The sequence below is a fragment of the Hemiscyllium ocellatum genome, chromosome 24 (assembly GCF_020745735.1).
Source record: "Hemiscyllium ocellatum isolate sHemOce1 chromosome 24, sHemOce1.pat.X.cur, whole genome shotgun sequence".
Lineage (NCBI taxonomy): Eukaryota > Metazoa > Chordata > Chondrichthyes > Orectolobiformes > Hemiscylliidae > Hemiscyllium > Hemiscyllium ocellatum.
In genome coordinates, this window is record NC_083424.1 from 31,235,019 (window position 1) to 31,307,107 (window position 72,089).

Sequence of the window (72,089 nt, forward strand, 5' to 3'; positions counted from 1 at the left end):
AGTGTTGAGCCACGGGGTGGTTGGGTTGGTTGGTCCAGGTGTCCCAGAGGTGTCCTCTGAAACGTTCCGTAAGTAGGTGTCCTGTCTCCCCAATATAGAGGAGGCCACATCGGGTGCAGCGGATGCAATAAATGATGTGTGTGGAGGTGCAGGTGAATTTGTGGAAACATTCCGCAAGTAGGTGGCTTGTCTCCCCAATATAGAGGAGGCCACATCGGGTGCAGCAAGGGTGGCTAGGCACCCTTCCTCAATCTGGGTACCATATCAATCTGTTTGTTTTAGCCCCCAGGATGAAATACAACTGATTGCTTTTGCTGCATTTTGGGATTGCTCCAAGTCCTCTCTCAACAGCATCACATTGCAGGATGACTTCATCATTGATATCACAGGATTTCAGCTTGAATTTGTTGCTTGATTTTGGTGAACACTGTTCCTTCTTCCATTCCTCAATACCACTGCAACAAATTGGCCGTGAGTTGGCATAATGATTCACACTTCACCGAGAAATTGGGTAAGACTTCTGCCAAAAAGTTGTTGAATCCAACAAATTGTGTATTACTTTTACAACTATTTTAGGCACCCTTTCTCAATCTCTCATTTTTTGGGGATTTGGATGGAGACCTTTTTGCTGCCAGTGCGTGGTCTGTATACTTGGCTTCAGACATCTTAAATTGCAACTTTTCCTGTTCAACCCCATAGTAGTCCAAAAAGACCATAAGACATTGGAGGAGAATAAGGCCATTCAGCCCATTGAGTCTGCTGATATGTATCTCTGATCCTGGCTGATATGTTTCTCAATCCCATTCTCCTGCCTTTTTCCCAGAACCCTTGATACCATTCCTAATCAAGAACCTATCTAAAACTGTTTTGAATACACCCAATGACTTTGCCTCCACAGTACTCTCGGTAATGAGTTCCACAGATATATTCCCCACTGGCTGAAGAAAGTTCCTCCTCATCTCAGTTCTAAAGGGTCACTCTAAAGCTGTGCCTCAGGCCCTAGTCTCTCCTACTAATGGAAATATCTTCTCTACTCTTTCCAAGTCTCTCCGTATTCTGCACATTTCAATGACATGCCCTCCTTATCCTTCTAAACTCCATCGAGTACAGACACAGAGTCTTCAACCACTCCTCATATGACAAGGCCTTTATCTTCGGGATCATTCTTGCAAATCTCCTCTGGCTCCCTTCAAACACCAATATATCCTTCCTTAGATACGGGGCCCAAAACTGTTCCAAATGAGGTCTGACCAGAGTCTCATACAGCCTCAGCATTGTTGCATGCTTGCCCTCTTGAAATGAATGTTAACATCCTCATAAGCCTTCCAATTTTTCATTTTCAATTATATATTCAATTACTTTTTGAAAGTTGCTATTGAGAAATGAAGCTTAAAGTAGATAAGTGTGGCGTTATCCATTTTGGTCAGAGGAATAGAATGGAGAGGAACTTCAGAATGTTTCAGACAGAGGGATCTGGGTGTCCTTGTGTATGAATCGCAGATGAAATAGGATGCGGATACAGAAGGTAATAAAGGAAGGCAAATTGAACTTTGGCATTTACTTTAACAAGAATAGAGTATAAAAGTGTTGCTGGAACGGTGCAAGGGATTAGTGCGACCACACCTAGAGTATTCTCTATGTGTTTGTCTCCTTATTTGATGAAAGATGTAGTTGCATGGTAGTAGCACAGAGGAGGTGCACCGGACTGATCTCAGAGATGAAAGGTTTGTCTCATGAAGAGAGATTAAGCAGTTTAGGAGTATACTGTCTGGAACTTAGGAGAATGAGAGGAGATCTAACTGAGATATATAAGATGTGAAAGGCCATTGACAAAGTAGATATAAGAAGGGTGTTTCCTTGTATGGGGAAATCTAGAATGTGAGGTCATAGTTTTAGGGTAAAAAGGAGCAGGTTTAAAGCATGCATAGTGAGAAATTAATTATCTCAAAGGCTGGTTAAACTGTAGAAATCACTACGGGGTAAAAACAATGACTGCAGATGCTGGAAACCAGATTTTGGATCAGTGGTGCTGGAAGATTCCTGATGAAGGGCTTTTGCCCGAAACGTCAATTTCGCTGCTCGTTGGATGCTGCCTGAACTGCTGTGCTCTTCAGCACCACTGATCCAGAATGTAGAAATCACTACACCAGGGTATGGTAGATACTAATTAAGGAGGAGCTAGACAGATTTTAAATGTGTTGAAGGGTTATGGAGAGTGGGCAGAAAAGTGGAATGACATTAATTCAGCCATGATTGTTTCAAATGATGGGAGCAGGCTTAAAGGGCTGAATTGCCTACTGCTGCTCCTCGTTCTTCTGTTCTATTACTATTAGACACTAGCCCACTATTTTAGTATCACGCAACATGTTTGCTAAGAAAACATGTCCCTTGCTTTTATTGATCTTCTCTAACTTTGTCTTATTACCTCCAACAATCTACAAAAACCATTAAAATAATCACATCCATGTAAATGAGTATGGTCATTGCTACTTCTCTTGGTGGCCATGATCTGATTTAATGAATTTTTGAAGAGTTTGGTTCTGAGTTCATAAACCAGGATATAACTGACCACATACTTAGATAATCATTTCCTCAATCTTTTAAAAAATAAGAGCAGTTCAAGGATTTGAAAGTATTTTAGTTAGCTATCAATAAACAGAAAATTTCCATGTAAAAGGTTATATCTGTGAAGTGCACATTTTGTTCTCCTTGGGACTTGTAAAAGACTATCAGAAATGGTGTTCCCATCCCCCAAACTGGAAAGGACTTTCACCATCTCCTGTTGCTTGGAGGTCAGTGTGTGCTGAGCTAGCTGCTGAGACAGCGGTTTCTGCTCAGTATAAATGTGCTAGATGACAAAATAGAATCAGTCATGAGCTTTATATTAGATATTGTTTGGACAGTCTCAAGAGCAGCATCTTCATAAAAGAACATTTATATGAGCATCCCTCTTTTAAAGCTATCCAAAGTGTCAACTTTAATGAAATACTGAAAATAGCGATGCTGGACTTGCAAGCTGGATATTCCTGATGAGAAAGTGACTGACAACAGTCAGGCAATAGTCATTTTTCATACCGTGAAAACTTATGCAGATTTATACTAGTATTTTATACTTGTATTTAGGTATAACTAAAAGTAAATGCATTTTTATTCCAGGTTTGACTGAGACAGTGTATGTTTTCATTAACTGAGCTGCTCTCTGTTTATATTTCCCTCCACAATTTTATTTCCTAACAAGGTAATTAGGAGGCATTTTAAATTAATGCTGCACAATGCACAGTTAATTTGGGGTCCTCTCATTGGGAACAAATACAGGCAAAAGCTGTTTCGGCTGCCATGCATAACTATGTGCATGCCCCAGAATATGTCTCTGAGTTTGAGGAGCAGTTGGAGTCACTACAGAGTGTGTAGATATTACAACTATCCAGGATCCATGGTGATCATACCCCAGCTACAGAGATTTCAGGAGGATAGGTGGCCCTCCAGCTGTTTAAGAAGACACAGACAATGCAAGAAACGTTAGGGGTGTGGTTCTCTCAAACCCAGTTTCACTACTAAATGCCAGAAAGGCCAATGACACCTTTGGGAGAACTCTACACAGATGGCACTCCATTATCAAAGTAAAAAAAAAATTTGTCTTGATGCTGGTAGCTAATAAAACTGACCCGTTATCTTATCATGCAGGGGTAGAGGCTTACTTAATCCCTGAATTCAGATGGTCTGACAATCCAGTGATCTGATGATCCAGTAAACTACTGTAACCCTGTATTCAGATTACAGCTTAAGCAAACTTCATAGTACCAGAGTGTTAAATGGTGAAGAGGTCGATTCAGAAATTCTGAGGCAAGCTATTTTGGTCTTAGAGAAATAATGAATCTTGACTTAAGAGTGTAGCCAAGTAACGTGTCAATTTCCAGTGTGTGTAAATTGGACAACGATTCACATTCAATCTCATTGTCTTCCATGTTAAGGTGAAAGTCACCATGAATGATGAAGAAATTTATGAAAGTTTTTGGGAAGAAGTAAAAACCACGTATTTGAAGTGGAACGGGAGAGATTCAAAAGTCTGAAAGTTACAGTGAGATTGGTAAGAATGTTTAAAAGAGAATATGAACTGCTGAACAACAGACCTTCTTCAAATGTGTCAAAAGCCTTTGTGAAGATGGCATGCAGAATATCCAAATCGATGTAAAGATGGAACCATGGCATCATGGAGCAAAAGAGAATGCAAAATTCATGCAGGAGGGCTGGGGAGCAGGGGTGCTGTAGAGGGGGGAAGATGGAGGAGGAGGAAGAGCAAATAATAAAAGTTCTGGACACCATTTTCTCAAACCAGGGTGGGAGATTATGACGCCACTACCCCGCCCCTCCCCTCCTTTTGCATGGGGTCACATAAAATGAACTCCGAGGCAGCAATGGCTTCTGTGGGGTTCTGATTGAGTGTTTGCAAGAGCCCTTTAAATCCTTACGTTTCTATTGTTGGTGGGAGCGGCCTACCTCTGAGGTCCTGTTGCTACAAAAAAAAAGCCAGGGAAAAGTTTTTTTTTGCAGCAGCAGCTCTGCCTTTGTATCAAATCCCCTTATCCTCAACTCCATTTCCATTGCCACAATCAATGACTAAAGACCCTCCCCACAAGCAGCATCTGAAACTTTCCCCTTTGGCCTCTCATAGTTCTCATTTCATCCACAAATTTTCACTCGGTGGGGAATGGGTTCACGCAAGATCTGAGGTACTAAAATAGAGTTATACTGGGATAAGATTTGGGAAATGTTACGGACTTAGGAGATTTGATAAATGGAAGGATGGACAGTGTTCCCTGCAATCATGACTGACAGTCCAGAGGAATGTATTGTCAATGTGATGCAGAAGGTAAAGCCTGTCTCAAAGGGAGAATTGTAAAAGGAAGGGAGCGATCCAGTTGGCATGGAGCATGTTGGGACCAATGGGACCAAAAAGGGAGGAAATCCTACAAATGGAATATCAGAAGTAAGGATCCAAATCTAAAAGAATCCAGAACCTGATGAGAACTAATTTCAAAATTGCTACCTGAAGTAGATATTAATTCACATAGAGGATTGGTTCTGCAGATTCAGAAGATGAATGAATAGCTGGACAACCAGAAGGAAGCAGATAAATCTCCAGGATATCAATCCAAAAGCATAAACTCCATTATTTAACCCTGACTAGTTATATTCCTCAGATCATTTTTTTAAATGCAGCCAGAAGAACAGGAACCATTTGATCATCTCTGCCCAATAGATGTCATCTGTAATCCCTTTCTCAGACAGATTTATCGTCTTCCATTTTACAGGCATCCAGCAAAATAACAGCAATTCCATCTTTCCTGAGGGGGTTATTTTGTGTATCTGCTACTCAGCAGGAAAGAAGAATGTTTCTAATCTTTGTCTTTGCTTGCGGCTGGGTAATATTGTAGTTACATTCCTTCTTTTGGTTTCTCTCTGCAGATTTTAAATTAAATAAATACCTTACATTCTGCCACAAAGAATTCTAAAGACTAGAGTAATGTCCACGTTCAATCATTTCCCACTGAAAACAAGTTTAATTCCACTTCATTGAATTCTCACCGGTGTGAGGAACAATTACTGGGTAATTCCCAGAATTGTCCTCAAAGGCAGAAGTGATAGATGCCTTAGAAAATCTTTGTTTGTCATTTGTCACATGATTCAAACACGCACACAATCTCTCCACATACTCAGCACAATGATTGTGCTACTGGGATTGAATTTGGATATGCGAATCAAATAAATTGGAAAATTAAGTTTGGCCAAAATGCAAACAATGCAAGGCCCGTATGAAATTTGATGGAAGTGTTTATTCAGTTCAGAAACCTATTAAGAATGCCTGATGTACCCACTTCTTAAAGAACAATGGAGATGAAACAACTCTGTGCCGTTTTCTAACTTGTGTATTTCATTTAGAACATAGAACATAGAACAATACAGCACAGAACAGGCCCTATGGCCCTCGATCTTGTGCCGACCTATGAACTAATCTAAACCCGTTCCTCTACACTATCCAATCTCCATCCATGGGCCTATCCAAGGACTGTTTAAATGCTCCTAATGTGGTTGAGTTAACTACATTGGCAGGTAGGGCATTCGATGCCCTTACCAATCTGAGTGAAGAACCTGCCTCTGACAACTGTCTTAAATCTATCACACCTCAATTTGTAGCCAAGCCCCCTCATACAAGCTGACATCATCATTCTAGGAAAAAGACACACTGTCCACTCTATCTAATCTTCTGATCATCTTGTATGTCTTTGCCTGGTCTTTTGAAGTCAACTTCATGTTCATCACCAATAAATTGTTTGTTTATTCAATAGCAAGTTGGGGTTATTGTTTCAGCTATCACTTTTGTCGGAAGGTTTGCTATTTGTACTGCTGCTACTCAAAACGTTAGGTGTGTTGGTAGAGAGTATCAGGAACAATCACGCATATTCAGAAAAGAGACACACCCACGATATTACCAATATTAGTAAAAGTAGAACAAAGAACAAAGAAACCTACTGTTTAGAAACAGTCCCTTCAGCCCTCCAAGCCTGCCCCGATCCAGATCCTCTGTCTAAACCTGCCATCCATTTTCTAAGGGTCTGTATCCCTCTGTTTCCTGCCCATACATGTGTCTATCTAGATATATCTTAAATGACACTATCATGCCCACTTCTACCGTCTCCACTGGCAACGTGTTCCAGGAACTCACCAACCTCTGCGTAAAGACGTTTCCATGCATATCTCCCTTAAACTTCTCCCCTCTCACTTTGAACTGTGACCCTTAGTAATTGAGTCCCCCACTTTGGGAGAAAAAATGTCTTACTCTCCACCCTGCCTATACCTCTCATGATTTTATAGATCTCAATCAGGTCCCCCCCTCAACCTCTATCTTTCTAATGAAAATAATTCTAATCTACTCAACCTCTCTTCATAGTTAGTGCCCTCCATACCAGGCAACATCCTGGTGAACCTCCTCTGCACCCTCTCCAAAGCATCCACATCTGTGGTGACCAGAACTGTATGCAGTATTCCAAATATGGCTGAAGCAAAGTCTTGTACAACTGTAACTTAACCTGCCAACTCTTGTACTCAATACCCCATCTGATGAAGGAAAGCATGCTGTATGCCTTCTTGACCACTCTATCGACCTGCATTGCCACCTTCAGGGTACAATGAACCTGAACACCCTTTGTACAACATGCTCTTTGTACAGCAATTTTTCCCAGGGCTTTTCCAGTTACTTATTCGCTCGCCCTTGAATTGGATTTTCCAAAATGCATCACCTCGCATTTGCCAGGATTGAACTTCATCTGTCATTTCTCTGTCCAACTCTCCAATATATATTCTGCTGTGTTTTCTGGCTGTCCCATTCACTATCTGCTACTCCACCAATCTTAGTGTCATCTGCAAACTTGCTAATCAGACCACCTATACCTTCCCTCCAGATCACTTATGTATATCACAAATAACAGTGGTCCCAGCACAAATCCCTATGGCTGGTGACAGTTCTCTGTTTTGAGAAACTCCTTTCCGCTACTACTGTCTGTCTTCCGGTTGCTCAGCCAGTTCTTTATCCATCTGTCTAGTACACCCTGGATCCTATGCAACTTCACTTTCTCCAACAGCCTACCATGGGGAACCTTACTGAAGTCCATGCATATGACATCTACAGTCCTTCCCTCATCAATCAACTTGGTCACTTCCTCAAAGAATTCTATTAAGTTGGTAAAACATGACCTTCCCTGCACAAAACGATGTTGCCTATCACTGATAAGCCCATTTCCTTCCAAATGGGAATAGATCCTATCCCTGAGTATCTTCCCCAGCAGCTTCCCTACCACTGATGTTTATAATTACCTGGATTATCCCATCTTAAACAACAGGACAACATGAGTAATTCTCCAGTCCTCCGGGACTTCACCTGTGTTCAAAAATGCTGCCAAGATATCTGTTAAAGTCCCAGCTATTTCCTCTCTCACTTCCCTCACCTGAGATAGATCACATTTGGACCTGGGGACTTGTCCACCTTAATGCCTTTTAGAATACCCAACACTTCTTCCCTCCTTAAGCTGACTTGACCGAGAGTAATCAAAGATCTATCCCCAACCTCAACATCTTCAAAGTCCCTCTCCTCAGTGAATACCGATGCAAAGTACTCGTTAAGAATCTCACCCATTTTCTCTGACTCCACGCAAAGGAGAAGATTTACAAAAAAAAACAAGGAGACTGGATACTTGACAACTTAGGTCAAACGCAATAATAAACAGTAGAAGAGGTTGGTAGGGAGAGGAGTAAAGAAAAAGGTTTGGACTCTGAAAGGTCATTGCAGGATTCAGAAGTAATTCTGAGAGATAACAATAGAAGAACATCTAGTTGATGTACCAGACATACACAAATTGTCTTTCACCCAACTTGTTGAAAACATAAGAAAGCATTAATGATGATAAAAGGCCATTCAGTCTATCAGAATACATCTTTCCAGAACATAAAAGCCAAAAAATGTAATTGCATTAATGCATTATATAGCTTTCCAAGAAACATGCCTGCAGGCAGGACAAGAGTAGTTGTTAGTAACAGAAACTGCAAACCATCTATAATACCATTTGCCTGCTCTGCTTGTTAACAAGAAAGAAAATCATCACAGCTAAGAGATTTTCAGAACACAAATTGTGGGTACTAATTCTAAAACTCTTAAATAAGTAAAAATCATTTTGTTATGAGAAGGAAAATGACAAAACCTTTAATTGCTTTTGATTGTATACTCGGAAGTGCAGACTCAATCATCCTGCTGTCATAAAGAACTGCAGTTGTGTTTCTCATTACATTAAGCAAGTGCCTATTATACCTTGAAAACAGTTTTCGAGGGTTAAATTAGATTTGCAAATGCTTTGAACACAAACAGCAGTCAATTGACACCAGCATAGCAAGGCAAGCAAAAAAAAACTGCACCGAGGTTAGTTTGCATAAGGCTTATCATGTAAATTTACTGTTAGTTCTTTCATGGTGAAACACCAAATGAAGTTTAAAATTGGAAGGTAAAGTCAGGATTTTGTAGCAGTGAAGCAAGGCTGATTTATAGATAAAGCTGCCATTTTGTCTCAGGTCACAAAGCTCATCAATCACGCAGCTCCTCTGCCACTTCTTTTTCTAACCAAATAAGAATAATTTATTACTGCAACAAGTATAACGAAAATTATACCCTACTTGAATGGATATTCTATTTTAAAATGATTTGCATAAAAAACAGAGTTGCTGAAACTAGCAATACATAGGCTAGCACCAATCAAAATGTTCTTTAATAAAAATGCTGGACAAGTACTGCATGTTCAACCTTTGGGACTGTAGAGTTTTAAAAATTCCTAACATTTCCCATCTTTTCAAACTTATAAATTGAATTGAACATTACAAAACAGAGACACTGCAGAATGTACTTTTCAGCTGCTTATTGAACCTGGTACAGACGTACACAAATTCCATTTTTATATCAGAATCATCAGTGCCAGTTGTGAATATATATTTAGGAAGATTTGCTGTTGCTGAGGTCTTTTCTGCTGGTGGGGCAAAACCAGCAAGAATTTAAACCAGGGATATAAGTTTATTGTGCGCACTACAGTTGAGTCAGAGTAACTAGATTTTGATTGTGAATGTTCTAAATTGACACTTTATTGAATGTTCCTCAATTATAGTTCAGTATTCGTCGACATTATAAAGGTGTCAGGACCTTTCTCTTTATGCCAGCTTCACTTATCCATTAGATTCAGTTTAAAACAGAACAAATAAATCTGGCATCAAGGCTACATCACAGTAGGGCAAACCAGAGTGAAGAATTCCATGTGTTGAATTGGGAAAGGGGAAGGGAAATTGATGGTGAGGTCTTGAATTTGCATTTGTTTCTGTAGATTTACTGTGGACTTCAGCAGCTAAAGGTGACAGTCATATATCCTCTTTGGTGAAGAAGATTTTGTAAAATTGATCTGTTCTTCTCTGAAGCTGCATTTCTGTCCTGCAGACTGTTGATTTAGCAGAGCTCAAGCTCTGCACACAGCGGAGGATTGTTTTATGAGCAACCAATATACCTGAAGGCAGTTAAAGACTGTTATATCATGCATCACACACCAAATGAGAGCCAACTTGTATTGCTAAGGCAGCTGAGGAAGCAGAATGCAGATGGTCATATTGAGGTCTCTGTATTGTACTGTCAAAGCTTTGTGAGTCCATGATGTTCTCAGTCTGTTAGCCATTTTCCATCCAGACTGATAACTTGCCTGAAGAACGTTGTATTTTGGTGACTATGCTTTGGGTTTCGTATACTTTACGATTTCTAGTTTTGGGAATCAAACTTATAACAGAAAATTGGTAACACCTGATTGAGAATCTGATAAGCAACCTGAAATAAATGTTATTAAAACAAACTTGGAGGTAATTATGGTTCAAAGTTGAGCTGTGTTTATCTGACAAAGTCCAGCTGATAATCAAATAAAACTGGATGATGGTTTGGACATCTTGGTAGAGAAAGGCTATTTACTGTTATTCCCATGGAATACGTTATAGGCTCGAAAAGAGGGTCAAATCAACACATTAGATTTGTAAGCTATTTATGTGGAGTACAGATGTTGTATTGAAGGGAAAGTAAAATATTTGCATTTCTGTTTGGAGAATCACAAAGCATTTCACATTGCCAGAGAGGTAGTGATTCAGGTTAGAGTCTCATTAAAACAATTCTTTTATTTACCTATGTGTGTTGGCTAATAGAAATAGGCAGTTCAGTTTGAAATTAGACAGAAGATGCTGCAGATTTGCTGTGGCATAGAGGGCATTCCAACAGGCGGAGCGAGTCACAGAAGATAATCAGTTATGCACTTCAAGCAAAAAAAAATTCTAGCTTCATCTTTGACTATGTCTAAAGTCGGCAGTGGCTCATTAACGCTTTGGATTTTCTGAAGGAAAGCAACTGGAAGGTTTGTTCCAACTTGCAGCTAGCGGAAGGAATAGGCATCACACAGCCTTGAAGCAGAATACAGTCAACTTGAATATTTAGCTTGGAAACAGCTGTACAGAAGGTGTGGGAGAAGACTGAAAAAAAAATCACAGTTGATGTATGTCCAAAATCAGAATTAGGAGCTGAAGAGCCATGAGGACTTTAAAGAAGGTTTATAGATTGCTTAACCAAAAGCTAATCAAAGGTTCTTATTAAAAGCTGATTCCCAAGGAATGGCTAGAGACTAAGCAATATCAAAATGAGTTCTGAATGGTTGTGGCAAAACTTTGGGTTTATTTAAAGAAAAACGCATGAATCTTCAATTACTAGTTACCAGTTACTCAGTTACCAGTGGTGTGCTGCAGGGATCTGTTTTGGAGCCACTTCCGTTTGTAATTTTTATCAATGATCTGGAGGTGGGCATAGAAGAATGGGTTAGTAAATTTGCAGATGACAGTAAGGTAGGCAGAGTTGTGAATAGTGCTGACAGATGTTGTGGGCTACAGAGGGACATAGAATAAGATGCAGAGCTGGGCTGAGATATGGGAAATGGAGTTTAATGCAGCAAAGTGTGAGGTAGTTCACTTTGGAAGAAGTAACAGGAATGCAGAGTACTGGGCTAATGGTAAAGTTCTTGGGAGTGTAGATGAGCAGAGAGATCTTGGTGTTCAGGTGCATAAATCCCTGAAAGTTGCCACCCAGGTTGATGGGGTGGTTAAGAAGGCATATGGTGTGTTGGCATTTATTGGTAGGGGGATTGAGTTTCAGAGCCACGAGGTCATGCTTCATTGTACCAGTTGTACAAGACACTGGTAAGACTGCACCTGGAGTATTGTGTACTGTTCTGGTTACCGCATTATAGGTTGGATGTGGAAGCTTTGGAAAGGGTGCAGAGGAGATTTACTAGGATGTTGCCTGGCATGGAAGGAAGGTCTTACGAGGAAAGGCTGAGGGAACTGAGGCTGATTTTGCTGGAGAGAAGAAGGTGACTTAATTGAGAGGTGAGGTAATTGAGATATATAAGATAATCAGAGGGTTAGATAAGATGGACAGTGAGAGCCTTTTTCCTTGGATGGTGAAGGCTAACATGAGGGGACATAGCTTTAAATTGAGGGGTGATAGATTTAGGACAGATATCAGGGGTAGTTTCTTCACTCAGAGAGTAGTAGGGATGTGCAACGGCATGCTTGCAACAATAGTAGACTCGCCGACGTTACGGACATTTAAATAGGCATTGGAAATACATGTAGATAATAATGGAACGATGTAGGCTAGGTGGGCATCAGATCAATTTCACAGATCGGCGCAACATCAAGGGCCCAAGGGCCTGTACTGCACTGTAACATTCTATGTTCTATGTTCAAGAGTTTGCAAGTTAAGGGAAGTTTTATGGGGGACTGGGGGTGTATAAAGTGAATCTGAGTTCAGAATAAATGTTGTAAACCATAGCATTCAGTTCATGGTCATTGCTTTGGTTAATTCAATTCAGCATACAATAAAGTTTGTTTTCGTTTAAAAATGTGAAGTTTTGTGGTATAGTCCTGTCAGTTGATTACCGGGTGTTTTGATTTTTTCTTTAAACATTAACAGCCCATTAGAGGGCTGTAACTGTAGTCATCTGTTTCATATGAAGGTTAGTCAATAACCTGCTCCTTCTTTCAATCTAACATGAGCAATTTGAATTTGAAATGGTTCACAACAAACTCTTTGAATTAGACACATCCATGATCCATCACTCAGTGAGTGGTTTCCAAAAGAAAATCTTAATTGCAGACGTGCCTAACCAGTTTGTTATGATTAGATTAGGTTCCCTACCGTGTAGAAACAGGCCCTTCGGCCTTACCAGTCCACACCGACCCTCCGAAGAGCAATCCACCCAGACCCATTTCCCTACATTTACCCCTGCACCTAACACTATGGGCAATTTAGCATGGCCAATTCACCTAACCTGCACATCTTTGGACTGTGGGAGGAAACCGGAGCGCCCGGAGGAAACCCATGCAGACACGGGGAGAATGTGCAAACTCCACACAGACAGTCGCCCGAGGCTGGAATTGAACCCGGGTCCCTGGTGCTGTGAGGCAGCAGTGCTAACCACAGGGGTTATCTAAGCAGTTCTTTTTGGATTTGGTTAAGTGTAGTTAAGGGAACGCTCAACAATAGCAATTTGCTTAAATGTGTATTGAGTCATAAACATATGGTGGAAAAGAAAGCAATGAGCTCTCCTGCACATCAGGGATACGTCAGTTGACGGCTGGTCTGGAGGCTTGCATTTTTATCTGGCACCGTTTGCGAGTCCAGACTGAGGTAAACTTTCTCTCTTATACAGTGTAACAAACAGCCAGCATAGAAACAGGACAGAAAAGCAACTTTGATTTTGCTGTCTGTGGCATGTATAGGATTGTTTACAGGATTTATTCAAGGTCATGCAGCTGTCACGTATCATCAACAATGTTAGCCCTTCAGCCCATCCTATGCAGGGAAAATTATTTATTACTAATTAGTGATATTAGTTATTGTTGTGATGATCTCTTTGCTTTTTCTAACAGTCTCACATTTTATGGAAAGCATTTTATTCTCCTGGAGATGTTGAGTTTGGAGGTGGGCAGGACACTGAATTGGCCAAGCCTCACTATCTTCCTGTCTCTGGCTAGAAAAGGCCAATAATCATTCTTTTCTTCTTGCTGTCAATTGGGATTGTTAAGTGGCCAATTATGGACCCAATAAAAAGCCTCAAACCTCTGCCACTGGCATTAATCCAGATCCAGGTGGGTCTGGTGCCATACAGTTGCTGCTCTACTGTGTACAGTTTATTATCTTGATGGGAGGTAATGGGGTCCACAACCAATGCCAATCAGTGTCTGATCGAGGTTGTAACTTCTTCCGATACCTTCACCACTCCCGTACCCACCTTATGATTCGCAACCCAGGAACTACCCAACTTCCATCATTTAGCTGTGTCCAAGGTCTTCCGCAATCCTGGGAATTCAAAGGAAGAGGATTGTACTTTCTACACAAGTCACAGCTGCTTCTGTGGCACAGTTGAGCAGGCCTGCTAACACTTGAGGTCTTGATTCAAGTGGAAGGTCTGCTGGTGCCCTTGCCACTGCCTGATTGACCTGCTGTTCGAAAGAGGGCTGGTCAGGAGGGTGAAGAGCAGCCCTCTTGCTGTTTGATCAGATCCATGAGAGCTCAAATAAAGGTACACTGCCACACCTTGAAATGCAGGTCCAAAACTGCATTTTATCTGCCTAAAACCACCAGTAAAATCAAATACCTTTATTAAAGATTAGTCACCAAAGCGTAATCCAGTTTGATTTACTCCATAATAATCATGCACTTGAAATTAATGGTTTTGAACATGAGCTATGTTATTAAAGCAATCAGCAGGAAAACCACCTTTTATTCTTTTTCTTGATGAAGATTGTGGATAAGACTGCATTGGATTTCTCCCACAACAGGGCAGGCAAAGATATAGATCTTCATTCTATTCATTGGTGAATCAAAAACTTGCCAAAACGTCATACTGTTAACATTTTAATAATTTGAAAATTATTTCACATAAGTATTGGAACAAGCTCGTACATCCCATTAAATCTACTTATGGCCTGAGATGTTGATTGCATACGTACTGAAACTTTATCTAAAGACCCCGTAGTTGGTGGAAATGCTGCCTTTCAAAAGATGTAAACTTGCTCCAGATATCTCAAAGCACAGAGATAGATCCAAAATTTCACATGGTTTTCGTTTGAAGACACTAACATTTCCTCAGAAGTTAGCCCAATGTTCTACTGTTATTTTGGAAGGAAATCTGAGGAATCGTGGGAAGTGACATGGTCATTGAAAGCAGTGGGAAAATGAGACAACTCTTGTGGAAATTCAGAGTCAAAGTACCTTGAACAACTCTAGGCATTACCAAATGGAACAATGAACAGAAACAGTCGGAGAGCCAATAGTGACTGAGCTATTGAAAATTAGAAAGACATAACCATGTTTGTGCCAAATAGTGATTGAATTAACACAAGGAAATAGCTCACTTGCTCAGCAATATCTGCCTATGATAATGTTACTAAGGGTGCACAACCTCTCAGTGGGAACACATTCCATTGTGCAGTGCAGACCTTATGTGAGACTGTTCTATGACTCAAAGCTGACCATCCATTAGCTGTTGTGGGCTAATAACTACAGTAGAATTGTATCCCATTCCAATTTGTAAACTAATAGTCCAACACATCTCCCATTCCTTGAGGAAAGGTCCTGAACCAATAGGAGGTGTAGAAATTATGTCTGGAGCAACACCGTCTATACCTTAGAAAAAGGCACCAACTTAGCCAACTTTGTGAAACATTAACAGAGAGCTTCATGTGTGTGAAACATAAAGTGCAATGAACTATTGACAGAGATAAGTTTTGCACTACAGTGTTTCCTCCAAATTTTCTTTGTACAATGCCACCTAAAAGGTCCTCCCCCTTCCAATGGTCTGATTACATTTTAAAATACATTATCATTCAATGAAGTTGCAAGCAGCCTTGCAGGGAACATTCTAAATAAGGGTTTGCTCTTAAAGGGAACATTTCTAGACTTCTTGGTAGATCTACAATGTCTGAAGAAAACCAGCAATTCTGGGAAGAGGATTGTAAACTCCATTAGCAATTTATGTTATTTACATCAAATCAGAGTGATATTGAAAGTAAAATAATTGAATTACATTTCAGCTTGAGGACATTCCATGCCACATAGTGATGGAGATGAGCTGTTGGATTAAAAAGTTATTTTGTTTAACTTGTTAGAGTATTGGCTCAGAAAGCTGGTAGTTCTGGTTTTGGCATCAATGTAATCTGCAGTTTACTGGATTAAGAGAGCCAATAGGAGACGATTGTTAATTGGACCTGTACTTTAAGCAGAGAAAATACAGATTGGCTTTATCAAAATCCTGGAACATCTTCCCTAACAGCATTGTAAGTCTACCTACTTCAAATGGACTGCAGCAGTTCAAGAAGTCAGTTTACCACCATCTTGTCAAGGACACCTAGGGATGGACAATAAATGCTGGCCCAGACATTAACACCCATGTCCCTTGAATTAATAAATAAAACAAACTAACTTGCTGTTCATTGTACAGATTGAAGATGGAGCTTAAGCTCAGTTTGGATTCTGTGAGGGAGCAAATAATAAGGTGGTCCCTCATTGAAGACAGAAATTTAAAAAAAACCATCTCTTCTGAGGATTGTAAATCTTCAAATTTTCTAGCTCAGAGATCTGTAAAAGCTGCATTACAGAAAATATTCAAAGGCTGAGATAACCAGAACTAAAGAGTCAAGGGAACAAGAAGGCAAGTTGAACTGAAATCAGATTAGTCATGATCTTAAATTTCCTCAAATTTCCATATGGCTTACTGCTCCTATTCCTTATATACTTGTGTTTTAGAATCCAGAAAATCTGTTTTATGACATTGGAATGTGGACTGACATTTTTATTGGTCTTTATATGCAGCATCCTGAAGATTCAATGTACCAAATAACATTGAATTGTTTTTTTCCAACCTTTAGTAAAATTGCATGTTTGAATTGCATGCTTTGGCAGTACTTCCCACTTCTATACTTTTTTTTTACCTAAAATTAAAATGCAAAATGAAAACCAGGAGATTAATTAATAAAGGAGAAAGGAGGCAATGCATTTTTTCTCAAACATTTATGAGAATCAGAAAAAACATGACAAATGATGCAAGTTAGATGATTTGTATTTAATTCTTGCATGACTATATCAAAACTGCAATCTAACCCATGGTTAGATCACTTAATGAAAACACTAAAGATCACTGATGGTTGAAGGAATCAGCATTACTACCATCAGTTTGAATTTATAACACTAACTCACAGATGTAATATAAAAGAAAAGTTTAATATTTGCTAGAGGAACTTAATTGACTCGACACCATTTCCCAATAGCCTATGATATCAAGTATCAAGAAATCACACAATAACCCAACTCTCTGTATAAACTGTAAAGTCTACACAGAGGGACAAAGCATGCCTCTTACATTAGATGTGCACATGTATGCTGAACACATAAAAAACATGTGAATGTGTTGTATACAGGCAGGAAGCTGCTGCAGACAGTGCATGATATTGATTTTAAATTTGCCATCCAACATCATTACCAAACACAACAGAAAGATGTTGACATTTCCCACGTGAAAGCTCAAGCTTAATAAAGGATGAGTGGACATACCCCATCTATAATATTGATAACCTAATCAACAAATAAGGAACCATCAATAGAGATAGATACAGCCCAAATACTGCAAGCGAGGGAAAAAGATGATTATTAGAGCTCATATAGATCAAACAAAAACTTCTGCCAGCAAAACCAAGTGAGGTAGCAGGATAGGAATGGCAAGGAACATCAAGCACAAAGCAAAACTACTCAGTTTGTGGGCTCTGCACCCACAGAGCTGTATCCTACACTGTATTTTTTTGGCTTCTAATAACTAAGAACTTCACTTGAATGATAAAGATCAATGATCTAAAATATCCAAGTGTAGTTCTTTGGCCCAGCCTATGTATCCCATAAGCAAAACTCTGAGCACAAACAAAAGAAAATCCATTCTTTGTCAAAAAAAAATATTACAAACACCTTTTCTTCTTAGGCTGTTTCTCAGTGTTGAAGATGACCTGTATATGCTTCACTTTGATGGGTTCAGAGATGGTTGATAAATCTGATGCATGAACTACAAACTCAGCTATAGGCAGAACAGGTTGTGCTTGAGAGGGCAGATAATGCCTCCGAGTGTACCACAAACTGTTTCTTGTTGTGTTCAGCATCTTTTTGCATAAAATTTCTTTGGTTTGGATGCTCACAATCATGGACTCCCAAGAGCCTGCTGGGATTCTCGATTTCTTCAGCAATGTTTTCAAGACGTCCGTAAGATCTTCCCACTTTTCTCCCAGGAGCATCCTGCTACAACATTACAAGTACAGACTACAAATATATTGTTGTGTATTGAAAAGTACATTGTGTGTTTTGTGCACTTAAAACTATCATACATGCATGTACCAGCAGAGGGAGTTTTTTTGGTAAAAAAATAAGAAATATTAAAGGATCTACGTTGAACAGCTTCAGCTGCTCTAAAGCAAAATGTCTCTGGCTTCATATAACACTGTTTCTGTCCTGAGAACATCACATCCAGTAAATCATACTCTACTCAGTTGAATATTCTCAGCCAAAAAACGTATAAGGTCTATATCAGTAGCAATGCTATTGCTGATGAACTAGGTGATGTTGGTATCCACCACTGAAGAAAGGAAGATAGGATTAAAATTGCTCACTGAATCCATCCCATTCAAATGTTTCTATAGCAGTTAAAACACCTTGCTGTATGAGGTAGTTAATAGAAAAGATTAACTGACATCATAAGATGAGCTTCGATCATCAGGAGATAAAGGACTGTTCTTGCAAGGAGATAACGAATTTGTGTTTGTTATCAGTTCTGTTTGAGAATATTTCAGTCATGGTAATGTGTACTTACTGTTAAGTATAACCTGTGGTCACACCATGGACTTTCAGTTGTTGTGTAAGTCGATATTAAGTAATATGTATTAAATATATTCTGTTTATTAAGACTGAGCCCATTTTGTGTTGAAGATCATACGTGGGCATCTTTCTCCACTTGATATCTGTATTGTAGAATCACACCAATCTGACAGACATTTTTCAGTCGTTCAAGTGATGTCAGCATCATAGCTGGACTAGCATCTATTTTCCATTCCTGATTGCCCTTGAGAAGGTGATGGTGAACTGCCTGTTGAATGGCGGCAGTCCATGTGCTGTAGGTAGACCGACAATGCTGAAATAAGGAGGTAGTTCCAGGATTGGTTTTAGTGAATCTACCCTGATCAGCATTACTGACCTATATCACATCATATGTGACCATGACATCATGCTTAGTGAACAGCAGTGCCAATTTTAACCAGACAGTGCTGCCCTGAAGATATATTCGAATCTAAAAAAAAGCCACAGCCATCTCAGAAGGAAATCAAAATCAGAAAAGTAAGTGTGCGCTTATTAAGATTGAACTTCTGAAAAACTTAGCTTCTTTGGAAGCAGGAAGCAGCAATAAAACAGTTGGAGTGACAAGAGCAGCACTAAGCCAGCATGTAAAAGCTCAAAACAGCTAGAAATAATGGAAATATTTAGAAAGCTTGTGAAGATGATGTAGATTCTTCCTGAAGCGAAAAGAGGAAGAACCTGAATTACTACCACAGGATCTAAGGATCTTGTGCTGCTGTGATACTGTTGCTGCCTCCAGGCTAGCTAATCTAGGTTCAAGTCCCACTCTCCCCTGGAGGTTTGTTATGGTATGCCTGAACAAGTTGACTGAAATATTAAGCTTGAGATGTGGCAGTTGCTATTGAATGTACACAGTAAGCCAAGTCCTTTAGAGGGAAGGTGAAAATGTTCACATTAAAGGATAAAATTTGAGGCCAAGGCACTAAAGAAGGCTTATATTAGGCAAACTAGTAATATTAGGAAAAGCTTAGAGACATACAGCACGGAAACAGACCCTTCAGCCCCATTTCTCCGTGTCAACCAAGTTTCCTAAACTGACTATTACTCCCATTTGCTGTATTTGGCCGAAATCCCTCTAAAACTTTCCTATCCATGAGCCGATCCAAATGTCTTGAATGTTGTAATTTCAATGAAACTATAGAAATTTTATGAAGAAAATCGCAAGAATCCCACTACAATCAATTCGTGAGCATGAGAAAAGTTCAAGGCAGAAGAGTTTATTTGGTAGCAAAGCTTTGAGGGAAAAATAATCTCATGGATCAACCAAAGATATTCTTAAAGATGCATATATGCACTACAGATCCAAGTCATTATTGTTGTATGAATATTAATTAATATGTCCTTTCATTTGGTTTAGAAATCTGGTTTTTGACAGAATCGACGTGTCTCAATAGCTTGCCACCTGTTTTGATTTGATTGATTTGATTTGATTTGATTTATTATTATCATATGTACCTGAAACATTTTGTCTTGCATGCAATGCAGGCAGATGATAACACACAAAGTGCATGAGTGTAATAGAACTGAGCGAGGAATACAATGTTACAACTGCAGAGAAGATGCACAAAGAGCGAGATCAACATTGAATTTAAAATTTGAGAGGTCCATGTGAAGTCTAATAACAGTAGGGAAGAAACCACTCTTCAATCTGTTGGTTTGTGTGTTTAAACTTTTGTATCTTTTGCCCAATGGAAGAGGTTGGAAGAGAGTATAACCTGAGTGGGAGAGGTCTTTGATGATGTTGGCTCCCTTCCTGAGGCAGCAGGAAGTGTAGATGGAATCAATGGACACAAGTTTAATTTCTCTTGCCGGAAGAGTTTTGTAAATTAGATGGGACACAGGGAATAATCGTAAATGGGTGATTGGCAAATGTATTGAGTGGTATACCAGAGGAATTAGTGCTGAGGCCTCAGCATTTTACAAATCATTGTTATGACTTCTCCCTCAGAGAGGTTCCCCAATTTTTTACGGTTACCCCAAAGCATCAAGCTCCTGCATGAAGAGGAGCAATATAGCAGCATGGGTGGCATGGTGGCACAGTGCTTAGCACTGCTGCTTCACAGCGCCAGAGACCCGGGTTCAATTCCCGCTTCAGGAGACTGACTGTGTGGAGTTTGCACATTCTTGTGACTGCGTGGGTTTCCTCTGGGTGCTCCAGTTTCCTCCCACAGTCCAAAAAAATGTGCAGGTTAGGTGATTGGCCACGCTAAATTGCCCGTAGTGTTAGGTGAAGGAGTAAATGCAGGGGGATGGGTCTGGGTGGGTTGTGCGTCAGTGTGGACTTGTTGGGCCAAAGGGCCTGTTTCCACACTGTAAGTAATCTAATTTTCTTAAAGCTCCCCACTGATCTTAATTACCCCTTTCGTTGATCTTAATTCAATTGCTTTATAAAGGGTCTTTACCCTTTGTGGATGTCTTTCTGGCAGAAAAGTTTAGACAGACGAGGCCTGTATCTGCTGCAGTTTAGAACAGGAAGAGGTGACAATTGAAGCACATATGATTGCTATGGGAGGGTGTATGTGGAAAGGATGTTTCCTCTTGGCGAGTCTAGAACGAGGAATCACTAATAAAGGCATCACCCACTTATGAAAGAGATGACAGAAGTACTTTTTTAAGAGCTGTCCGTGAGCCTTTGGAATTTTCTTTGTCAAAAGACAGTGGAAATGATGTTGTTGAATCTTTGTAAGGTGGAGGTAGAGAGATTCGGAATAAGCAAAGGGAGGTTATATTCCATACTAGCAGGGGGAGTTCCTCAGGGGAGTGTCCTTGGCCCAACCATCTTCAACTGCTTCATCAATGATTTTCCCTCCACCATAAGGACAGAAGTGGGAATGTTTGCTGATGCTTGCCCAATTTTCAGCACCATTTGCAACTCCTCAGATATTGAAGCAGTCCATGTTCAAATGCAACAAGATCTGGACAATATCCAGTCTTGCGCTGACAAATGGCAAGTAACATTCGTGCCACACAAATGTCAGACAACGACCATCACCAATAAGAGACAATCTAACCATTGCTCCTTAACATTCAATAGTATTTTCAATTTGAGACCCTACTAGCAGCATCTTGAGTATTACCATTGACCAGAAACTCAACTGGACTTACCACATAAACACAATATCTGCACGAGCAGGTCAGAGGCTAGGAATACTGTGATGAATACCTCCTGACTCCCCAAAGCCTGTCCACCATCTACAAAGTACAAGTCATGATAGCGATGGAATACTCCCCACTTGCTGCTTTAACAACACTCAAGAAGCTTGTCACCATCCAGAAAAAAGCAGCATACTTAATTGGCAATATGTTCACAAGTATCCACTCCCTCCACCATTAACACATTAGGAGCAGCTATGTCTATGATCTACTAGATGCACTGCAGAAATTTACCAAAGATTTTCAGACCAGACCTTCCAAGCCCATGATCACTTCCATTTAGAAGGACAAGGGCAGCAGATACATGGGAACATACCACCTTCAAGTTCCCCTCCAAGCCACTCATCATCCTGATTTGGAAGTATATTGCTGTTCCTTCACTGTCACTAGATCAATACCCTGGAATTTCCTCCCTAACGGCATTGTGGGTCAACCTACGCAGGTGGACTGCAACAGTTCAAAAAGGAAGCAGCTCATCGCCACCTTCTCAAGGGCAACTAGGGATGGGCAATAAATGCTGACTGGACTGTGACAGCCACATCCCACAAAATGAATTACAAAGGGATAGATGAAAATTACCTACTTCATTATTTAACCAACTCAGTACTCCGCTGTCACTCATTGAACTTTTTTTTATTATGCCACCACACTATAGGGGCATAGTCCTAATTTTACATTTCCAGTTCAGCAAGTTCTTCAGCAATTAGTTATTGAATTATTTTGTGACTTTATTGGAAATGCAGAATTAAGTTGACAAACGGACTTTTGATGTAATACTGCATTCAGTTGCCTTTCTGTGAGCAGAATACTTCATAAAATACATTAGCTGTTCGATTATTGAGTTTTACTTCAGCAATCGATTGGCCAGGGACCAGTTTTTCCATTAAAGATATACAGACAATGATATTCCATTTTATACAATACAGCACAATAGATGGAATAGAAATAAAAAAGCCTCAAAGTGGAAAATTTGGCCCTTAGGTTTTCTGAAACACACAGCAATAGTACATTGTTTAAAAATATATGTATGTACATATAGCTGGAGCATTAATGGAGAAATTGGTTTTGTTAATTTTTAGGCATAGAACCAACGTTGACCAAACAATGTCCTTTCCAATCCAAGGCTAGAGCTGACTTGTATTAGGGCTGTGGGCCTCATTTAAATCTCTGGGGGGAGCTTCTCGAGTCTGTCACCCATTTCAAAGGATCAACTTTGAGCTGCTTACCTCACTGGCATATTGGGTAAATCACAGGATTCAGGTAAGGACCAGAAATGAGAATGACTGTAGGCCAGTAGGGATCCTAGGGAAAAGCTGCAAATCCTGAAGGAATATGACTGTCTGCTCCACTGCTAAAACCTTTACAAATTTGTGACTTCCTGATTTGACTAACCTAATGATTTTTCAATTGGCCTGACATCCTCCATTAGGTGCAACTTCTCGAAAATATCTCTGTACTTCCCTTGTACTGCATAGACTCTCCTGTTTGCTTATCACTGCCCTGTCCTCATTAACTTCCATTAATGCTTCAATTCAGAATGTTTTTAATCCTTATCCAAATGGCCTTTCCTAAAACCATCTCTGCAGTCTTGTCAGGTTCTTAATTCCCTTTCTGACATATATTCCTCTCATCTTGGCTTTGCTTCTCCTTTCTTCATGGATGTGTGCTTTTTAAATTTTGTGTGTTCTTTTTCAAAAACTACTGTGGACTGTAATGAGAAAGAGCTTTTTTAAAACAATGTTTTGGCAAGAGCATTTTTGCAAAGGCAGGAACCTAACGCTATTGCAGGCATTGTGTACAGTACTGATTAAACAAACAGTAATTAGATTTTGAGTTGTGGATGATTTGCAGCTGAGGGGGTGTATAGATGTAGTTTTTGCTGACAACAATAAGTTGATTGGTGTATGGACTAGTAACCAGTTATCAATGACAGAGATCTAATTACAGTGGTAATGTTTTCCTCAATCAAAAATGCCACTCCCCCTTCTGGCTTGCCCCCCTTTCTATTCTTCCTGTCGCATCTAAGACCCTGAGCTGCCAGTCCTGTCCTTTCCAAGCCTTCTGTAATAGCTATAACATCCTAGCTTTGAATACATACATTCTACCCATAAATGCTTTAAATTTATCAGCCTTACCTACAAGACCTCTTGCATTGAAAGAAATAAAGTTTAATTCTTCAGAGTTACCTTGTTCTCTGACTTGTTCTTGTCTGCCTTTTCTAATGCTCCCAGAATAGGACTAGCAAATCTCCCCATCAGGATATTGGCCCCTTTCCCATTTAGGTGAAAACCATCCTTTTTGAACAGGTCTTTTCTGCCCCAGAAGAGATCCCAATAATTCAAAAGTCCAAATCCTTGCACATCTCTTCAACCACTGATATATTTGCCCTACCTTTTATTCTTATGGTCATTAAAATGTGGTACTGGAAGTAAACCAGAGATTACTACCTTGGAGGTTCTGCTTTTTCACCTTCTACCTAACCTTTTATATTCACTCTACAAAATCTTGACTCTTTCCCTAACCATGTTGCTCCTACCAATGCGTACAACAATTTCCCACTTACCATTCTCCCCTTTGATAATATGCTTCATATTGAGATGTACTTAAATCTGGCACCAGGAAGGTAACATACTATCCTAAATTCACCCTTGAAGCTGCAGAACTCCTACCTGTGACCCTGATAGGAGAGTTTCCTACAATAATTATTCTTTTAGATTTTGACAAACCCCACTGAACATAAGATTCAATCTTAGTGCCTAAAATCTGACTGTAGCTAAACTCTAATTACTTGCAATAAATTGTGACAACTTGTTCAGTATAGAAACTTGGTCTGTGCTCTCGATCAATCTGGCCTGAAAGTCAGGAAAATTGGGGAAATTTACACACTTTTAAAGGCTTTAACATTTGTGACAACTTTGGGAATAGTGGGGCTCAATTTTCAGGGTGTTACCCTGGTGAGTCATAGAGTCACAGAGATGTACAGCATGGAAACAGACCCTTCAGCCTAACCTGTCCATGCTGACCAGATATCCTTAAATCAATCTAATCCCGTTTGCCAACATTTGGCCATATCCCTCTAAACCCTTCTATTCATGAATCCATCCAGATGCCTTTTAAATGTTGTAATTATACCAGCCTCCATCACTTCGTCTGGCAGCTCATTCCATACACATACCACCCTCTGTGTGAAAACGTTGCCCCTTAGATCCCTTTTAAATCTTTCCCCTCTCACCCTAAACCTATGCCCCCTAGTTCTGGACTCCTTCACCACAGGGAAAAGACCTTGTCTATGTATCAAATCCATGCCCCTCATGATTTTATGAACCTCTATAAGGTCACCCCTCAGCCTCCAACACTCCAGGGAAAATAGCCCCAGCCTATTCAGCCTCTCCCTATAGCTCAAATGCTCCAACCCTGGCAACATCCTTGTAAATCTTTTCGGCACCCTTTCAAGTTTCCCAACATCCTTCCTATAGGACGGAGAGCAGAATTGCACGAAATATTCCAAAAGTGGCCTAAAAACCAATGACGTCCCAACTCCTATAGTCAGTACTCTGACCAATAAAGAAAAGCATGCTAGATGCCTTCTTCATTATCCCATCTACCTGCAACTCCACGTTCAAGGAATTATGACCTGTGCTCCAAGGTCTCTTTGTTCAGCAGCATTCCCCAGGACCTTACCATTGAGTGTATAAGCCCTGCTAAGGTTTGCTTTCCCAAAATGCAGCACCTCACACTTATCTAAACTAAAATTCATCTGCCACTCCTCGACTCATTGGCCCATCTGATCAAGATCTTGTCGTATTCTGAGGTAACTTTCTTTGCTGCCCACTACATCTCCAGTTTTGGTGTCATCTGCAAACTTACTAACTTCACCCTCTATGTTCACATCTAAATCATTTATATAAATGATGAAACGTAGTGGACCCAGCACCGATCCTTGTGGCACTCCACTGGTCACAGGCCTCTAGTCTGAAAAGCAACCCTCCACCACCACCCTCTGACTTCTCCCTTTGAGCCATTTCTGTATCCAGAATGGCTAGTTCTCTCTGTATTCTGCTAACCAATCTACCATGAGTAACCTTGTCGAACGCTTCACTGAAGTCCATATAGGTCATGTCCACCACTCTGCCCTCATCAATCCTCTTTGTTACTTCTTCAAAAAAAACTCAGTCAAGTTATTGAGACATGATTTCCCACGCACAAAGCCATGTTGACTATCCCTAATCAGTCTTTGTCTTTCCAAATACATGAACATCCTGTCCATCAGGATTCCCTCCAATAACTTGCCCACCACGAATGTCAGGTTCACCGGTCTATAGTTCCCTGACTTTTCCTTACCACCCTTCTTAAATGGTGGCATCACCTTAGCCAATCTTCAGTCTTCTGGCACCTCACCTGTGACTATTGATGATACAAATATCTCAGCAAGTGGCTCATCAATCACTTCCCCAGCTTCCTACAGAGTTCTAGGGTACACCTGACCAGGACACTTTATTTATTTCTAAGTACTGTTTTCAGGCTAGCTAAAACCTCACTTTCTGTTCTAAACCTGTCTGGTGTTCCACCACTCTGCCATTGTTTACATTCCATTAGAAAAAGAAAACACCTAATTTCCCTAACTTTTGATCAACTATCTCTGGAGGTCATTTCCACTTTCACAAAGTAATCATCAGTGCGTTGAAAATGAAGTGGATTGGTGCTTCACTCTATTAGGTCGTCACCCACACAGTGAAGGTAAAATAACATCTCCAACTCTGGGTTGCAATCAGTTTCTTATGCCAATTTGTAAACATGTTTGGGGATGTTTCTCCATTTTAAAGACGCTGCTTAAATGCAACTGGGTATGTAATGTTAGTTTTATGATACAACAATAACTTGTTGCCACCAGAATTTGGGGTGCGTGTTACCCTGATACACTTTCACATAAAATGAAGCTGAAAGTTTATCTCCTGCCCTTCCTCTGTCCCTCGTTAGAATGGTCACGTATCAGAAAAAAATCTACAAAACATTAGCAATGCTCATTCTAATCTGCAAGTATCTAAGGTGCATCAAAATAAAATAAAGAACTGCAAATGCTGGAGATCTAAATCAAAAGCAGAAATTGCTTGTGAAACTCAGCAGGTCTGGCAGGGGATTGGGAACCTGAGATGTATTTCCAGTGCACAGGAGGATGAGAGTAGGGACAGCACGAACAGTGTTTCACAATCACAAGAATGTGCAAGTTGGTTTGAAGTGTGTCTACTTCAACACCAGAAGTATCTGAATAAGGTAGGTGAGTTTGCAGCATGGATAGGTACCTGGGACATCGCTGTTGTGGCTGTTTCAGAGTCATGGATAGAGCAGGGTCAGGAATGGATGTTGCAGGTTCCAGGTTTAGATCTTTCATTAAGAATAGGGAAGGTGGTAAAAGAGGGGGAGGTGTGGCCTTGTTAGTAAAGGACAGTATAACAGTGTCTGAAAGAACTTTTGATGAGGACCCATTTACTGAGGTAGTATGGGCTGAGGTTAGAAACAGGAAAGGAGAGCTCCCGCTGCTTGGAGTTTTTTATAGGCCTCCGCAGAGTTCCAGGGATGTGGAAGAGAGGATTAGCAAAACGATTCTGGGTAGGAGTGAAAGGAACACTGTGGTCATTATGGGGGACTTTAACTTCCCCAACATTGACTGGAAATGCGAAAATTCTAGTACATCAGACGGATCAGTTTTTGTCCAATGTGTACAGGAGGGTTTCATGACACAGTATGTTGAGAGGCCGACAAGAGGGGAGGCCACACCGGATCTGGTGCTTTGTAATGAATCAGGCCAGGTGTTTGATTTCGTGGTAGGTGAGCACTTTGGAGAGAGTGACCATAATTCAGTTACATTTTATTAAGTGATGGAAATGGATAGATACATGCCACCGTGCAAGAGTTATCGATGGGGCAAGGGCGATTATAATGTGATTCGGCAAGACTTAGGATGCATGGAATCTGGTAGCAAAATGCAGGGGATGGAGGCAATTGAAATGTGAAGCTGGTTTAAGGAACAGATATTGCATTTCCTTGATAGGTATGTCCCTGTCAGGCAGGGAGGAGGTGATAAGTTAGGAGAAAGTGAGGACTGCAGATGCTGGAGACCAGAGTTGAAAAATGTGGTGCTGCAAGAACACAGCAGGCCAGGCAGCATCCAAGGAGCAGGAGAATCGACGTTTCGGGCATAAGCCCTTCTTCGGGAATGAGCTCATTCAGTTGAGGTGATGAGAGTTACAGATTAGCTAGGAAGTAGAGAGAGTCAAGAAGAGCAAAAGGGTGGACATGAGCAGTCTTTAGCAGGTTGAATAAAGGAGAACCCTAAGGCTGTCTATAGTGATGTGAGGAATAAAAGAATGACTAAGGTAGGAAGAGAGCCAGTTAAAGACAGAAGTGGGAAGTTGTGTGTGGACCCTGTGAGATATGAGAGGTGCTAAATGAATATTTCTCATCGGTTCTCACTCAGGAAAAGAAGAATATTGTAGAGGAGAAGAATGAGATATGAGATATTAGACTAGAAAGGATTGATTACTAAGGTAGAGTGTTATCAATTCTAGAAGGAGTGAAAGTGAACAACTCACCTGAGCTGGATGGGATTAATCTGATGATACTTTGGGAAGCTACAGAGGAGGTGTTGGAGCCTTTGGCTTTGATCTTTGAATTGTCATTGTCTACAGATTTAGTACCAGAGGACTGGAGAATTGCAACTGTTGTGCCCTTGTTCAAGAAGGGCAGTAGAGATAACCCAGGTAATTATAGCCCAGTCAGTTTTGGAAAGGATTATAAGAGATAGGATTTATAAGCATCTATCAAGCAACAATTTGATTGCAGATTGTCAACATGGTTTCGTCAAGGGCAGGTCATGTCTTGCAAAACTCATTGAGTTTTTTGAGAAGGTGACCAAGCATGTAGATGAGGGTAGGTAGTTGACGTGGTGTACATGGACTTCAGTAAAACTTTTGATAAGTAAGTCGTTGGACAAAATACAAAGACATGGGGTTGAGGGTGATTTATCAGTTTGAATTAGAAACTGGCTTTCTGTAAGAAGGCAGCAAATGGTGGTTGATGGAAAATATTCAACCTGGAGTCTGGTTACTAGTGGTATGCCACAAGGATCTGTTTTGGGACACTGATGTTTGTCATTTTTATAAATGACTTAGACACAGGCATAGGTGGATGGATTAGTAAGTTTGCAGATGACAATAAAGTCGATGGAGTAGTGGACAGTGTGGAAGAATGTTTCAGGTTGCAGAGGGACTTGGATGAACTGCAGAATTGGGCTGAGAGGTGGCAAATGGAGTTCAATGCAGATAAATGTGAGGTGATTCACTTTGGGAAGAATAACAGGAAGGAAGAATACTGGGTCAATGGAAAGCTTCTTGGTAGTGCGGATGTGCAGAGGGATCTTGGAGTACATGCACATAGATCCCTGAAAGTTGCCACTCAGGCTAATAGTGCTGTTAAGAAGGCATGAGGTGTGTTAGGTGTCATTGGTGGAGGAATTGAGTTCCGGAGCCATAATGTCATGCTGCAATCATACAAAACTCTAGTGCAGCCACACTTGGAATATTGCCTTTACCTAATGCCTTTACCCCCATCTCCATCCACCTACTGCACTCTCAGCTACCTTCCCCCCAGCCCCACTCCCATCCTGATTTAAACCTGTATGATGGTCACCGTGGTGTATTGTAAAGTTTCCATTATTTATCTTCCATTTGTCACTAACAATCAGTGAACAGAACGATGTATATTTTTATGTTCATTGCCAATAACAGCATTACAGTAAATTCCAGGCCAAAGTCTTTAATTTGTTTCATTGTATCTCATGTAGTTATCATTTCAGTTACTTACCATTCTTCAGCAAGTGTTCCTTCAGCTCTCTTCCCTTTGTTCTACTCCTATTCAATATGAGCTGCTATTATTTTGTGCTTCTGTCAAAGGGTCTACACTTGAAACATGAACTCAGCTATTCTATCAGATGCTGACAAACTCAGTGAATGTTTCTGGCAATGAATTCTGACAGAGTTCAGTTGAACTCACACTTTAATTATCAAAATACAATTCTGCGAATAATTACATACAGGCTCAAAACAGATAAAATTGTGATCTGTGTATGACCCTTGTTGCTAAACATAAATTCAGATGTTAATCCTTGCTAATCAAGCCTATAGGTGTCCCTTATTAGCACACTGAAACATGCTTTTCATTTGTAGGCAAGTTATTATTTTTTAACACTCGACTGAAGGTTTTCTGCTGGATAAGTCCCCAATACCAGGAGAACCAAATAGTTTTTATATCAAATCTTTTGACTAACAATATTAAATATTGCAAGCTAATTTCATGGCATTTTTTAAAATTGAGAAAGGTAGCTAAAAGACAATAGCCCATGCAAAAGGTTGACAATAAAAGAGATGAAGGATATGTGCAGAACTCATGCTTCAGGGGCTATCAAACCAGGATATCTAAAACAGATTTATAAAAGGACACTTCATAGTGACTTTGTAATTGCTACCACATGAAATGGTTGAGGTAAATGATATCAATATATTTAAGGGGACACTAGGTAAGCAGGTGAAGAAAGATGGAATAGAAGGACGGACTGACAGGTTTAGATGAAGTGTTCAATATGACCTCAGTTATAAAATCAATATAAATTATTTAAACTACCATTACCCAGAAAACAAAGTATTTCTTGGTTTTTTTTAGAAGGAAATCATAAACATGCAATACTGGTATGGGCCATGTAGACCAATCAGCTGTTTCTGTGATGTACACTCTCAATAATTCTCTGCAACAACTGCACAAATGCATGGGCTGGCAATCAGCAAGGGCTGATTGTAAACATAGTCAGAGACACCATCGAATGAAAACTGGAAAGTGAGATACATGTAGGGATGACAAAAGAAAGCCAGCTCAGTAAGACTGAGGGAAGAAAAGAAGCAGCACCAAAGAAAGGTTATTTTCCCTCTCTGGGCAGGAGAGAGGAGCTCTGTCCATGCAGAATATTGTGGGTGGGCTGCTCAAAGTTTCTGTTTGTTGATTCTGTCAAAGTCATGGAAGGCAAATGGCAACTAGACATGTGAGACAATGGATAGGCTAACTTATTACAATTAAATGAGAAGCCGCATTCAGTTTAGCTGTCCATAGGCACAATGCAGATTGAATATAGCAAAGAAACAGAAGTACCTCATGAATGTGGATCATCATAAAACTTTTTTGACTGATTGAATGATCTATAACATTGACTGCATGCTCATCTGTTCAATACAACCTCAGTGATAAAATCAATATAAATTATTTAAGCTACTATTTCAGCAAGTAAGGTTTTTTTTAAAAAGTCATAAACAAATACAAGTACTGCAAGGAATATTGATATAATTTCTAGGTTATTTTGAATACTTCATCTATTAAGCACAAGGTGTAACAAGAATTCATCCCTCCATTATCCACACCTCATGGCTTTTGGAGCAAGAGGTGATGTTATAATGAGCACCTCACTGCTGTCCTTTGTTATCTGTCTATTGAAGCAACATCATTTTCTGCCTTAAATGGAAATGTTAATCAGGGCAAATATTTTTCTATGAAAACTGTTAATGATTTGATCTCTTGGGCTGCAATGAATTGTGACAACAACATGAACAAATTATAAATTCAGAGTGTCACTAAGCCAAGGAAAATGATATGTAGATTCATTTGATACTTTACATCTGAGTGGATATCTTTTCAAGGAAGGAGCTTTGTCACTTTCAGCTAATAGTTACCACTTCAAAACAAGAATGCAAGTTGAGGACCATTTATCCACTACAGGCAGCCGAATGTCTTTCAATATCTGGACAATGATTACTTCCTTCCTATTTCACTGTATTCTTGAAGGTTCGTTAAAAACAAGAACAGTCTTGCAATTCAGCAGGAAGTGGATATCAGGAATACTAAGGACTTTAAGACCATAAGATTAGGAGCAGAATTAGGCCATTTGGCCCATCAAGTCTGATCCATCATTTGATCTGGTTGAATATTTTGCAATCCTATTCTCTTGTATTCTCCGCATAATCTTTGATCCCCTTACTAATCAAGAGCCTATCCATTTCTGCCTTAGGTATACTCAGTAACTTGGCATCCACAGCCTTCTGTGGCAATAAGTTTCACAGATTCACAACACTCTAGCTGAAGAAACTTCTCTTTGTCTTTATTCTAAAGGGTTGTGCATTCACTCTGAGGCTATGCCCTTGGGTCCTAGTCACTCTTATGAATAGAAACATTTTCTGTTCAGTCCTCCCCCTCTTCCTTCTCACCTGCATCAAGTATAGATTCCGGTTCCTCAACTGATCCTCATATGATAAGTCCTTCATCTCCAGAGTCATTTTTTTCTAAACCTCTTGTGGAGTGATTCCAAGGCTAGCAGATCCTTCCTTAGATATGGGATCACAATATTCTAAATTGATCAGTGCCTGACCTTGGTCATATGCAACCTCAGAGTACATCCCTGCTCTTGTATTCTAGCCCTCTTGAAATGAATGCCAAATTGTATTTGCCTTTCCTTACTGCCAAATGAACCTTCAGAGAATCCCAAACTATGCCTATTCTTCCTATCAAAGTGCTAAACATTTCTAACATTGTATTTCACTTGCCACTCCTTTGTCCACTTTCCTATGCTATCTAAGTCCTTCTGTAGCCTCCCTGCTTCTCAACACTACATGTCCCTCCTCCTATCTTTGTGTCATCTGCAAACTTAGCAACAAAGCCCTCAGTTCCTTCCTTAATGTAGAATGTGAAGAGTTGAGGTCCCAATATGACCCCTGAAGAACTTTATTAGTCATCTACTGCCATCCCTAAGAAGACCTGTTTATGCCCACATTCTTCGGCGAGATAACCAATCCTCTGCCTATGCCAGTACCTTGCCATTAATACCATGATCTCTGAGCTTATTTGGCGGCCTCCTGTATGATACTTTGTCAAAGACTTCTGAAAGTACAAATAGACCATGTCCATGGCTCTCATTTGTCTGACTTACTTGTTACCTCCACAAAGGACAGAATCAAATGCTCCACTAAGTTGTAAATGTGCTTAAACCCAATGACTAATACCTTGATTTTTAACTCAGGTCAAGTTGTCAATGTGATGTCACCCAGTCAATTGTCAGCTTGCCTTAAATCACCAATATGAGGGTCCTGGACTTCATTTCAAGCCCTGGTGGGGGATGCTGTTGAGGCTGGTGTCAAGTCGTGTCTTATACAGAGGGATGATGGCACCATGGAACCTGTAATTAGGTGAATGGGTTCTGAGAAAGGCAGAGCAAGAGATACCCAAGATCTCTTTGTAAAACTCAGGTGAATATCATCCCAACTTACCCTTACCTTCCCAACCCTCCTGTTGACTTGTAGCATATTGAAGGCTAGTGTTTGATCCTGTCGGTGGGAACAGGCATTAAATACACACCAACTACAATTGTGTTGGGGACTGAATGATACTGTTTGACCTCAACACTTGTAATGAAGCCCTGGCCTACTTTTAGCGTGGGCCTCATGTGTTGTCAAAAATTAGACTAATTAAATATCCTGCAGTATGCGGATGGCATGATAATGATGATGTCATGCCCATGAGATGATCCTGGCCAATACCTTCTCCCATATCAGCTTCCCTTCATTCCTGGCACTGTGAGACTGTTTCCATGGTTCTCTGGTGGATGCATTCTGCTGTTCAAGGTCTTATTTTCCATTAAACAAATGGGTGATGGAACTGGTCGGCTCAGATGAAGCACTGAAAAGGTGAAGCATTAAATACACGAAACAGGAGAATCTTTAATATGCCAGTGCATGTTAACAATGGAAAATTAACCCATTTTGAGGACATTCTGGGGTTGAAGTATGTGATGAAACATGGCTTTAAGAGGTATTTTTTTTTAATGAAGAAAGGTTGAGAGAGGGATGTCAAGCAGTCTACTCAGAGTCACTAGTGTAATCAGTATCTGAGGCCTTGGGTTTTTTAAAGTTGGAGCAATAGAAGCAGCCTGAATGGGTGGGGTCAAGGTCCAACAGAACCAGGAGTTTTCATTTTCAGTAGCAGCTGCTGGGGTCTTGAGACTGGGTTAGGAGGCTGTAGTACATCTTTCCCAGCTACTCGCTTTCTCGCAGAGCTTATCTTGATGCTTTTCCTCCTGGACTTGGGAAATGTCTGTGAAACGCCTGTGAAACAATCTCTTTTACTGACCTTGTCTTTGCCAAGAGTATGTTTATTGGAGGTTACTATATTGGGACAGTTACTGTTTAGTAGTTAAATAATCTACTATTCTGTTAAGTTTTCCATTAGAGTTAAGTTATTCCAATTTCTTCTTTCTTTTATTATATTTTAACTACAGTGTCTGGATAAAGTATGTTTTGCTTAACATCGAGTAATTTGACCAATCAAATTGCATCTGGAATGTAATACATTTACCTTAAAAATAAGAAAAAGTTATGGTCTGGACTGTGTTCTGAATATATTTTGAGGGGATTTCGTCTGGTCCAGAACAAATGTATTAAATGCTAGCACAGTGCAATGAACACTCTATGTAAAACTCCATTAACCTTGGCCCAACCTTCTCAGTGAAAGGTGGATTGGGCATGGTGTCAGTAGTCTGTTCTGGATCAGCTGTTGAGCCTTTCCTCCCCAAATAAAGCTTAACCTATTCTTGTGATCCATAAAATCAATTTTATTTTTAAAACAAATTGAAGTGAGCTAATCTCATATCTGTCCTCCTAAAGCTTTAACAAATTAAAATGCAGGATTCAAAGCTGTTTTGAAGGTGTTGTTTTCAAGATAAAAAGGTGATCAATTGAACCCAGTTCTGTGAAACTGTAATTCGATTGTGCATTGTGGTTTCACTGTAAAGTACAGGAAACTAACTGTGAAAGTTTCACAATTCACAGTGACATTGAGTTATCAGCCTGCAGATATTGGTGCTTTGAGTGCAACTTGAATATATGTGCAGTACAGATAGAAAGAATTGAAGAATGTTTCCATTTTAAGATTGGTTTCAGATCAAAAGGTAAGCATTCTGTGCTTGCGATTACTTTGCCTTTATTAATATTAATAATCTTCATGCCTTTGCTCAGTCTACAGGGTGACTGCTCATTAAATTTATCTAATTAAACTTATGATCCCTAAGAGAAGCCTGAGTTAAATAACATTGTCTCGGTGTTCTACATCCATAGTTTACTTTCAAATTATTGATTGTACATTAGTTGTTCCTGAAATACTGAGAATGGTAGTTTCTACATTATACAACTGAAAAGGAACCCTTCTTTGAATCTTCAAGGCCATGTTCGGGTTGTGCAATATTTATAATGGAATTCACTTGCTTAAGCTTTTTTGGTAATTTTCGTCAACCTTCAGTAAGAATACACTCTGACTCCTGATTACTTGCTAAGAATACAAACCGTTTACCTATACAGAACAATTGTTCTTAGAACCACAATGCTTTTTAAATAAAGAAATAACAGGAAACGTCAATGAAGTTGTTGAGTTTATTAGGCATAACATTTACCTGCTAGGCATCTTTGTTTGGTCTTAAAGTGCCACTTTGTCTCTGAAATGGGTTGCGACTGTGTGAACAATTCTGGTGGCAGCCATAGCAACAGGAGAAGGCCAATCAGCCCCTCGAACCTGTTCCACCAGCCACACCAGAAGTTATTTTGGTGAGCTGCTACTGTGCATGGATTGACTCTAGCACTGCTACTCAGGAGCTCAATGTTCTCACTAATGCCCTCTCTTAATCTTGGACAACTGAATGGACATAAGTTGCCCCTTAGGTCCCTTTTAAATCTTTTCCCTCTCACCCTAAACCTATGCCGTAACTAGTTCTTGTCTCCCCCAGTACAGGGAAAAGACCCTATCTATTTACCCTATCCATGCCCCCTATGATTTTATAAACCTTTATAAGGTCACTCCCTAACATCCAACTCTACAGGGAAAACAATCTCAGCCTATTCAGCCTCTCCTTATAGCTCAAACCCTCCAACCCTGGCAATATCCTTGTAATTCTTTTTTGAACTCTTTCAAGTTTCACAATATCCTCCTTATGTTAGGGAGACCAGAACTGCACACAATATTCCAGAAGTAGCCTAACCAATGTCCTGTACAGCCCTGACCTCCCAATTCCTATTTCTGGATCAGAGTGGTGCAGGAAAATCGACATTTTGGGCAAAAGCCCTTCATCAGGAATACAACTCCTATGCTCAGTAATCTGACCAATAAAGGAAAGCATACCAAATGTCTTCTGGTGTTCAAGCTTGTTCCCAGTTGGAACACTTTACTCTATCTGTTCTGTCTAGAAACCCATGATTCTGAAAGCCTCCTCAAAGCCTCCGCTCAAATCTCTCTTCTCTGAAAAGAACAAGGCCAGAATTTTCAATCTACATAATTAAAATTTCTCATGCCTGCCATCATTTTTGTCTATCCTTTTTAAATCCTTTCTAAAGCTTTCCCAGAGAGGAAGAAAATGAGGAGATGTGCTCCCAACAAAGTGTACTGTCTGATTTCATGGTCATAGACTTGCAAAAGGTGGCTGATAAAAGTTGAGTCCATTGGATTAAGCAAGAGTTGGCAGTGGACCAATTCATTTGACATATATAATCTACTTGACCTTGCATATGGATGACATAATTCCAAAGCTTTCAAATGAGTCAAAGCTGGGAATTGCAGTGAGATAAGATAAAATCCCAATTGTGTTACCAGACCATGGGGCTGCTCCCTCAGTCAAGATGACTGGTGGTGGTTCAATCTGAGAGTCACCATGCATAAGATAAGGAGAAGGAGAGTCCTTCATGGGAACCTCAGCCACTTTGAACAATGCTGCTGGTATCATTCTGTATTACAAATCAGCCATCTAGGCAATTGAGCTAACTGATGAGGAGGATCATAGTAGGACTCAAGGGCAGAAGCAGAGTGGTGACTTGGGCATGCAATATTGGCTGAGAGTGTGCAATGCAAGTGAAAAATGAAGTGAGGCATTTTGGGAAAAAAAAGGATTGGGAATGTAACTGGTGTAATTTTAGCAAGGGAGCAGGGACAGAGACCTGGTGATCTTCTATTTGACTTCCTGCCTGAAGGCAAGTCTGACCCAGGGCATCATGACCTCAACCACGGGTAAAGCAAGAAGGAAAGTCTCAAATAAAACAAAAATAAAAGCCTCAAAGAAAAATCTTTATAAATCCTTTAGAGGAACAGGGCACAAAAGCAAAGACATCATGCTAAACCGTTACACAACATTGGTTAGAGTTCACTTTGAATATTGCATCTAATTGTGAGCACCACACTTCAGAAAAAAAATCAAAGTTTTGGAGAGAATATGAAGGAGATTTACTAGAATGGCACTGGGATAAGAGATCTCAGTTATGCATAGAGACTGATGCAACTGGAATTGTCCTTAGACTAGAGAAGATTAAGTGAAGATTTAATAGAGTTCTTCAGAATTTGCAAGTCTATTCATACAGCAATTGTATTCTTACACAAAAAAGCAACAGCAACAATCCCTTTATGTATCTTGGCGTCAAACTTTGTTGTATAATGCTTCTGGGAAGCAGCTTATGTTCAAGGCATGATATAAAGCCTGTGCTGATCCAAATCCACTGTCTAAACCTATCGCCCAATTCCTAAGCATTTGTATCCCTCTGCTCCCCACCTACTCATGCATCTGTCCAGATGCACCTTAAATGAATATAACGTGCCTGCCTCCAGTCCCTCTGCTGGCAATGAGTTCCAGGCACCTACCACCCTCAGTGTAAAGTACTTTCCGCATGTATCTCCCTTAAACTTTTCACCTCTCACCTTGAATGCGTGACCTCTTGTTATTGAATCCCTCACCCTGGGAAAAAGCTTATCTCTATCCACCCACTCTATACCCTTCATGATTTTGTAGACCTTAATCAGGTCCCCCCTTCAATCTCCTTTTTTCTAATGAAAACGATCCTAACCTACTCAACCCCACTTCATAGCTAGCACCTTCCACACCAGGCAACGTCCTTGTAAACCTTCTCTGCATCGTCTCCAAAGCGTCCATATCCTTTTGGTAATGTGGAGACCAGAACTGTACACAGTATTCTGGATGTGGCTGAACCAAAGTCTTGTACGATCTTAACAAGACCTGCCAGCTCTTATACTCAATACCCCGTCTGATGAAGACATGCATACCGTATGCCTTTTGGACCACTTATCCACCTGTGCAGACACCTTAAGGTACAATGGACCTGAACTCCCAAATTTCCCTGCTCTCAACTTTTCCCTAGGCTTTTCTATTTACAGTATAGTTTGCCATCGAATTAGATCTCCCAAAATGCATCACCTCACATTTGCCTGGATTGAACTCCATCTGCCACCTCTCTACCTAACTCTCCAGTCTATCTATATTCTCCTCTATTCTTTGACAATCCCTTATGCTTTCTGCTACTCCATCAATCTTCGTGTCATCTGCAAACTTACTGATCAGACCAACAGTGCCCTCTTCCAGAACATTTATGTAAATCACAAACAACAGTGGTTCCTAAATATAATTAGTTGTTCTTTTACAATAAAACAACAATGATTATGCCCATTAGGCCATCAATTTGATGTTAGGAACTGTTCAGTTAATCATTTATTTGTTGAGGACTGGAAGGAAATGTTATTGATCACGAGCTGTGAGAATGGGAAGCAATGCTAATAAAATGAACATACTAACACAAACATATGAGCAAGAGTCAAGAGCAGGTCACTTGACTCTCAAGCCTGTTCTACTATTAACTAAGGTGATGGTTAATCGGATTTTAATTCCATATTCCTGAATTTTGCATCTCCTCAATACCCAAGAGTCTATCAATTGGTGCCTTCAAAATATTTGAAGATTCTGCATTCATTGCCTTTGGAAGAAAGAAATTCCAAAGACTCACAAACTTTGGAGACTAAAAAAAAGTTTCTCATGTTTGTTTTAAATACCACTGTCTTACATTTAAACTCTAACCCCTATTTCTAGATTCTCCCACAAGAGGAAACATTGTTTCAACATCCAACTGGTCGAGGAGAAAGTGAGGTCTGCAGATGCTGGAGATCAGAGTCAGAAAATGTGCTGCTGGAAAAGCACAGCAGGTCAGGCAGCATCTGAGGAGCAGGAGAATCGATGTTTCGAGCATAAGCTCTTCATCAGGAATAAGGGGGTGGCCCATGGGGGCTGAGAGAGAAGTGGGAGGGAATGGGGTGGGTGAAAGTAACTTGGAAGGGGATAGGTAGATGAAGGTGTGGGATGATGGTGATAGGTTGGAGTGGAGGGTGGAGTGGATGGGGGCGGATAGGTCAAGTCAATATGTTTCAATTAAGTCACCTCTGACTCTTCGAAACATCAGAAGATGCAGGTATACCCTGTCTAGCGTTTCCTGATAAAGCAATTGCTCAATTTAGGTATTAGTTTAAGTAAACGTTCTTTGAACCGCTTTCTAAAGCAACAATATTCTTCCATAAATACTAGGACCCCAGGACCCTACACTGTATACTGCAGTCTTACCAATGCACTGTATAGCTGAGGTATAATTTCCCTATTCTCACAGCCAATTCCCTTCACAATAAACCATAACATTTAACAGATTTCTTTGCAGTACTTGCATCCTAAGCTTATGCGATTATCCACTATGACTCCTGGATCTCTGCATCTCAAAGCTCTGCAACCTCTCACCTTTTATAATATGCTTCTCTATTATTATTTCCAGCAAAATGGATAATTCCATCCTTTCCCCAATGGTTCTCCATTTGCCAGATCTTTGCACACACACTTAACCTATCGCTATCCCTTTGTAGGATCTTTATGTCCTTTTCACAATTGACTTTGCTACCTACCTTTGTGTTTTCAGCAAATTTAGCCACCATACCTTCAATCCCTTCATTCAAATTATTTATATAAATTGTAAAATGTTCCCAACAATATTATGCAAATAAAGCATGACAAATGTTTCCATGCTGTACATATCTATGACTCTATAAATCAGATCATCCTCGGTCGATTAGAAATAATCAAACTGAACCAATTAAATTAATCAAGTCAGTTAATGTTTCAATTCCAGAACCAAAGATAACCTCGATACTTACTAACATGCAGATGTCTGAACAAAACAAACACTGACATTCAGCCTCTAAGTGACTCAGTTATTGACAGAAATGACTATGCAGTATTCCTCTCAATGAACTCTTCTCCCTGGGCCCTGAAATCAGTTTTAATGCCAGAGTTTGAAAATTCACTATATTGTCTGCTTAATGTTGGCACATTTGTAAACCCAGAGAAGAGTATCACAGGTGGCACAGTGGATTGGTAGTTAGCATTGTTGCTTTGCAGTGCCAAGAACCTTTGTTTGATTCCCACCTCAGATGACTGTCTGTGTTGAGCATGTATGTTCTCCATGTGCCTGTGTGGGTTTTCTCCAGGTGCTCTGGTTTCCTCCCACTATCCAAAGATGTGTGGATTGGCTGTGCTAAAATTGCCCATAGTGTTCAGGGGTGTGTAGGTTAGGTGCATTAGTCAGGATAAATATATGTATATATTACATAAAAATGATAGGGTGTGGGTTACTCTTTGGAGAGGTGGTGTGGACTTGTTGGGCTGAAGGGCCTGTTTCCACCCTGCAGAGATTCTAATTAAATCTTGTTTTCAACCTGCACTCACAGAATTATAAGATCCTTTCTCAAACTCAATAAACTATGAACAAAACAAGCCTTCAACTGGACAGGGGATTATAGTCCCAGTGAAAATTGTGTCCATAAGTTGGAGAATGATATTTTGAGACCTATAATTTTCACTCCACTTCTGTATAATTACAAAACAAGCGAACAACCCAAATCTCTGATGTGCAGCAACAACGTAGAAAATTGAAGAATATCGATATGAAAGAAAATTGGTCGATGAATTATTTTTCAGCAATTATTTTGTACCTAGTGTATCCAGCAGGCCAGTATGAAGCATCTAGCATGTGGGTGTGGAGAGTTAGCAGCCTATTTATTTCTAATTGTTGCTTTGATTCTTATCACTGCTCCACTTCCCGTTCCTCCGCCCTTGAGCCCCGCCCTTCCAATCGCCACCAGGACAGGCCACCTCACCTACCACCCCACCAACCTCCATACACATCATATCATCCGTCGTCATTTCCGCCACCTCCAAACGGACCCCACCACCAGGGATATTATTTCCCTCCCCTTCCCTATCAGCATTCCGAAAACACCACTCCCTCCGTGAGTCCCTTGTCAGGTCCACACCCCCCACCAACCCAACCTCCACTCCAGGCACCTTCCCCTGCAATCTCAAGAAATGCAAAACTTTCGCCCACACCTCCCCCCTTACTTCCCTCCAAGGCCCCAAGGGATCCTTCCATATCCGCCATAAATTCACCTGCACCTCCACACACATCATTTACTGCATCCGCTGCACTCGATGTGGCCTCCTCTATATTGGGGAGACAGGCCACCTACTTGCGGAATGTTTCAGAGAACAGCTCTGGGACACCCGGACCAACCAACCCAACCACCTCGTGGCTCAACACTTCAACTCCCCCTCCCACTCCACCAAGGACCTTGGACTCCTCCATCACCAGACCATAGCTATACGATGGCTGGAGGAAGAGCGCCTCATCTTCCGCCTAGGAACCCTCCAACCACAAGGAATGAACTCAGATTTCTCCAGATTCCTTATTTCCCCTCCCCCCACCTTGTCTCAGCCCCAACCCTCGAACTCAGAACCACCTTCCTAACCTGCAATCTTCTTCCTGACCTCTCTGCCCCCCACCCCCACTCCGGCCTATCACCCTCACCTTGACCTCTTTCCACCTATTGCATTTCCAACGCCCCTCCACCAAGTCCCTCCTCCCTACCTTTTATCTTAGCCTGCTTGACACACTTTCCTCATTCCTGAAGAAGGGCTCATGCCCGAAATGTCGATTCTCCTGCTCCATGGATGCTGCCTGACTTGCTGTGCTTTTCCAGCAACACATTTCCAGCTCTGATCTCCAGCATCTGCAGTCCTCACTTTCTCCTCAAAGATTTTAACCTACTGCGAATCCTCTTGCAAGGATGCCTTCCTTGAAGAAGCTCTCTTCCTCCCTCTACAAGGATTTCAGTGAGTCCCTCTCTCACTGCACACTCTAGGTCATCTCCTCTGCCCTGAAGCTCTTCAGCTACATTCTCAGACTCACTACCACAGCCACATCTCCTTCCTCAGCACCTGCCTACGGAACCGACTGACCCTGCACGGACTCTGAACTACGTTCAGATCAACAAAATTTGAACACAACCAGAATAACCAGTACCTACAACAAATCCGAAGCCTCCAGCAACAGATCTCCCTCCGGATCCTTCACTCCACACTGGCAGCCATGCACCGCTACCTACATTCCCTGCAATTAGACCTACCCCCAGCTCAGAACAACACTCCACAGAAGAATCCATACACTAAACAAACAGTTCTTCCTAGCCATATTGGAAATTAAAGACAGTAAGTACCAAAAACTTTCATGTACTTAGCCCCACACTCTCGGTTCCTCAACTGTTCCAGAATCTTCCATCGGCCTCCGAAATCACTCGGGCGCCATTTACCACGCGGCTGCGGCAGCAACCGCTGCCGTGAACCATGTCGTCACTTCCACCCCCACCGACCTCGCAGCCTCCGCGATCGCCGACCAGACAATCGCCTACACGATCGCCAGGAAGAACATCGCCGACAGATTTGCAGCCTCCGCGGGGTCCACGGCTATTGGGAACAACACTGTTTCTGCCATCACCACAGCCACTTCCGCCCTCTGGGTTGCCGTTGCCGCAGCCACTTCCATCCCCAGTGACATCACTCACCTGAACAACGACCATGACGCATGCATCGCCACCCCCACGCCAATTTCCATCACCACGCCTAACCCCGCCCCCACGCCGATCTCCGTCACCATGCCTAACCCCGCCCCCACGCCGATCTCCGTCACCATGCCTAACTCCGTCCCCACGCCGATCTCCGTCACCATGCCTAACCCCGCCCCCACGCCGATCTCCGTCACCATGCCTAACTCCGTCCCCACGCCGATCTCCGTCACCATGCCTAACCCCGCCCCCACGCCGAAACTCACCCCTGCCCCGATCTCCATCCCCACCCTGATTCCCGCCCCCATGCCTAACCCCGCATCCACTCCCAGCTCCAGCCCCACACCAGATCCTAGCTCCCAGCCCTGCTGTGTTTTCACCATCCCTCCAGACCTCCCCCTCTCTGAGGATGAACGATCAGTCCTCGGCAGATGCCTCACCTTCATTCCCCTACGCTCTCGGATTAACGAGTTCAACACGCGGCGAGAATCGAACAATTCTTCCGACGCCTTCGCCTCCGCGCCTACTTCTTCAACCAGGATTCTCGCCCACCCTCTGACAACCCCTTCTCCCGCCTCCAACACACCCCATCCATCTGGACACCCTATGCTGGCCTCTTACCTGCCCTCGATCTCTTCATAGCCAACTGCCGTCGCGACATTAACCGCCTCAACCTCTCCACCCCTCTCACCCACTCCAACCTCTCACCCTCAGAACATGCAGCCCTCCACTCCCTCTGTTCCAACCCCAGCCTCACTATCAAACCAGTAGGCAAGGCAGGTGCGGTAGTAGTTGGGTGCACCGGCCTTTACACTGCTGAGGCTAGACGCCAGCTCGCAGACACCTCCTCCTATTGCCCCCTTGACCATGACCCCACCTCCCACCACCAAACCATCATCTCCCAGACCATACATAACCTCATCACATCAGGGGATCCCCCATCCACTGCCTCCAACCTCATAGTCCCTCAACCCCGCACCGCCCGTTTCTACCTCCTGCCCAAAATCCACAAACCTGACTGTCCCAGCCAACCTATTGTCTCAGCCTGCCCCTGCCCCACTGAACTCATCTCTGCATACCTCGACACGGTCCTGTCCCCCTTAGTCCAAGAACTCCCCACCTACATTCGGGACACCACCCATGCCCTCCACCTCCTCCATGATTTTCGCTTCCCCAGTCCCCAACACCTTATCTTCACCATGGACATCCAGTCCCTGTACAGCTCCATCCCCCATCATGAAATACTCAAAGCCCTCCGCTTCTTCCTTTCCTGCCGTACCAACCAGTACCCTTCCACTGACACCTTCGACTGACTGAACTGGTCCTCACTCTTAATTTCTCCTTCCAACCCTCCCACTTCCTCCAAACCAAAGGAGTAGCCATGGGCACCCGCATGGGCCCCAGCTATGCCTGCCTCATCGTAGATATGTGGAACAGTCCATCTTCTGCAGCTACACTGGCACCAACACCCACCTTTTCCTCCGCTACATCGATGACTGTATTGGCGCTGCCTCATGCTCCCACCAGGAAGTTGAACAGTTCATCCACTTTACCAATTACCTTCCACACTGACCTCAAATTTACCTGGACCGTCTCAGACTCCTCCCTCCCCTTCCTAGACCTCTCCATGTCTATCTTGGGCAACCGAATCAACATGGACATTTAGTATAAACCAACCGACTCCCACAGCTACCTACACTACACCTCCTCCCTCCCTGCCCCCTGTAAAAACACCATCCCATATTCCCAAGTCCTTCGGCTCCGTCGCATCTGCTCCCAGGAGGACCAATTCCAATACAGAACAACCCAGATGGCCTCCTTCTTCAAAGACCGCAATGTCCCCCCAGACGTGATTGACGATGCTCTCCACTGCATCTCCTCCACTTCCCGCTCCTCCGCCCTTGAGCCCCCCCCTCCAATCGCCACCAGGACAGAACCCCACTGGTCCTCACCTACCACTCCACCAACCTCCATATACATCATACCATCTGTCGTCATTTCCACCACCTCCAAACGGACCCCACCACCAGAGATATATTTCCCTCTCCTCCCCTATCATCGTTCCGAAAACACCACTCCCTCCGTGAGTCCCTTGTCAGGTCCACACCCCCCACCAACCCAACCTCCACTCCAGGCACCTTCCCCTGCAACCTCAAGAAATGCAAAACTTGCGCCCACACCTCCCCCCTTACTTCCCTCCAAGGCCCCAAGGGATCCTTCCATATCCACCACAAATTCACCTGCACCTCCACACACATCATTTACTGCATCCGCTGCACCCGATGTGGCCTCCTCTATAATGGGGAGACAGGCCGCCTACTTGCACAACGTTTCAGAGAACACCTCTGGGGCACCCGGACCAACCAACCCAACCACCCCGTGGCTCAACACTTCAACTCCCCCTCCCACTCCATCCTAGGACTCCTCCATCGCCAGACCATAGCAACACGATGGCTGGAGGAAGAGCGCCTCATCTTCTGCCTAGGAACCCTCCAACCACAAGGGATGAACTCAGATTTCTCCAGTTTCCTCATTTCCTCTCCCCCCACCTTGTCTCAGCCCAACCCTCAAACTCAGCACCACCTTCCTAACCTGCAATCTTCTTCCTGACCTCTCCGCGCCCACCCCCACTCCGGCCTATCACCCTCACCTTAACCTCCTTCCACCTATCGCATTCCCAACACCCCTCCCACAAGTCCCTCCTCCCTACCTTTTATCTCAGCCTGCTGGACACACTTTCCTCATTCCTGAAGAAGGGCTTATGCCCGAAACGTCGATTCTCCTGCTCTTTGGATGCTGCCTGACCTGCTGCGCTTTTCCAGCAACACATTTTCAGCTCTGATCTCCAGCATCTGCAGTCCTCACTTTCTCCTACAGTACTGGCTGTCAGCTAAACAAAACAAAAGAGCCAAATGTACAAGTTTCCCCGTTAGTATTCAGCCTTTTATTTATTTATTCATTTTGTGGGATATGGGAGTCATTGGCTGGAGGGACATTTGTTCCCCATCCCTAGTTGCCCTTGCGAAGATGGCGGTGAGCTGCCTTCTTGAACTGCTGCAGTCCATCTACCATGCGCTTCTTCACAATGCTATTAGGGAGGAAATTGCAGGATTTTGGCTTGACGACAGTGAAGGATATATTTCCAAGTCAAGGTGATGAGTGGCTTTCGAGGAAACTTGAAATGGTGGTGTTTCCATATATCTGCTGCCCTTGTCCTTCTAGATGGAAATGGTTGTGGGTTTGGAAGATGCTGTCTGAGGAGTCTTGGTGGATTTCTGCAGTGCATCTTGGAGATAGTACACACTGCTGCTACTGAATGTTGGTGGTGGAGGCAGTAAATACTTGAGATGCAATCAAGTGGGGTGCTTTGTCTTGGATGGTGTCAAGCTTATGTGTGTTGTTGGGGCTGCACTCATTCAGGTAAGTGTGGAGTACTCCATCACACTTCATACTTGTGCCTTATAGATAGTAGACAGGCTTTGGGGAGTCATGAGGTGTGTTACTCGCTGCAGTATTAGCCTCTGACCCGCTCTTGTAACCACTGTATTTATGTGGCATGTTCAGTTGAGTTTCTGGTCAACGGTACTGCCCAGCATGTTGTTTGTGAGAAAGTCGGTGATGGTAACACCAAAGGGCAGTGGTTACATTGTCTCTTATTCATAATGCTCATTGCCTGACACAAATGTTACTTGCCATTTCTCAGCCCAAGCCTGGATATTGTGCAGATTTTGTTGCATGTGAACATGGACTGCTTCAGCATCTGAGGAGTTGTGAATGGTGCTGAACATTGTGAAATAATCAGCAATAATTCCCACTTCTGACCTAATGATGGAGGGAAGATCATTGATGAAGCAGATGAAGATGGTTGGACCAAGGACACGACCTAGCTGGACTTCTGCAGAGATGCCCTGGAGCTGGGATGACTGACCTCCAACAACCATGATCATCTTACTATGTATTAGGTATGTCTCTAGCTGCCAGAGAGTTTACCCCTGATACCTATTGATTCCAATTTTGCTCAGACTCCTTGATGTCGCACTCGGTCAAATGCAGCCTTGATGTCAAGGGCTGTCACTTGCACCTCCCCTCCAGAATCCAGCTCTTTTGTTCATGTTTGAACCAAGGCTGTAATGAGGTCAGGAGCTGAGTGGTCCTGGCGGAACCCACACCTTAGGTGTGCTGAGACTAGGAAACTGTGTCCCTTATAACCTCAGGGTAAAGCTTCCAAGGAACTCAGGAAGGATTTGGTGTTGGGATATGCAGTATGCAGGTACACCAGCATGTAGAGATATCCTGCCAGTCAGGACCCAGACTCCTGACTTTGCAAAAAGGTAAGTCTAAGGGAATAAATCCTGAAATAAAATTCTGCTTTGGAACCCGACATATCTAAAAATGTCTCCCATTGAAAACTTGACCACGCATTACCCTGCACAATGCTATTCACTGAATTCTTTTGGGCTCATACAGGACGGGCAAGTCGGTGATCCTGATGGCTGAGCTGTCTAGATCTGCACTCTGGAGAAGACATTCCTGATCTGTTGTACAGAATTTCCACAACATGAGAAGTACCTGTTACAAATTGATGGAATGGGTGTTACAGTCTGCCTCCAGCACCAGGAGGGACCATTATGCCCAACCGATCAACCAGTGCCCGCTTTGTGCTGGGCAGCCTCTGATCCACCATGTCTCAGTAGGCACCTGGAGTTTAAAGTCTCTACATGGACAGAAACAATCACACCATGCAAACAAAGAGAAAGAAAGATGAACCTCTTCAGTTAGTACATCGAAATACCACATTTGTGTGCATGGCATTAGCAGAAAATATGTGCTCGACAACAATGACTGACATGGAGCATGATAGCCTGAACATGGACATAGTTTTCCTTGGAAAGGCCAGGCTAACTGAGAGCTGATCCCTGAAAAGAAACATTACTCATTCAGTAAGCAGGGGAAAATTTCAGGGGAAACATGTGATCACGTAGTAGCCTTTGCTGTAAGAGACCTGCTACTCTCTGAAAGAACCTCCAACAATGATTCAGAAGGCATGTAACTAATGAATTCTTTCAGACAAAATCATGCCATAAGATTTTATGGAGGCATCACAATCAAGGCTTCAGCGCCAACTGGATCTGATCATCATCAGGCGTGACTCTAAACTCCATTCTCAACACACATCAACTTCAACTCTGACTGCATTATAGATCATATCTGCAGTGCATTATGGTTAGAGTGTAATCCCTGAAGTTCTTTTCATTCAAAGGAGAAATACGATCCTTCTCTCAGTATCAGCCATATGGTCTACTCAGCTAAAAACCTACTGTTCTCCACTCGATTGAACAGGCATCATCTTGCCATATGGCTGCAAGAGAGAACAATATCATTTGACAGTGCATCTTAGGTAGTGTCAGTTAGCTCAATGTGCCAACAGTGTGTTCAATTCCCACACCGGCTGAGATTGCCATGAAGAACTTTCCTTCTCAACCTCTCCCCTTGTTTGAGGCGTGGTGACCCTCAGGTTAAACCACCACCAGTGGTCTCACTCCAATGAGAGGGCAGCTCTCTGGTCCATTTGGTTAATGGTGCCTTTCCCTTCCCCTGTATAGGAAGCCAGCACTCCTGCAGCTTCTAAATGAGCTTCTGCATCTGCCAGAGGGAGGGCACAATGCACTGGGATATGTGTGCTGCAGGGATTGTGACCTTTTACAAGAACAGGGTGACCAGAGTGATTGCAACAACTTCTGAGCCATTTCCTTTCTAAGTATCATGGGAAAAGTATTGTCAGTGTTGCCCTTGTCAGACTGTAGATCCTGGCTGAGCACATCCATCCCAAATCCCCATGTGGTTTCAGAACCTGACCTAATCTTCTTAGTCCACCAGCTGTATGGGAAATGCTATGAATAAAGGAGATCACTATAAAGATTACCTTTATTGAGATTATCTATTTAAGGTGCTGGAGACACTCTGCTACCTGTCTGAATTAATCAATGCGATCGCCTTTCTCTATAAAGATTTCCTGGGTAGTATGTGCTACACTGAGAAGCATTAGGATCTCCAATTCATAGTAGGAACAAATCAGGGCATATTCTGGCAGTGACCTTTGTTGGTATATTCTCTTTGATGTCATATGTTTTCAATCCCCCACAGAGAGTGTTTACTTACATTCCAGAGCTGATAGCAGTCTTGTGCATCTGAGATGCAAGTCAAAAATGCACAAGACCTCATCAGAGATTTGCTTGATATTGACAATGTTGTATTAACATTTGTACCAAAGAACACCTTGCCAATGGCAAATGGACAGACTTTTTCACATCTTTAAGGGACTTGGTTGTACCATCAGTAACAGGAACATATAGTTTAGGATGTTACCAACCCACTATTTGCATTGACAATGTTTTGCTGCAGGTTGTGGTTCTCCCCCTATAACTAGGTTTCACAATTATCAGGAACCTGTCACTTGACAATAAAAACAAGTTGTGTTTTGCAAAAGCTGTAGCTGTTATGTTGGAGGTGAGTAAGGAGTGTGACAGCAACAATATAACTGAGAAAATCAACCTGTGTGAATATCACAACTGCGCCTTCAGAACACTCTCTCATGGTGCAACAATGTAGGCAGGACAGGAGAAAAGACTGAATTGTTCCCACACTCTGTCTTAGATGTACCCTGAACCCAGACACCCTGGGGTTAGTTTCACCCGCACACATTCAATGGCTACCCTGACTATATTGCACTGAGGCAGGCTCATTTGCATCTGGCAAGAGGACCCATGGCATGTCTGCTGCATTCAGGCATAAATATCCCTGGAGTTTCTCCACCAAACCTCCAGGGATATTGGGCTCCACAGCCAAGCAGGCTCCCTCTACTCAGAATCTGCACAATCTGGAAGTACATTGCTATGAGCTAAGAGGGAGAAGGAGGACTAAATTTATTGAGGGCTTTTTCATGGCACTGGTGATCCTGCACAATGCATTACTTGGTAGTTGTCTGTAAATAGCACTGCTCTGTCTCTGTGTGTGGTCCTGAATGGGACTGTGCCGTGTGAGGTATAACGTCATGGCCAAACGGATGTACCGGGGACCGATGTGTGAGCTGACAATCTGCTGCAGTGCTGGACACAAGAGAAACAAGCTGGATAGAGGGAGCAGTGGGCACTGCAGACCCCTTTACCCCTCATCCCTCTGTGCCCTAATGTGTTGTTGTGAATGAGTTAGTCAGTAATGTCTGGGTCAGAGGACTACACAGCAAATACTGGGGATATTACATTAGGTTGGCCAGGATTAGGGACCCCACAGGCCTGTGCCCTGACAGTGCAGTGTGGAATGTTAAAACATCCTCACATGGTGGATCTTGCAGCCCCCTCCCCCACAGGTCAAGTCACCTACCCCTCCCTCTCCCATTGTGGTCACATCCACTTTCCGTCCCACTGCACACTTTCGGGTTCCAGCATGATGGAAGGTGATGGTGAGCACTCCTCAGCCTGTTGCTTCCTAGCATTCTCCCCCGCCATTTCCACCCCCACCCACGCCCCCACCTCAACATCTCAGTAATCTCCCAACATCAAATCCCTTCCTGGTATTCCTTCCCATAGACCCCATAGGGTCCACACCTCCCCAGATCCCCAGTGAAAAACATGTTGCTGGAAAAGCGCAGCAGGTCAGGCAGCATCCAAGGAGCAGGATTCCTGAAGAAGGGCTCATGCCCAAAACGTTGATTCTCCTGCTCCTTGGATGCTGCCTGACCTGCTGCGCTTTTCCAGCAACACATTTTTTAGTTCTGATCTCCAGCATCTGCAGTCCTCACTTTCTCCCTAGATCCCCACCCAATTCACTCACACTACCTTCCACCTACTCAGCTTTCCCCTCAATCCCTAGAATATAGGCGACTAGGCCAGGTGTGGTCATACGCTCCTGATTGTGGATGAGACTCCCTTCTGCATGACCTCTTTCCCATCTATACCTTATCATATCTCCTCCTTGACCAAACCAACCAGACAGCCCTGTGTGAGAAGTGCCCAGACCCCTGGCTGGTGAGTATACATCTCCCAACCACGTCAAACCTATCCCTTAAACCCGTCACTATGGAGACACAGAACTGAGTATGATCTACTCCCTGGATTACAGAAGCATAGACCCCTGACTGAGGACACAAAGACTGGGCGCCTCATCATGCCCAATCCCCTGGACTGGTATGGGAGGCTGGTCTTGGCCTTTTATGTCAGCACCTTCTAACTGAGAGGTGTTTTCATGGATCTCAGTGAGGGTATATTCCCCTAAGGCATTGAGACATGACTGTTTGATTGCTGCTAATGCAGTACTTTTGCTTTGTAAGCTGCTGGCACATGCTGTACTGAGCAGCTACAAGATGGAGCCTGGTCCACCCATGGGCTGGGTCCCTGCTATTTCCCTTCCAAAACAAATTGCTGGTGTGCCCTACAATGTCGGTCTGTGCATGATGAGGGGCCGGTGAGTGTATTGGAAAGGCATCATGATGGTCATGAGAGGTTGCCAAATGCTAGATGCCAATGTCCATAGATTTGGGTTGTGGTAGCTGGTGCCTGTGGATAGTGACCTGAGATGTTGTTTGGTCTTGAACAACATGTAGGTCCCTTGGAGAAAGCAGTGGATTGAATTAATCAGGTATTTGCTCTGGTTTCCATGGTGAGCTGAAAATGTATTGCTGGTTAAAGCGCAGCAGGTCAGGCAGCATCCAAGGAACAGGAAATTCAACGTTTCGGGCATAAGCCCTTCATCAGGAATACCTGATGAAGGGCTTATGCCCAAAACGTCGAATTTCCTGTTCCTTGGATGCTGCCTGACCTGCTGCGCTTTAACCAGCAATACATTTTCAGCTCTGATCTCCAGCATCTGCAGACCTGACCTTTTCCTGGTTTCCATGGTGGTCAAGCCCAGCTCGTTTGGTGTGTTTGGTCAGCTGGATAGTACTGAGGTAAGGTGCATTATTATCAAGGTATTGAACAAGCAATAGTTCCCCTCACTTAGCAACTCACTAGCCCTAGTGAAAAATTCACCATGCTGCTTCTCAAGAATATAAAAGATGGAGCGAGCTGCTCCAGAAGTTGAGATAGGCCTCGATTTAGAGGACTGGAGCATACAAAGTTAAAAATCACACAACACCCTTATAGTCCAACAGGTTTATTTGGAAACACTAGCTTTCGAAGTACTGCTTCTTCATCAGGTGGTTGTGAAGCAGGACCATATGACACCGAATTTATAGCAAAAGGTTACAGTGATACAATGATATATTGAACAAACCTAGATTGTTAAGTCTTTCGTCTTTTAGAATGGATTTGCTGGTTTCGGTTCTTTAGTATGTAAATCCCAGAACTTCCTTTAAGTCACATTCTCAAGATAATTTAAGGTTTTATAACAAAAGGTGCCATCTCAGCTCAGACAATGCCTTGAGGAGGCCTCATCAGACTTGTCATCCTGCCACAGCGCACATCATTCTGATCCCTATAATATTCCACTGTTCATTTTTAGGACCTTTGATTGAGGTCATTTTAGGTTATTTGCTGTGTTGTTAAGTTGAATGAATGATCAGGTTGCTCCTGTTTAATTGGTATATTTGTATACCATTATCAATGGCATTTGCTTTAATACCATTGGCAATTGGGCATTGACATTGGGAAAGGTGATGGTCTAGTGGTATAATTACTGGACTGTTAATCCAGAGACCCGAGAGATCCAGAGATCCAGGTAATGTTCTGGGGACTGTGTTTCATATCTCACAATGGCAGGTGGTGGAATTTGAATTCAATGTACTAAACAAATCTTGGAAAGATTCTAATGATGACCATGAATCCATTGTCAATTATTTTGAAAAACAACGCCATCTGGTACACTAATGTCATATAGGGAAGGAAACTGCCATTCTTACCTGTTCTGGCCTTTGAGTGACTCTAGACCCACACTAATTTGGTTGACGATGGGCAATTAGAGATAGGCAATAATGCTAGCCAGTGATGTCCTCATCCATGAATGCATTTTAAAAAGTAGAAATGGACACTTCAATACCATTCCAGAGATGTCCTCATTGAGAGACACAACAATTGCTTTAGAACAATATTCATTGACAGATATACCCGCAAGAGATCAATAAGAGAAACAATTAATTCTTTCAATAGAACCTTGTAAAAAAAATCTATTTGTTGAAGTTCACATACACGTGTTTAATGTACTTGTGCTACTGTTATTTCAGTGCTATTTTTCTGTTGGCATTATGCCATTGATTTTAAGAAATTCAAGTTCTCATTCATGATCTTCCTCAGTCAGAAATATTCACCCTAAAATTTTTCCATGAGTCAACATAGTATCGATTTTTTTTCCACTGTCAGTCTTTAGAAGGAGACCCTTGACTCCCAATTGACTTTTAACAGCCATGGAGTCGAATAGCTGCAATATATTGCTCAGTGAGCCAAGCTTGCTAGTGCTGCTAGACTCAATGTTGACCTTGCAACCTTCAAACATCATTCAACACAAGGAATCCTCACTTTAGGACAAGCCTCAGACATGCGCCCCTAGGGACTTGACTCCAGGATTCCATTATGTTAGACCCCAGCATTGGGCTTTCCTGCTACTTGACTGTGACTTGCACTAGTGTACCTGTTTCATTTGGTATTGATAATAACCTTATTCAATTCATGTGGGGTAAAGGCGTCAACCTCAGAAATGATCCTATTCAGTTTCTTGTTATGTTTAGAAAAAAATTATGGTGTACTTCAAAGTGTTCAATCACCTTTGGCGATCTGCTATTTCTGCAGCAAAGAGCAAACAGGAAGCTACCAGCTCAGCCACTGCAAGAACACCTCCTTCTCAAATGCAATAGGCTGCCGCTGTCTGAGGAATTAGATGTGATCTAAATGGAGAATGCTGATTTATGTCAGTGACGGAACTTGACATATTTTCACATAATTTGTTAAAAGCAACAGTTGCTCATTTTTTGTTTAATTTAACAAAAATTCTGAAGGATTCAGAAAGGTACTTTTGAGGAAAATTTTACACAGAGAAAACCATTTTGTTTTGGAGGACAATACCTATATTGTGATCTACATACACATTAACATCACAGCATGAATTCACAATGAATACATTAGATGTTTTGTGTATCTCACTCTTTAGTGACTGCTACCCACATTGTCAGTGATGTGTTCAACATAATTATGTTCCACAAGCTGTCATCTTCGTTGTTAAATGCGTCAATGAAAGGTGAGTCACTCCATTCTTGCTGTTATAATGTGGGAATGACACTGATGGACTATACATAGGCGTTCCTTCTTTGTACCTAGAATAGCATTCATTAGCTCCATTTGATTTTGAAATTGTCAGGCCATGGTTTCCTTTTCAATTCTTGATATGCTGACTTTGTTACCCATTGGTAAGAATCACAATTATAATTGCTTATGGAACGTATCAGAGAAGCAATGCATTGTGCAGGAGAATAGATTGTGCATTGTATATGGCTGTGCATTTTTTGAAAGAATGTCTAATATATTTACAGTCATTAAAATATAGGCTTCAGAGAAACAAACCTAAGTTTTCCTATTTCTACAATGAATGGAAACTTATGTTCGAGCAGCGAAAGATATAGATTTAAGTTGGTCTGGGTGATGAACCACAAAGTTGATATGTTATCGGTCTCCTAATATTGGGTGGGATACTTGTGTAGCCATACTGGATATCATATTGGTATAAGACACTCTGGTGCCTCACACCTGAGAAATGCATTCCACAATATTGAGCTATCCTAGACAGTGACTTTTCATCTATTAGCTTCAATGAGCATAGTCACATGTTGAGTGTGTGCCAATTCTTGATTACGTGCTCCTAGCTGGCATCAGTTGGGGGGGGGGGGCAGTGGATTTTTCTTTACTCCATGTAATCAAATGATTGAGTGCAATTAACAATGAGCATTGAATGTTAGCCTGGCCAATGACACCCATACCCCGTGAATTAATTTTTTTAAAAGGTGCTGTTGTCACATTGGACAATACCAGACAGTGGAGGCAATTACAACAGGCTCCCACATATGTATCCTACAATTTTCATTTCAATTTACCCAAAGACAAAATTACTATTATTGATTTTGGAGACAGTGCACAAAAAACAGCTAGCTTAGTATGAGATTTGGTGACTTAATGTGTTGATTGCAGTAAAATAAGAGCACAGATATCTGTCAGTCTCTTATTGGGTAGACTTCTGTCTCAAACACTAGAACAAATGGGTGATATCGGATCAACTTCTTATTACACTGAGTGTCTGATATTCGCTTCCACTGTGATCAATAGAATAAAATGTCACGTATTGCACATTCAGTATGATATACCTTGATCCATCTTCTAAGCCAAATTTCTACCTAATAGTTTTTCAAAAGAATTTAGGGAATATGGCTGTCTCTTTCCTGCTGGTCATGAAAAGTTTGTTGTATTTCTCAAGTAGTTACTCAATTTTATACTTATTTTCAACTTCTCATATACAATAGTGGATGAAGGCAGAAATACTCAAATGACTGAACGATTCAAGACAAAGTTATTACGTACAGTTAATGCGTTCCTTGTATTATTACACTCATTCAATCCATTACAGTCAGTATGTAACAAAACATTAAAATGAGAATTCAGCTCAACTGTACTGCAATAAAAGTATCGCATTATTCCTGTGGCAGAGAATTAAATGTTCCAGATTCATGTATGACGTTTATTGTTTGTCAGCAAAGTGTCAAAAAACAATTACTGGAATGACTTTGTCTATGAAACCAGTTCCAGGGGAGAAGTTGGTAGGATTTTGTTTATTTGGAGTGGGACCAAATCAAATCAACTGCTGTCAAAAGGTTAAAACAAATATAAAGTTTCCATCAGATTGTAACTCTGCCAATTCTTCACTAGGGCTTTCTCTCAAAATGCAAAACATTTCATCAACCATCAATCAATGTGGGCAAAGGAACTGCCACCCACTTCCCTCAGTATCTTCGTGACTATTTTAAATTGAAGCCCCTTACCACTAGCCCTGTAATCAGGGAATAAATTTTGCTTTTCTTACTTTATGAAGCCCTTCATAGTTCTACACCGGTTTATTAAGTCTCCTTTACACTCTGCTCCAGGGAGTATTATGCCTGGATCATTCTGGTGAATCTGAACTACAGACTTGACAAAAGGAGGCACAAAACCATATATAATTTTAAGATGAGTCATAGGTTGTAGCATGCCTTGGCCACATATATTAGCTCTGCAGGTCTGGCAGCATCTGTAAGGAGAGAAAAAAGCTGACAATAGGTGCAGGAGTAGGCCATTCTGCCCTTCAAGCCTGCACCACCATTCAATATGATCATGGCTGATCATCCTTAATCAGTATCCTGTTCCTGCCTTATCTCCATAACCCTTGATTCCACTATCCTTGAGAGCTCTATCCAACTCTTTCTTAAATGAATCCAGAGACTGGGCCTCCACTGCCCTCTGGGGCAGAGCATTCCACACAGCCACCACTCTCTGGGTATAGAGGTTTCTCCTCATCTCTGTTCTAAATAGTCTACCCCATATTTTTAAGCTGTGTCCTCTGGTTCGGCACTCACCCATCAGCGGAAACATGCTTCCTGCCTCCAGAGTGTCCAATCCTTTAATAATCTTATGCGTCTCAATCAGATCCCCTCTCGTCTTCTAAACTCAAGCGTATACAAGCCCAGTCTCTCCAGTCTTCCAGCGTAAGGCAGTCCCGCCATTCCAGGAATTAACCTCATGAACCTACGCTGCACTCCCTCAATAGCCAGAATGTCTTTCCTCAAATTTGCAGACCAGAACTGCACACAATACTTCAGATGTGGACTCACCAGGGCCCTGTACAGCTGCAGAAGAACCTCTTTGCTTCTATACTCATTCCCTCTTGTTATGAAGGCCAGCATGCTATTATCCTTCTTCACTACCTGCTGTACCTGCATGCTTACCTTCATTGACTGGTGTACAAGAACACCCAGATCTCTTTGTACTGCCCCTTTACCTAAATTGATTCCATTTAGGTAGTAATTTGCCTTCCTGTTCTTGCCACCAAAGTGGATAACCATACATTTATCCACATTGAACTGCATCTGCCACGCATCTGACCACTCACGTAACCTGTCCAGGTCACCCTGTAATCCTCCTCACAATTCACCCTGCCACCCAGGTTAATATCATCAGCAAATTTGCTAATGTTATTACTAATACCATCTTCTAGGTCATTAATATATACTGTGAAAAGCTGCGGTCCCAGCACTGATCCCTGTGGTATCCTACTGGTCACTGCCTGCCATTCCGAAACGGAGCCGTTTATCACTACTCTTTGTTTCCTGTCAGCCAACCAACTTTCAATTCAAGTTAGTACTTTGCCCCCAATACCATGCGCCCTAATTTTGCTCACTAATTTTGCTGACATTTCGAATCTAACCGAGAAAGCTAAAAAAAGGGAGAAATAGGGAGGTATTTATACTAGGCTGAGAGAAGGTGAGTCATGGCTCCAGAAGCAAAGGTAGCAATAAAGAGGTGATCGTGACAGTGCATAGAGAGATTATAGGGAGATTAGGAGCTGTGAATGACCAAGGCTGAAGCCAGTGCCATGTGACAAAGTATGTGGGGGGGTGGGGAGGGGGGAGTGGAGGATGGGTGAAGCAGGGGCAAAATGAAAAACAGGGGAGAAGGGTAACAAAGGGGGAAGAGGAGAGGAAAAAGGTGATGAGAGAATGGGAGCGAGAGAAAGAGAGACAATCAAGAAATAAGAGGTACAGAACAGTGAAACAAAAATAAATAAATAAATAAAACGAAATAAAATTATGGAGCAGAATGAAAACAGACCACATTCTTTTGGTTTCAGATTCCAGCATCCGCAGTGATTTGCTTTTATATTAGCTCTGAGTCATTTCCTTGATATTTCTTAACACACATCTTTCATTTGAATTTATTTTAACTTACATTTATGTATTCAGAAACCTTTACAGGTTTTCACTATCTTCCATAAAGGAGGATATTTTTCTATTACATTCATTAACTTTCTATATAGTTTCTCAGTCATTGAGTAATCCAGGTGTATTCATTTATGCATTTTGTTACTGAAATACCAAAATGTAGAATCATCATTATATGTTTTCTATCACAATTATAAATACAGAAATTCATCTCTGGCATTGGTGCTGAACAGTGTTATTAAATTGAAGGCTGGTTATATTTCAGAGTAGTAGATGAATGTCATGAATTGGAGATGCCAGTGTTGGACTGGGGTGTACAAAGTTAAAAATCACACAATACCAGGTTAAAGTCCAATAGGTCTATTTGGAAGCACAAGCTTTTGGAACGCTGCTCCTTCATCAGGTGGTTGTCATCATTCATCTGGGTCATTAGAAATTGGAGTCATTAGAAATCAGGAGGAAAACTCTCGGCTGGGTGGAGTCAGACCCAGCACAAAAGGAGATGGTTATAGATGTTGGAGGTTAGTCATTTAGCTCCACAATAGCTCTGCGGGAGTTCCTCAGGGTAATGTCCTCAGCCCAACCGCATTCAGTTGCTTTATCAATGACCTTCCCTCCATCAGAAGGTCAGGAGTGAGGATGTTCACCAATGATTGCACAATGTTCAGAACCCTTTGCTCAGATACTGAAGCAGTCCACACAAGTGCCAGACAACAAACATTTCCAACAAGAGAGAATCTAACCATTGCCATTTGACACTGACCATTACTGTGTTTGCATTACCATCACTGAGCACATCATTATTAAGATCCTAGAGGTTACTGTTGACCTGAACTAGCCATCTAAATGTGCCTGCAAGGCCAGGTTGGAGTCTAGAGATCTTGCAATGAGTAACTCACCTCCTGACTCCCCAAAGCTGGTGCACTATTTGCAAGGCACAATCCAGGAATGTGAAGGAATGCTCCTTGCTTGCTTGGATGAGCATAGCTTCAATAACATTTAACAAGCTGGAGACTATTCAGAGTCGGAAAGTGTGGCGCTTGAAAAGCACAGCAGGTCAGGCAGTGAGGAGTTGTCGAGTCGGCGTTTCAGGCTTAAGCCCTTCATCAGAAATTTCATTAGTATTTAGAAGGACAAGGGCAGAAGATGCCTGGGAAAGCTACCACTTATAAATTCCCCTCCAAGCCACTCACCATCCTGATTTGGAAATATATCACTGTTCCTTCAGTATTGCTGGGTCAAAATCTTGGAACTCTCTCCCCGCCCATCCCCCCACACCCTCCAAAGGGTATTGTGGGTCAACTAAGTCAAACACATTGCAGTTGTTCAAGAAGGCAGCTCACCATCACTTTCTCAAGGGCAGATAGGAATAAATGCAAGCTCAATCATAGTTAGAGAAGCAGGAAGCTGACATTGCCAGTGAGAACGCAGTAACTGGCTGCTTCCTTCCTCTCCCTGACTGTGAACGCACAGAGTCATTGAGTCATAGAGATGTACGAGGAGAAAGTGAGGACTGCAGGTGCTGGAGATCAGAGCTGAGAATGTGTTGCTGGAAAAGCACAGCAGGTCAGGCAGCATCCAAGGAGCACGAGAATCGACGTTTCGGGCATAGGGCTTATGCCTGAAACGTCGATTCTCCTGCTGTTTGGATGCTGCCTGACCTGCTGTGCTTTTCCAGCAACACATTCTCAGCTTATAGAGATGTACAGCATGGAAACAGACCATTCGGTCCAACTTATCCATGCTGACCAGATATCTCAAACTAATCTAGTCCCATTTGCCAGCACTTGGCCCATATCCCTCTAAACTCTTCCTATTCATATACCCATCCAAATGCATTTTAAGTAGAAGAACGTGAGGACTGCCGATGCTGGAGATCAGAGCCAAGAGTGTGGTGCTTGAAAATCACAGCAGGTCAGGCAGTATCTGAGGAGCAGGAAAATTGACATTTCAAGCATAAGCTCTTCATCAGGAATGAGGCCTCATTCTCAGCACCACACTCTCGGCTCAGATGCCTTTTAAGTGTTGTAATTGTGCCAGCCTCCACCATTTCCTCTGGCAGCTCATTCCCTTTAGGTCCCTTTTAAATCTTTCCCCTCTCACCTTAAACCTATGCCCTCTAGTTTTGGACTCTCCCACTTTGGCTATTTATTCATACCCCTCATGATTTTATAAACTTCCATCAGGTCACCCCTTGGCCTCTGATGTTCCCCAGTCTATTTAGCCTCTCCCTATAGTTCAAACCCCCCAGTCCTGGCAACAGCCTTATAAATCTTTTCTGCACCCTCCTTAGTTTAACAATTTTCCTCTGTGGAAATCCTGGCAAAATGACAGAAATTCACAGCCCATAAATACAAATTAGCTGTGCAGCAGAACAATGTGCAAGTTAAAAGCGACACCTCACTTTTAACCATGAGCTTTAATCTGTAGTTGCAATTTAGCTGAAATAATGCACAGGGATATTGTTGTAGACAGTGTTTCATCTTTTCAGATGAGTTTGAGATCAAGCAAATTGTTGCAAGAACATTTGAATTCTTTTAAAAATTCTCCTCATGATGAAAAGCGTCACATGGTCCTGAGAGTCATTTCGATGGATGTGACTGCAGTGCACTGTACATGCAAAAGTTTGAAAAGTGTGTAAAACCAATACATAACCATCGGATGTGCCCATGAAGGAAGAAGGTTCCCACTAGGACATCATAACAATTTTGAAAAATAGACCTCTCATTCTCTAAAATACGTTTCGAGCAGGAAGTGACCTTCTAGACTGCAGTGGATGTGCTGAAGTTCAAATGGTTCCCTCCACTCAGGAATCAGAGGTCACAAAGTGCTGGCAACAATATTCCAAAATTACTGTGAGCAACATTCTAAAGTGAACGTTTCATAGGCAGCATAATGTGTACCAAATGGATTTGGCAAGATGGCAGACAGACTGGGAGAATCAGGTGGCAGACTGTGTGTGCAACAGGAAATGGATCCAATATTCAGTGAGGGGCAGGAAGCTGCCAACAAAGGAAAGCCACCAATTGGTAGCAGGATATCAATTTGACTCTTGAATGAGTTACAAGGCCAATTATTCCAGAGCCAGAGTGACTTAACACCAGCTCGTGCATTTAGTTGGTCTTGCACATACTTCCAATAGTAGTGAAATACTGCAGATGCTGGAGATCTGAACCAAACACTGAAAAAGCCAGGGAAACTCAGCAGGTTTGGCAGCTTCTGTGGAGAGAGGGAAATGGAGTTAACATTTTGAATCCAGTGTGACTCTTCTTCAGAGCTCAAAATGTTAACCTTATTTCTCTCCATAGATTCTGCCAGACCTGTTGAGTTTCTCCAGCATTCTCTGTGCTTGTTGGACTCATCTCCCATGGCCACAACAGGCTGTCCAGTGTTCCATGCAGGGTGAGTCTGGGGCCTATTTGTGGGGAGGGATAGGGGCTCCCTCATTCATGGCCATCAGGGTCCAATCTAGGGAACCAGCATCAGGAAGAGATAGGGATTGCTGATGGCCACTTGCTGTCTAACCCCTTCCAATCACTGGTGACACACTGCCATCAATCTCCTACCTCTCTCCTGGAGTGGTTGGGGAGCATTTATAATCCCTGGTGAAAGCCTGTGTGCATTACTGGCAGTGGGCAGCAGCCCTTGAATTTCCACTTCTCCAGAAATTGATGAAGTGGAAAGACCAACATGGTCCAGCGGAGCTTTCGATCGGTTTGAAATTTTGTTGGGTTTCCTGTAGAAAGGTGATGCAAGATTCCAATCAGTTTTCCAGCGGGGACCCCTACCTTCCACCAAGTGTACTTGTATCAATTTCACTTCACTGGTTGAAATCAATAGGAATTCATAAAAAGGTAACACTTCGATTAACATGACAGGAGAAGAATTTGACACAGATGCATTTTGTTACTACAATAACAATGTTGAGAAGTGAATGTTGTAAACAAGTAGGAAGGACAGTCTTAAGGAAGGTCAGGACTGACAGACTGGGCTTCCATTGATTAGAATTTTAAGTTACTAGAGATAAATGCACCCACCTCAAGGTGCTTTGAATTTGTAAACCAGTCCTGAAGAAAATCTTAATCTTGGGCTTGAGCAGTGATATGCTGATGGTTTTCCATTGTCATCAAGTGGATGCAAGACCAGAGAAGAAAAGTAAATTACTTTGAACTGTTATAGTTTCCTTAAGGAGTTTGAAGCTCCATTGACACCATCAGGTATGCCCGGTCTTGGGCATTCCTGCCTCATGCATAATGCCAATCCTCGCCACGATCGGATCCTTCTGCCACCCAACAGTGGCCTCCTCTGGCCTGCTCGCAAGGACCAGGCAGCTACCTCCTGCTTCTTATGTTGGCCATTGATGCTCTCACATTGCCTGGGCATTCCTGCTCGAGCAACCTTGAGCCCAAATGGCCACACACTGTCAGAACTTGCTCAAAAATGCCTGCCTTTGGTCTGTAAAGATACAGGAAAGGTTTACCGGTGGTATTGCCTGGAATGGGGGGATTTTAGTTATGAAGTAAGGTTAGATAGACCGGGTTTGTTTTCACTGGGGCACAGGAGGTTGAAGTCCAACCTGATAGAAGTTTATAAGATTGCGAATGGTATGCATAGAGTGGAAATTATGAGGCTTTTTCCCAGGGTGGAGGGGTCAATTACTAGGGTTCAAACACAGGGTCAAAGTGCAAGGGGCATCAGGGGTGGAGGGGGAGAGGTGGGAAGTTTAAAAGAGATGTGTGAGGCAAGTTTTTCACACAAAGGGTGGTGTCTGGAGCATGCTGCCAGTGGAGGTGGTGGAAGCAGACACAATAGCAGCATTCAAGAAGCACCTGGACAAACACACGAGTAGGAAGGGAATAGAGGGTTATGAATCCTGTAAGTGAAGACAGTTTTAGTATAGAAGGGCCAAATGTGTCAGTGCAGTCTTGGACGGCCGAAAAGCCGGTTCCTGAGTTGTATTGCTCTTTACTCTTTTTCTTTGAGAGCATTGTCCTGCTTCACAGCCAATGTGAATGATGGGTGAGGAAAGCAAAAGTGACTAATCGCTTACCACAATGGTGCAAAAAATGGGAATTGTTGATTGTGGAAATCCTACTTGACAGCCTCAGAGCTGAAAGCTTTTCTCAAGGACAGCTAACTCACCAATTCAACGGGACTGACAGCCATTCCCATATCTCCTACACCAGCACAGGGAGCTGCCATACTAATCAATTATCACAGTGAGCAGTGTCTGACTAATACAAAGTCGTAGAGGTAGGGAGCCATCAGTACATGGCCCAGGGTAGCCAAAGTACATCTTAGCACCCAACCTTGTAAGAGAATCAATTGATAATAAATAAATAAACAAACAAATAAATAAATAATAAAATCATAACATTTTATGACATGTTATGTTTCAAGGCATGAACATCTGTCTTTGAGTTTGTCAACATTACTATGAAGCTCTTAGAGTAATTACGAGCATAATGTTACAAGATGATCAGCTAAATTTAGCAAAGTACTAGATAGTGATGAGAATAGTTATGGAGGCATCAGGATAACAGAAAGGATGGTGAAATAGACTGAAACGTGGCAGGTGAATTAGTCAAGAAAGAAAGAAAGTACGAGTAACAGAACAGATGAGAAACAGAGACACCCTCGTGTCCATGTATAATTCTGGGCCACTGTGAAGGTCTTTAAATGGGTACAGAGGTGGTTTAGCAGGACATCATAGGAATGATGTTTATGAGGAGAGGTTGGCACAGTTAAAACTATTTTCAACTATTCAGAAAAGACTAAGAGGTGACTTCATGGAGATTTTCAAGATTGTGAGAGATCTTGATTGAGTACATGGAGAAAAACTCTGGCAAATGGATCAATAAGCAGGGATCACTGATTCAACAACAGCAAATGATATAGAGAGGACTTGAGAAGGATATTTCTTCAGTCAGAGAGTTGCTGGAATCTGAAACACAGCACTGGAAAATGTGGAGCTTATTCCATAAATAATTTGAACTGATTTTGGGGCGGTTTGATGGATAATTGACAATGAAGAATTTACAGATGGATGTAGAGATATTGAGATGAAGCATAACCAAACTTTTAAAGTGGGAGACTGTGAGGTCTGCTGATGCTGGAGATCAGAGTTGAATGTGTGTTGCTGGAAAAGCACAGCAGGTCAGGCAGCATCTGAGGAGCAGGGGAATTGAGGTTTCGGGCCGGAGTCCTTCATCAGGAATGCCCAGAAAAGTCAAACTTTTAAAGTGCCAGCACGGGTGTGATGGGCTGATAGGTCTCCTTCTGTAAGTTTCTAGGATTTAGAATAAGACTTTTAATTCAAGCTTCCCATAGAAAGATGTCCTCGAACAGTTGAAAGAGAAAGGTGATAAGGTTTTCAAAGTAGATACTGGAAGAAACACAAGACAGGCAAAGAAAAAAAAAATGATAGATTGCCAACACATGAAAGGATCGTGAAAAATCAATGGAGAAAACAGATAGTCAATGGCTTTGCGGGACTGTTAGAGACTTAACTGAAACGTAAACACTGAAAATTGCTGGTGTGAAAGATGAGACAAGGGAATGCTATCAATGACATTGACAAAATAAGCGAAGGATGGATGAAGTATTATGAGCAGTTACTGAGAAACACCAAACAAAGAATATTACTCAAGCAACTCAGCAAAAAAACTGCTCCACTAACTCTGCTTCAATTTATAATTAACAAAATAGTTGAATGTGATAATTATTTCAGTGCTTAAGTAGCAAAGGCACACACATTGACCAATTGTGAATTTTACAATGTACCATGCATTTCAGTTTAAAATCCTCAGCCCTGCTCACTTCAATATCTTGATTTGCCTCTGCGGGAAATTGAATGTATAGCAAGGTTCCAATGGCCCAGGCTATTTCCATACTGCATGCTCTTCCACCCACTTCATTAAACACTAGCAGCATTTAATTTCATTTTGCTTTTCCTCCTGTGTTTATCGAGCTTCCCCTTAACTGCACCGATGCTACTTTATTACTTTCATTCATAGAATATAGGCATTGCTGGTTAGGCCAGCACTTATTGCCCATCTCTATTAGTCCAGAGGACAGATAAGAGGCAACCGTATTGTTGTAAGTCTGGATTCTCTTGTAGACCAGACCAGGCAAGGATGGCAGATTTCCTTCCCTCAAGGATTTAAACAAATCAACTGGGATTTTATGACAATCGATAGTTGGTTCATGGTTGTCATTAGATGAGTTTTTTACCCCATATTTTTATCAAATTCAAATTTCATCATCTACCATTGACAGCTTAGTCTTTTAGTAAAATTTAACAGTGGTGCTGTAGATAGTAGTAGTTCTGAAAGAGTTACATTAGCTCCACCAATATGATCATGTTACATGAAATCTTTGAGTGGAAAAGCAGGGCTATACATTAGCCTTCATTGTGAGCAGATGTATTCTGCATGGCACCAGAGAGTCCTTTGGAATTATGTCTTACTAATAATTTAAGTTGTACTTATTGTTGTAATGCAATGAACCATCATTCATTGTTCAATTTAGAATCCCCTGTCACTCACTGACTGATAACCTCCATCAATCAGACATCCATATGTTTTACCTCACACTTGCATGGTTACTATGCTGCACCCACAGCTTGCACACCACACCAGATATTCACTAAGGAGAGGATAGCACACTTTCCTCTTCTTGATGAAGGTGGTACACAAGAGGGAATGGGAATAGGTGTGTGTGTGTGTGTGTATGTGTGTGTGTGTGTGGTGGGGGGGGGGGAGGTGGTGGGGGTGCGGGGGTGGGTATGTTGGTGGGGTTGGTTGGTTGGTATGGAATGCACTTTGGTCATTGTCCAAGTTATGTTCGATGTCAAGACTAGGACTGAGTAGTCATAAAAATCTGGTCCAATTAGCTTGTGGCATTGCTTGGAAGTCACTGATAATGTCTCTCAGCAGAAAGCACTCCTTGTAGATGACTTAAACGTGATCCAGGTATGGAAAAATACCTAAAACACAACAAATTATAACAACAGCCTCAAGAAATACTCCAGCAATTAAGCCACAAGTAAATGCTTTAAATAGCACAAATGGGGAATCTCATTATTTTGTTGAACACAGTTAGGAAAGTACATAATCTTGGAGCTTAGAAAGACAGAGCACATCAAATCACACTGACAGATATCGTAATGTGCCCATTGTATATGTGGCTGGCAATCATTTAATCCATGCACACACAAACACACCATATAACTCACTTCTTATTGAAAGCATGCATGTGCATTTTAGACACCATTTTGCTCAATTAAGTATCTCCATAGTGCACAAAAACTGTGTGTTTCAGAGCCCTGGGAACATTCTGAACCTCAGAGGGTATGCAAGCATGACAGTCACTGATGACAGTGTGACTTAACTGAGACAATAAGTTGTCCAAATGATCAAGGGAATTCGATGAACAAGGGCACTTTTGTCTGTATAATGTGGACTTTGGACTCCAGTGAACTCTGCAACATTATAAGCTGTAGCAATTGAAGGGTTAATCATTGCAAATTCAAATTTGCAGAACAATTTTAATCACAACATCCTTTTGATCGTAATGAAGCAAAGACTGTGTGTGCTGGAAAGCTGAAACAAAAGTAAAAATAGCTGGAGAAACTCAGCATCTGTGGAGAGAAAGCAGATGAGCCCTTTGACCTGTCTTCAGAACACAAACATCCCTTTGTTTGTGCCTGATAAAAAAACATAGCAAAAAGCTAGAATGCTAAGGCATCAGTTCAAACTTGTGACAGATGGGATACCTGTTAGATTCACACAAACTCAGTGGAATATGGAGCTCGCTAAGTGGAGCAAAAGACATTGAACTTTGCATAGCCAGTCACTGATGATGGGTAAGCAATATAGGCAGAGACTCAGATGAAGATATAAACTCTGAAAGAAGGACAAGTGACAGGAAGAGCCTGGAACCAACACTCATGAAAGGACCCTTGGGACAGGGACCCAGTGATGAAACAAAGAATGTTCAAACAGGCTGATCATTTTGCATCTTAACAGGTAGTGTTCTGTAAAAGCTGTAAGTACTTCCACTTTGTTATACATTATTTAATCAACCTGTTCAAAGACAATATTACAAAACTCTGAAGCAGGTTGGACCTGAGCCTGCGTTAACCTGGCTAACACTAATGCACTAAGACTGCCACCACAAAAACACCTTCCTTGATCAACATTAACTCTCCAAAGCCTATCAATCATTTACAAGGCACAAGTCAGGAGTGTGATGGAATACTCCCCACTTGTCCGAATGAGTGCAGCTCCAACACCATTGCCATCAGCTCCACAAACATCCACTCCCTCCAAAATAAAAACACTCAGTGGCAGCAGGCTGTAGTCTTTATAAGGTCCACTGCAGAAATCCAATACTTTAGTTAGCACCTTCCAAACCCACAATCACTACTATCTAGAAGGACAAGAGCACCTGCATCATAGGAACATCACTACTTACACTTCATCTCCAAGTCACTCACCATCCTAACTTGGAAATATATTCATGATTTGGAGATGCCGGTGTTGGACTGGGGTGTACAAAGTTAAAAATCACACAACATCAGTTTATAGTCCAACAGGTTTAATTGGAAGCACACTAGCTTTCGGAGCGACGCTCCTTCATCAGGTGATTGTGGAGGGCTCGATCGTAACACAGAATTTATAGCAAAAATTTGCAGCGTGATGTAACTGAAATTATACATTGAAAAATTGTTTGTTAAGCCTTTCATCTGTTAGAATACAGTAATAGTTTCACTTCTTTCATGTGTAAATCACAAACCCTTTTTTTAAAGTTGCATTCTCGGGTTAGCTGTTAACAATGGTGATAGCTAGACAATATGTTGAAGGTGTTAGCCCCCTGTGTTCTCTGTCTATGGCCTGATGTTTAGATTGATTCTAATCTAAAAAGTGAGATAACAGAGTTTTACATAAATTCATGCAGTTTTTGAGCTCAGAGTTCTACATGAATGTATGCAGTTTTTGAGCAAAGTACAATGTAACTCTGCAAGTACAGATTCATCCCACAAAATATATGTGTGCATGTGGGTCTTTATCTTTCTGTGTGTGTGTCTGTCTGGGGTGGGGGTTGTGAGTGTGTGTGTGTGTGTGTGTGTGTGTGTGTGTGTAGGAATATCTGTGAGAGTGTGTAGTGCAATGGCAGTCACCTGTAATGTGACATGAACCCAAGGACCCTGTTGAGGCCTTCCCTATGGGTACCGGACTTAGCTATCAGCCTCTGCTCGGCCACTTTCCTCTGCTGCTTGTCCCGAAGTCCACCTTGGAGGATGGTCACACGAAGGTCTGAGGCTGAATGTCTCTGGATCACTGAAGTGTTCCCCAACTGGGAGGGAACCCTCCTGTCTGTTGATTGTTGTGCGGTGCCCATTCATCCAAAGGCTACGACAACGGATGTACTTTGCTCAAAACTGCATACATTCTGTGCTACGATCGAGCCCTCCACAATCACCTGATGAAGGAGCGTCGCTCCGAAAGCTAGTGTGCTTCCAATTAAACCTGTTGGACTATAACCTGGTGTTGTGTGATTTTTAACTTTGGAAATATATTGACGTTCTTTCAGTGTGGCTGGGTCAAAATCCTGGAACTCCCTCCCTAGTGGCATTGTTGGGCTAACTACACCAACTGGATTGTAGTGGTTCAAGAAGGCAGCTCACTACCACCTTCTTAAAGGCAAAGGGGATACTTAATAATGCTGGCCCAGCAACACCCACATCCCATAAATGAATGAATAAAAAATGAGATACATTTGTAAGCAATCAGAGCTTGGTATATTTGTGTTAGCAATCCTAAGCATTCCAAAGTGATTGCAGCTTGTTAACATTCTGTATACAAGCATAGAGGCACCAGGTGCAGTTTCTTACAGGTTATGACATAAATAACTATAAACAAATCTTACTTTGAATTTTCAATTTTCTTTTCCCAGGAGCTTTCCTCTTCCTATTTAATCTAGTCAGCTAACCTTCACTGTGATCATTCCCTGGTATCTCTGGTCCCAATCCACCAGGGTTATCAACCCTGGGAAAAAAATAACAAGAGTTGAGGAAGGTGATAAACTAATAGTCAACAACACAAGTAAGTAAGTGTGACAACATCGGAAGAAATACGAGTGAAGTGTAAACAAATTGAAATCACTACATTAAAATGAAGGCTATTTCTCCAACAAGCCAAGGCTCATTTGAAAACATCTTCCAAATCGACAACAGCTACCAACTGGATGAATAGTAGCTGAATGGGAACATTATCACTTGCAAGTTCCCCTCCAACTCATACCCCCATCCTGACTTGGAATTCTATTGCAGTGTTTTTCATTGTCACTGGGTCAAAATCCTGGAATTCTGTCCTTAACAGCCCCCACCTACTTGGCGGTTGTGCTCAACACTTGGCCACTAAGATCCTGGGATCTCACCAAGAATGTGGGGGGACACTGTGATCCACATTGGGTCAATGTGAAGACCAGCATTACCTCAACAACATGCAGGCCATCATCTGCAATGATAAGAATCTCAACAGACAGCTGGCAGGAATCACGATAGCCAAACAGTAGTCCCACACTCTATCCGAGGCATTATACTGCTCATAAAATCCCAGCATTCTAGTCTGTTTAATGCCTTCTCTAATTTCAGCAAGACCTCTCCATTTTTATGTTTCATTCCCTTCATTATTAAGGCCAACTTTCCCTTTGCCTTTCCTATTACCTGTTAAATATACATGAACCCCACCCCCTTCCAAGGAGCCAGGACTACAACTCCACTTCTCCATCTTGAGCATACTTTACCTAGTTCATCCACCAAGTCAATGACTCCTACTGTCCCCCTCTGTTGGGACTATATCCCCCACCCTTCACAGGGCTATGTAGCCCCTTCACTCTGTGTCAGGACAGCACTGGCTCCTGCCCCTTCTTGGGTCTGCCCACCCATTTCCTTCATACTGTGCACCCCTGCCCATCTCCTCTCCCCTGCCTTGGGAACTCTACCAACACACTCCCTCCCTCTCACATCTTAGAACCACAACCCATTTTGCTCCCACAACTTGAGACTCAAGCCTGTCCAACCCTCAGTTTTGAGAACAATCCTGGCCGAGGTTTAGATCTAAGTGCCTTCCACCCTCCTGATTGCTCATCTCCCAAAGGCCTGGAATTCTTCTCCCTTTCCTGAAGTTTAGGACTCAGTTGCAAGGCTGCCCCAGAAGAGCTAATGACCTCTCATTCACATACCCCAGAACTGGTATACCCATTGACCAAATTTTCAAAGTGCCATCTAATTTGATGATGCAATTGTAAATACAAGATGCATGAATTGTTCTGTGGACTGCAAATTAATAAAGCAAAACAATACAAGATTAGCCTTATTGAACTTTCAAAATTATGTCACCAGCATTTTAACAGTAATGGCTTTGGTAAAATCAAGCTTACAAAGTGGCATTTCTCCCTTGGTTTATTCTCAGCTCTCTATAGGCTGAAGAGCCTTCTGTGCACAAACCGATAGTTCAATTTGTCATTGCCAGCACTCTGGTAAATTAGCCAAACTGGAACGGTGAGAGGTCACATGCATGACCTAGGCACTGCAATACAATGAAAGCAAAATACTGATGATCTCAAAAATCTGAAATAAAAATAGGAAATGCTCTAAACACCCACTATGCCTGGTTGTGTCTTTGGAGAGAGAAACCAAGTCAAAATTTAAGGTTTTCATCAACACACAGGTCTTGGTATATTTCTTGTGCTGTCAGGACTAGCAGAGAAAGGGGTTTTTGTGAGGTTTGCTTAGGAGGCAATCTTGAGCTCAGTCAGTCAACCTGAGCCACAGCATATGCCCATTTGTCCCTGATCTTTAGAGATTTCATGACAGGAAATGTTTCCCTGGACAATTCTATGCTGATGTCCCCCATGTAGGACGTGAAGCTTAGAAAAAGATCTAAGCATCTGGGAAGAAGGTGCAGTGAAGTATCAACCAGGAGTTATAGTATTTGTGGAGTAAAGGGTTAATTATACCTTTATCTAAGAATAGTTACTGAGTAATGTGTAATGAGCTGTGTCAGAGCGGAGTGAGACCATATGGAACTGGAGCCCGAGCCTATAGGGTTCCAGAACATGCCCTTTTTGACTGTCCCATGTGTAACATGCTTGTTATGTGCAAACACAAGAGTGTAAACCCAATCATACTTCAGTATCTTCAGCCAACATTGCAATAGACTGTGGGAGTTGAGAGAACAAAATTATATATATTTTGATATATGAGCAATCTTACTAATAAATAAATTCACACACCTCTGCTAAACAGCAAGTGGCCAAATGTTCTGACACAAAGATTAAGAACACTAATTTCTGTTCTCTTTATGTAAAGCTGATAACTTTGATGAAGAGATTTGGAAAGTGAAGAACTCTTAGTGTCATTTTGCAGAATAGTAGATGTACAACAGTTCCAGAACTCTGCTTGTGAGGCCTCTATCTATCAGTATTCATTACGTATACATTTTAAAAAATCCGGCAATAGTCATGAGGCATCTTTCTTTGTAAGTAGGTGGCATTATAGCAATAGGCAAACTGCTGTCACATCAAGGTGCAGGAGAACAGTTCACATCAAACAAAGCATCCCAGACCCTTGACTAACTGTGAGTGACACCACAGGATGTCAGCGATGCATAAAACAAATTGAACAGGGTTCACAATCAATGTACTGTTTGAGTGTTTTTGGTCCATTTTGAAACAATACTGTGTACCTGACATCATACCATAATTATTAGCAATATTTTGTTGAAGAGCACAATGCTATAATTCAGAGTAAATGGATTGGAAAATTTTACAGGCTCTTTAGGGGTTTTACAGGGTCACATTCAGTCATTTACCAGATTTAATGCATTCCACCAGGCAATCCCACAGATCGTTGCTGAAGAAGTGAGACTGACCACAGCAGTAAATGACATTGGGATTTAACAGCTGGTATATTCAAAGAACACAACCCTCATAGCTGAAATAGGAGAAATCTCTTCAAACAAAGAGACAAAATTATTTTTAAACTGTAAACTGGTGTGAGGATTAAACAAAGAAATAAAACTCACGGTAATTAATTGTAAAATATGCACAAACATTAAAACAGAAAGTCAATAAATTCACACATCATGGCAGTATGATTAATCAGGTATTATCTGTAGCAAGGACATAGTTGGAGCAATCAGATTTGCAAATTTTGCCATTAGTGATCTTTAGTGATTCACAGAAGGACAACACTTTCCAATCAATTTAAACAATGATCACTCAATTTGTGTGTCATACTCAATTCAATTTGTGTTGAGAGGTGTGACATTGATGTATAAATAGATTACAGGATGTGGAGTGTCACAAAGCTGCTCCTTTTTTTTCTAAAAGCTGCTCCTTTCCTCAAGGATACTATGTCCTTGGTTTTCTTCAGTGGGGTCGTATACAGCTCCCAGTTCCTATTAGACTCTTTGGTACAGAGATGAAAAGGTATTGAGAGGCCTTTTTGTTTTTATGTTAGCAGATGAGACTTCAGGCCAAAGTGGTCATGTTTTAGAAGTGACCTGTATAATGAAAGGGGTG